Genomic DNA, 55,995 nt, shown 5'->3' on the forward strand with positions numbered 1-55,995 from the left:
CCTTACAGCCTTCCAACAGGCTGCTTGGAAATCTCATAACACAACGATGGTGGATTCCTCAATTTCCTTTGCTGCCTTCTAATTAGTGTCTTATCTGCATCATCCTGTGGCCTTGATTGTCAGGGATAGCCCAGAAGCCTGTACCTGAAGTCGTGTTGATGTCCCCGTCCTGCTCCTTGTAGCCGTAGGTGCTGCAAAGGGTCTGGGTGCCTGACTCATTGGTGAGAAAGCCTTTTCCCCCAATGCTGGTGTTGTGCCAGTCTTGGGCTGGTCCAAGCAGCTGGAAGAGAAGAAGGAGATGGTAAAAACTGCTCCTTCTTGCTGGGGGTGCAATGTTTGATTACTTGCCCTTAATTAGAAGACAGGTAAGCAACAAGATTAAGTTCTATTTTCTCATGCTAAGTTAAATAAAACATGTTTTATTCACAGTTTAAAAAAAAAAGTTCATGCAAAACAGCAAGGGCTGGAGCACCTTTTTCTATCTTATCAGTGGGATGAGTGTGACATGTCTGGAAATGCAGATTAAGAGCTAAACACGTAAGAGGTGGAGGGAAGGGCAAAACAGAAAAATCTGGAGGATCTCTGCAGACCCTAATACAACAACCTGAGATCAAGGAAATGGCCTCATTTGTGCCAGGGGAAGTTTATATTGGATATTAGGGAAGAAATTTTTGTGGAAAGGATTGTCAAGCATTGGAACAGATTGTCTAGGGAAGCAGTGGATTCATCATCCCTGGAAGTGTTCAAAAAACATGAGGATATGGCACTTAAGGACATGGTGGTTACGCTGGGCTGATGGTTGGACTTGATGTCTTAGAGATCTTTTCCAACCTTAATGATTCTGCAACTCTGATTCTATGAACCTCTACTCCTAGCAGTACTCAGTAACTTCCTCTGACTTTCACATGAAAGGTAAATATTTCCATGGGTGTGTCCTCTCCAGTTCATGTTTGCAAAGCAGCTTTCTTTTTATATTTAATTTTTCAGGCTTCCTTATTAAGTAAGTATATGTTCAGCTCGCATGAGACTGGATCAGATACCTGCTTCCCCTCCTCTCTTGGTACAAACATCAACTTAGGACAATTTTGTTCTGACAGAAGGGCTGGTTTTACCTTAAAAATATCTGGATTTATTTCCTCTTCATCTTCATCTGTGACTGTTTTGGAAGCACATAAAAAAAGAGAAAAAAATATAGATGTCAACTTTTAGCCCTCATACTTCTGCTTCTTCACCACAGAACGTGCTCCATATTCTCTTGTCACAAAACACCAGTACTTTTTACTCATGCCCACCCCAGACTCCTTATAGCCCTTCATCTCTGATGCTTTTCAACAACTGCACGTTGAGATGCAGAGCTCCAGCTAGCTCTGATGCCTCCCTAGGACTCAACAGAGCAGAGCCCACTTGCTGTGGAAGCTTATAGGAATAAGATGATTTGCACCCCAAGTGAAGAACCACTCTGATATATCCATGTTAATTATTTATTTCCCCAGTGAGAAGCATGGCTACCTCCACCGTCTTTGTTGGAGCAGGTGGCATTTCAGAGCCATTCACCCATGGGCAGGTGGCATGTGCCAGCTCTTCCATTCTGCACCCTGGCCAGTTTGGTAACTCCAAATTCCCAAATCTATCAGATGGAGGTTGGTTTTTCTACAAAACAGCTCTTGTTTTTCCTGTTGGCCCAGGCACTCCTTCATACTGCCTCCAGCAGACTGCCTCCGTGCCTCCAGCAGACCAGTGAAAGACGGGTAGGAAAAAAGAAATACCCACCTTCGGAGGATGAAGCCAGAGGAGACACCTGGAGCTGGTAGAGGTCGTTGGTGCTGTCAGCCATGGTGACTTCCATTGCTGGCCTCCAGTCGGTCAGGGAGCCGCTCACCTCGCAGGAGGACATGTCTGTAGGATGCACCAGGAGTTGGCACTCACAGGAGAGAGACAATCACCTCTGTGGTCCCTGCCAGTCTGATGCTGCAGCTGCCCCAACCCCAAGATTCATCTTTGACCACGTGTTTAGCCCAAACAGCACTTTCTGTTCCGCTCAGACCTAAACCCAGCATCTCACCTAAGGTGATGGCTGTGCTCTCCACCTCCACTTCCCGCTCTGCATAGTCGTGAATGGTGTAGCCACTGTGGTCATCTTGCAAAGGAGTGTTGGTTAAGCTTTCTGCTGACTCTTCCAGCCTTGTCTCTTCATAACACTGCAAAAACAAGGGTAAAGCATGAAAGACTTGTCTAAGAACACGGAAGTTCCCATATGAAAAAAAAGTTAAGCAAGAAAACCACCAAAACCTCTAGCTTCTTCAGCTGCCTCTAAAGACACATACCTTTCTCTTGCTCCTGTTTCTTACTTCTCTTGAAGACTTTGACTTCCTTTCTGTGAAATAAGACAAATGTGAGAAAGGGCTGCACGTTTTAGGCAAGTGTGAGCTCTTGCAGCCTTGAAACCTGCTCAGCTACTGCCAGCAGCAGCCAGTCCCCATACCTCCTGATGCTGCCTTTAGGCATGTTTAAGTAATTTGGGATAAAATTAACTGTTTGTACAGGCTATTCCCAGCAATAACCAGTGAGCAATCCCAGTAGCACCAGTGCTACCAACAGGTCTGTTACCCCCTGCTTACATGGAGCAAGACATTTAAGTGCTGTTTAAGCAGTGTAACTCCAGCTGGCTTGCCAAGGGTTTACCTTTCTTCTGATGCTTTGTCAAGGGTGGCAGCATCCTGTAAACCCTGACAGCACTGGAGCCCCTGTTGATGCTTTTATCCTTCACTTCTTCAATGTCAGGCAGGGAATTCATGGCACAGCGGAAATTTGCCTTCCAGGTTTTTGGATCAGGATCTTTCTCACCTTCTTTATACCTTCCTATAAATAAGAGATGGGTCATGTATTTAAGACTTTACAGTCTATTTTCTGACATATACACTAGTAGTTAGTCTAACTACCAGTGTATGTCAAGGGTAAGTCATGCAAAAAAATGCTTTAAGATAGTCATATGACTGATGGGAATGTAAAGCTAGCACACACCTGTATGAATGGCCCAGCTCCGGAAAAGGCAGGCATCCTTCTCCATGTCCCAGCCGTGCTTAGCTGCATGTTTCCATGGAATTTGAAATATCCTCTTATCCTGAAATTAAACCAATAGAGATTTGAATGAAAAAAGAAGCATCACATGCCAGTTTGGAATGATGGATTTAATCAGAGTTCTCAGTTGCAGCTCAGAAATATTATAACCCTCCTGCTCTATATTTTAATTAAATAGCTATTGTTCCATCTATTTTGTTCATGGCATTTAAGGCTTTTTATGGTTTCTGAAACTGGGGAAAAAAAACCCAAAAGTGATACAGTATGGTAGAATTAAGTAATATTATCAACTTTATCCCAGAATAATTTCAATACATTGCATCTAACCTATTAGTATGTCATAAATTACAGCATATTTTCTAGATACACTTCGTCAGAGAATCCCTTTTTTAAGTTTCCCATGAGATCCTGCAGCAATGCTACAAAAGAATGTAGCTTAAATATCTTCTTGGGATGGATATGGAAACTTCAGAGACCTGGTTCAATAAGCTCAGTGATCTCAACCTGTGCTACACACTGGTAACAGGGATATGCCATACAGACCAAAAATTACATTTCTTTCAGGCCAGATCTTAAAACTGGAAGTAACTGGAGTGTAACAGCAGCTGCTTATCTGGGACAGGAGCTGACTTGGCTCAGTGAACAGCAGGAGTTAAAAGAGAGCTTGAAGGTTTCTTGGTTCTGCAACATGCTCAGAATGTTTTCATTGTAATTTATCGTTCCTCTCCTGCGAATTTTCTGAGGGAAAAATGGAACTACTCCACTGTGTACCAACCAGAGCTACCTTTTCTGCGAACAAAACCTGTTGCTTTTTAAACATAATGCTGGCAAGTTTTCTCCATGTTTTTTCTTCATGATCTTGACTTGTGTTTAGTGTCCTTTAAGAATAAGGACTGCTAATGATACACAAGTAATACTACTAATGATGATAATAGTACAGAGCAGCCTCACCTTGTTAATCCATATCAGTCCTGGTATTTGATTGGAATCAATCTGCATTTCCAACCATGGCCTCATGCGCATTCTTGAGGCTGGCATGTTGGCTGTGAAAGAAGGAACAAACTCTCATCACTGTTTTAACCACTCTGCAGTGTCGCCCCTCCCATACCTTCTGTGCTCAGCATCACCACCAATGCTACGAAGAACTACTTTTCCAGAGTCTTAACTCTCGTTCAGTGCCTCTCACCTGCTCCTGGAAGGAAGCACTTCCTGCTCCGCCTGGCTCAGCTCCAATTTGGAGCTCAGGTTTGGAATTCGGCAAAGAGGCCGACGGCAGCAGTGGGTATTCAGCCCATGCTGCGTGGGCAGCTCTGCGTGGGACCGGTCAGGCCGGTGGGAGCCCGGCTCCGATCCCCGTTCTGGGAGGGAGCCTCCCGCCCACACCGCGACTGGGTGCGGGTGTCCCCCCGCTCTACAGCCACGGAGAGGCACCGACTGCACAATCCTCTTCTTAAAAGTTTATTATTAATTAAGTTGCGCAAGGTGAGGGGCAACGGCCCTGCTGCAGGTGGGTATCCCCAACTCCACCACGACCCGTCCCGAGCAGCGGCCGCAGGGACCAGCCCTACTGGCGCTTCCACTGCACAAATAATTTCCTGTTTGCAGTGTTTTTCCAAGACGCACAGCCCAAGATTGCCCAAAGAACACGTTTCTAACTTTCACCAGCAACCCGCTCGGCGGGGGCGGGACGAGGTCCCGGAGAGTGCCCATCCCGGGCCAGGGTCTGCCAAGGGCTGCCCCGAGCAGCGGGGCTCGGGCCGCCCGCTCCGCCCCAGGCTAATCAGCGGAGCAGAGCCGTGCCCGGCCCCGCGGGTGCGCAGGGACAGCCCGCCCCAGCCCGTCCCCTCCCAGGGCTTATGCACTGCGCCGTGGCCGCTGCCCGCAGGAGGGATGCGCGGTGTCCACCCCGACGGCCGCCGGAGAGATGCGCCCGCTCCGCCTCCAGAACTCCTCCGCACGACAGAGGCCGGCGCTGCCGCCTCTTTACGACCAGAGTTGAGCCGCGCCGTGCCCCCGGCACCGCTCCCAAGGACCCTGCGGGGCGCCTTCTCCTGGAACCTCCATGCTGCGCAAAGTGAGGGGCTAACGGTGGCAGGGCAGGGCAGGGCAGGGCAGGGCAGGGCAGGATAGGATAGGATAGGATAGGATAGGATAGGATAGGATAGGATAGGATAGGATAGGATAGGATAGGATGCACCGTGACCCACCTCGCTGTGCCGTGCCGTGCAGTGCCGAGCTGTCCCCCGTCCGGTGCACGCCCGGCTCTGGCTGCCGCCGGCCGCGCCCGCGGGTATAACGCGGCGGCTCCGGGATTCCCCGCGCCCGGGCCCGGCCGCCGCCCGGCCAATCCGCGCCGCGGCGAGGGGCGGACGTGCTCGCCATTGGCGGCCGCCGCAGCATCACTTCGGGGAAATCACGCTGTTGTAGCACCAGCGGCTCGGGGAGGGGCGCGGCTCCCCCGCCGCCAGCCCCGGCCCCGCCCCGCCGCCCGCTCGCGCTTCCCCCGCGGGATCCAGCGCCGTTCCATGGACACGGAGGGATCCAGCCCCTGTCCCACCGAGGGATCCAGTCTCTGTCCCATGGAGGGATCTAGTCCCTGTCCCACAGAGACATCCAGTCCCTGTCCCATGGAGGGACCCAGTCCCCGTCCCCCCAAGGGATCCATGCCCCGTCCCACGGAAGGATCTAGCCCCCATCCCACGGAGGGATCTAGCCCCCGTCCCGCAGAGATATCCTGTTCCCGTCCCACAGTGGGATCCAGCCCCCGTCCCACGGAGGGATCTAGCCTCCTTGTCAGGGAGAGACGGTGGAGTCGCCAAAGCAATTCCTGTGCACATCATGGTGCACCTAAACCAGGGACCAGCGTGTGACAGGTACCTGCCTGGCCTCAGCAGACCAGTGGCAGGACAAGGGGGAATGGCTTCACGCTGACAGAGGATAGGTTCAGATCAGATATTAAAAAGAAATTCTTCCCTGTGAGGGTGGTGAGGCCCTGCAACAGATTGCCAGAGAGGATGCCCTGTCCCTGGACAATGTTCAAGGATAGGTTGGATGGGGCTTGGAGCAACCTGGTCTGGTGGAAGGTGTCCTTATCGCAAGGTGTTGGCTCCTTTAAGGTCTCTTCCAAACCAAAAAGTCCTGGGATTCTGTGATTCTATGATAAAGGGTGACCAATGGTATTGTCTCCTCTTATCCCTCTTGGATGAAGCCTGAGGAAGGGAAATGGCAGCATGGCAGAAGGCTACTGAAACAGTCAGGATTTCTCCTCAGTCCACTGGAACTGTACGACAGGGAGATTAGATTTTCACCCAGTGTCTTCAAGGTGCATTCCGTTCAGCAGAATATTAGAGCATTTTTAATTACTTCCACGATTTCAAGGAAGGTTTGTAGTCATATGCAACAAGAAGTTGTATTGGGAGAGAGGTACAAAGATGCATGGGCAGTTGAGACAGGAGTGTGACACGAGCACACTGCCTGCCTGCTCTGGCAAGTTGTCTTCTTTTAATATAGATGAAAGAAAAGCCCCAAGCTGGTTTTAAGTGCAGAGAAACACCCTGTAGAGTCCCATGCTTTCTCTTAACTAATGTTTTTTTGTCTGCTTGATGCACGTAACTTGTGGTAGGATCCTCCAGTTGGGTCTTTGGGCTGAGGGAGGCACCATTGACCACTGACATTTCACCATAGGTAAAGATACAACATATTAGGTACATTAAACAAATAATCAAAGATGGAGAGATACTAGATATTACTAGACAAATACAGGGTAACATAAAAGTAGCCTGAAAAAGAGAAGACAGAAGATATTTGATGTTTCAGTGTAAATGTCATCTACAAAAATAGTCACACCAACTCTTATACAACATAAATATTGACAAAAAAAGATTATGCTGATTGCTTTTGAGCTCCAACCTCCCATGGTTTGCTTTCACCACTCACCCAGCTTTACGAAAAATGAATTCTGACCTTGCTGGTCTCATGGGCTAAGGTCTGAACACAGCAAATGTATCAAACACCTTAAATGACTGAATTTTGAACAGCAACTTTTTTTTGATACATGACTTCAGTACTGTTGAGACCCTTACTGGCTTTTTAGTCTGTATCTTGTCAGGAATTGACACCAGACACCAAATAAATAGACCTAGAATAGAAATGCATGAAGGAAGGTTAACAGCCCCACCCCTGAATCTCCTCTTCTTTCCTTGGGTTTAAACCCAGACAGATCCTACTTAATGGAACTTAACTGAACTTTCTATTTGTGTCCTGTCCCATATCTGCATGGCATGTTTCCATGGAGCAGGACCTGCCCAGCCTGGGATGCCTTATGTTTGTTTGCTTTTTTGCTATCTCTCCGCTGAAACAAGGAAATAACAACTTGTGTCTCCACAATGTTATTGAGTGTCAGACTCCCTTACACCACACTTACAAAGACTTCTCCTTATTAAACTGACTCCTTCCTCTCATTTATCCCACTACACTAACCACCCTTTCATCAGCTTACCTAATGTAGCAAGAATATGCACTTAAATTTGTCACATATAAAAGTATAAAGAAGGAATAAACTCAGATAGTCAATAAATGGTTGGCCATAAAGCCCTTCTGCTCCACCCAGTTAATCACCCAAGAAGAATTTCCATAATGTCAACATCTCTATTCTCTGCAGAATCATAGCCCTGCTCCAGCTTTATTTCACAGGGGTCTTACCTTGGGCACCTTTTCCATGAATTGCCAATTCCCTTGTTTTACCGGTAAGCTGAGACTCAGAGAAGCAGATCACTGGCATATTTTATCACATTTACTTGATCCAGGGAGATCCCAAGTCTAGGATTGTTGAATGCAGAAGTAATATTTAATTGTATCTTTATTTAAAACCAAATTCAATCCCAAACTAATCCTCCAGCAAGCTGTGTTTGTTATCCTATAACATGTACCTCTCCCTCTCAGCCAGTGCCCCAAGATAAGGAGCTCCTAGGAAGACTGTAATTTAAGTGACACAAAAATGTGACCTTGATGACATCAGCCACGGAGCTCCTGGCATGGCCTCCAAGGAGGGAGGGTTATGGATCAGATATAGAGGCTCAAACATAGGTCTTTTTTCTCTGGCGTCATTGCTCTTCTTATTCAAGCAGCTCAGGATGGCTCTGATCCTGTGCTGTATGAAAGAAATTGTGGTTAATACAGAACCCAGTGTGCCATGGGGTGAACCCATGAGGCTCCAAACATCCAGAAACACTTTGAGGAGCTAGAAGGTGAAGGGCAGAAAACCAGCACACATCAGTGCAGACATGCTTGCAGATGTGGGTACAGACTCAAGAGCCACATTGGCCTCCAGATGAGCCTCCAGTTCTAAATCTCTAAGGTGTCTTGGGGGGAAAGAGCTTGAGCATTATACCAAGTGCTGATGACAGTCTTTGCTTTGAAGATCTTCCCCTGACTGTGAACTCAACCAGGGGAGAAGGTCCTCAGTGGGGAATCTATGCTCTGACAATGGGGAGATGGGGAGATGGAGACAGGGGTGATGGGATTGGGGGCTGCCACAGAAAGCTGCCTCTGGTGACTTGGTAGTGAACCCAGGGAGGCAGCAGAGCCCCAGGTCTGCATGCCCAGGCAGTATTTGTGTGGGGGGAGTGAACAACCACAGGATGGGGCAGGGGTTTCTGGAGGGGAGGAGTTGGAGCATGGTGAGAGGGAGACTCTTATCTGTTTCCTCGTGGCCCTGGCTGCTTCCTTCCATCTCTACATCAGGACCTTCCCATGCCCACCAGCCCTCAACAACCCTTCCAGACCCCACTCTGTGAAGGCTTGTTTGTTCCTCCTTTCTATCTGCTTTAAGAGAAACCTGCTCTAATTCAAGCCCTTTCTAATTCCACACACCCCACACTCCCACACCTCCCCCCCCCCCACCTGCCTCTGTCTCCTTTCCCCATCAACTCAGAAACAAAACTTCCTTTTTGGAGCAGGACATAAAAAATGGATGCAGAGCCATCCCTGTAACCTCAGCATTGTCATGGTTCCCCACTAAGGAGCACCCAACTGCTGTCACAGTTTGTTGACAGAGGTCATCTGTCAACAGGCAATGCCTCTTCCTCCCAAGAGCTTTCCAGGCTGCGAGGGGTTAATGCAGAGTGATTTTTTTTTTTTTTCAGGAGCAGGTATGGAGTATCAGCCTTAAAAGCTGCCAAGGCAGACAACCAAAACTAGCTGCTTCTGGGTCAGAAGCTGTGAGGGTGCAGGGCTTGCTGCAAGCTGTTTCCATTTCTTATAAATGCCTATTTTACAGAAAGGAACTTTGGTTGAAGCACATGCAGGAGAATGAATGTCAGAAATGTTGAAACTCTGCCCAGCTGGCATGATGTAATCCCAGCAAGTGCTCTGATCTGCAGGGTACAATAAATATATCCTGGGATGGGGCGTTTACAGTTTCCTGGAATTGGAAAGACCTATCTCAAGACTCAAAATCATTCCAGTTCTTCCCAGTTATGGCACAGTGAATTTTTTAATTAAACCAAAAAGAGATCCTGTGCTTGTTTTGGTGGGAATAAAGGAAATTCCAGAAACTTTACTTGGACTTTCCCTGCTCCTTACTTTCCTCTCGCCTTGCAGGAGGACACAGACATGTCATGAACAAATTGCTGAGGGAAGTCCTGTGAGCTGCAGGCACCTGGCAGCTCTGACAGGTTTGCTAACAAGGGTGCAGACCTGCAGCAGCCTGAGCTCCCTGAAAAAGGCCAAAGAGACTCAGGCCTCTCTTGGTGCACATGGGTCTTCACCCAGGGCACAGTGGGGCAGGTGTGGGACGGTCACAGGGCTGTAGTGACCTGGGGTGTGCTGAAGTCCTGGCATCCTGGCCAGTAACCCTCCAAGTCAAATGGGAATCCATGCATTTTAGACTGCTGGAGTCCTGCCAGTGAAGCTGGGGCTGAGATCAGTAGAAAAAAGGTGAGTTGTGTCTTCAAGTTCTTGTATTTGCCCTTAGAGTATCCATCTGAGAGTGGGAATGGACCTCCTGCCCAACTAGCCATCTGCAGAGCAGGAATCAAGCCAAAGGGACAAGCAGCACATGGTGGGCAAGGCTGGCTGTGCCTCATCTGGGTCCTAGCTTGCAAAGTTTGCTCCATCCTGGACTGATTAGAAAAGGTGCCAAACTTCCCAGCTATCGGAAGGGAAGGATAGGCCAGTGCCTATGGCAGTGTGGTGCTGTGCCTCCAGCCCTTCTCAGGGGTAGGCAGGGGCCAGCTGGAGGCTCATGGAGGCCCACCCCCCACCTCCTGCCCAGCCCCTGCCTGCACCCTGCTTCTGCCCTCCAGCAGCTAGAATGGGCCAGTGTGCCTGTGAGCTGGAGGCAGGGAGACCCTGGGGATGGACTGTGGCCCTCCAGGAAAAATCAGCTGAAAGTGGAGCCTGCAGTGCGGTGACCTGTGAGTGTTTTACTTCTGCTTCATCTTGGCAAGAACATCCATAATGCCTGCTTTGTTTGAAATACTCTGTCCTGTACTTGTGCAAAGTGGATGCCTAAAAGGAAGTTCTTATGGATGCTTAGAAGTGCCTGGGCCGGTCACGTTAGCGCCATGAGGAGCCGAGGGATGGGAATCGGAGGCAGGATGCAGTGGGAAGGCAGCTTGTCCCATCTGGAATAGACTGCAGGTGAACAGCAGGATGAGACCCTGGTCTAGGCTGGGCTGCTGGTCCCAGTGCTGACGGCGACCATGGTGGCATCAAGGATCTTGTAGGACCATAGCAAAGAGTGAAAATCATGTGCTAAAACATCTGAGTTGTATTCCCTATATTTTAATTATTATTGATCGGGTTTTAACCTTGATGGCAACTGCAAACATCTCTGCCCAGACACAGACCATGAGGGAGAACAGTAGCTATATTGGATAATACCACAGTTTACACAAGCAAGACTCAGATTTGGTGCTTGAAAAACACCTGCCTGAGACAGGTGTGGTGTTCTTGTCCTGCCGGGGTTGGAGCAGTAACAGCTGTCGCTTCTGGCTGTTCATTTTTTGATGCTCTCAGAGGGGGTGCTGTAAGCACTGGTTGTGTTCCCCTCAAGAAAAAAGGAAAAGCCAAGTGACACATCCAGCTGGATGCTGGGGAGGGAACCCACTGTGGCTTTACTTGACCCTCTGCTGAGGGACAGTGGTGGATCTGTAATGAGGGAAGGACCTATTGCAACTTTCTCTTGACCAAGGAATGGGGGGGACCCCTTGAGCAGCACCCAGCAAGGGGGGCCCTGGGGAAGGGACCATCTGTCCCACACGATTTCTTGTTCAAACTCATTGCCTTCTCCTGTTTGGTGGGAGTGACTTTTTTTAAAATAAACACAGATTTAATTTTTTTATTATTTTTTTTTAACATCCTCTGCTGTCCCAATGGGGAGTTCCGGCCACTGACTCGCCAGCTGTGGCTGAAATCTCAGACCAGAGGGGTCTTGTTGTACGCTCCCTTTGCTCTTTTTTGTCCCCCCCTTTTTTTTTTTTGTGTCAGCCTTCTTTTTTTTGTGTGCACCCCCTTTCGTTTGTATCCCCTTTTTTTTGTGTCCCTCCTTATTTTATGTCCTCCCCTTTTTTTGTGTTTCTCCTTTTTATGCTCCTCCTTTTTTTGCCCTTTTCGTTGCCTCTGTTTCTTTCGTCCCTCCTCCCTTGTTGCCCTTTTTTTCCTTTTTTGCCCCCCTTTTTCTTTAATCCTTCCCCCCTCCCCCCTCTTTTTCCCCTTAATTTTCGTGTGGCCGTTGTTTGTGTGCATTTATTTATTTATTTATTTATGTGTTTCTGATTTTGCCCGATCCTCCGCTACCCAGCCCCTACTCATTCTCGCTCTCCTCCTCCCCTGCCATCCCATTCCCCTCCCCCTCGTCCCGTCGTGCCCAGTTTCGGTTTCCTGCGGTAGCAGCGGCGGCGGGAGCGGCTTCCGGGAATCGGCGCTGCGGAGCGCGGCCGCGGGAGGGCGCTGGTGGGCCGGGGCCGGGGCCGGGGCGTGGGTCACAGGCAGGGCTGGCCGGGAATGCCGGCCGGCCCGCAGGGAATCCCCGGCCGGGCCGGGAAAACTCCCCCGGGGCAGCGGGGAGCTGCTGCCCTGACGCCCCGAGGGGGCTCCGGCACCCGCTCGATCCGGTGACCCCTGGCCGAGCCCAGAGAAGGAAACCAGAATTGCTTTCTGGGATGAGTAATGCTGCTCGCCGGGTCAATTAAAGTGTGAAAAGGAAGTATTAAAGGTTAATTGAAGTTAGAGTGTTGTTTCACATTAAGGGTATGCTGTTTTCCCTGGGCATGCTAGAAAAAATGATTCATATATAAAATAGAAAAATGACATAAAATATTACATATCAATTATTTAATATATATGATATTAATTTTATATTATATTTAAAATATATATAGTCTAGAATCCCCCGGAATGTTAGCATATACTATATATAATATATATTACACGTAAAATACAATAAATAATTACACATAATTCAGCACATATTTGTACTATCTATATGATTTTTTTTTTTCCCTGGGCATGATAGAAAAGATAATTCTTTTGAACTTTCTATATAAAGTCATAGTTAATATTGAAGTGCAGCTGGAACAGTTTCCCCCTGAAGCAGGATCCAGGTGGGTCGGAGGGCAGGTGTCTGCAGTGATTTGGGGGTACAGAGACCTAGACAGAGCTCCCAGCATCTTTAGAGTTCAAAAGTTCCCTTTTTTTGCTGACCCTGAGTTCATCCTGCTGACTCGTGCCAGCAGCGTGGTTCATTTTCTTCTCGTGGGTAGTTTCATCATGCCCTGTTCAGGCTTTGCACACTTGTTTCTCCTCACCATTCCTGGGTGTTTTCCACGGCTCGCTATAGCTGGAGCCAAATAAACCCATTCCTTTTTTCTCCACCGTTTGGCCCCTCTGAAAGTGCACTCACTGAATCCAGGGAAACCTGTCCAGGGAACTCCCCCGTGAGTACTCGCCTGCCTGGATTTAACTTGTATGTGCCTGCACCTGGGGTTATACCGCTCTGCTGATGTCGCCTTGTTCTTTAGGCAAGGACTTTTGGACTGTCACCTCCTTCCTGCTCCAGTGAAACCCGAGGCAAAGGGTGAGCCCGGCGGATTGTGTCCCACAGGGATTGCCTTCCTCTGGGTGGCACTGGGAGGACAGGGATTGCTGTAGGGATGTGCTGAGCACGAATGGGACTTGGGCTCAGCTCAGGAATCGTAATCACTGCGAAATAGGGGACTTAAATCGAACGAAGGAGCTCTGCGTACCAGAAGGAAGGAAAGCCCTGTCCAGGATTTCCCCTGCCCAAAAGCTCTCCCGGGAGATGCATCGAGCATTTCTGATCTCCTGTTGCCACCTGCCGTCAGCCGCCCACCGCCTCCTCCCACTCCTGTGCGAAGGCTTCTCTGCTTTGGGGATTGAGCTGCAGCAGAGTAAAGCGTCTGACAAATCAACGTCTGCACAAACAACTTATAAGTAATAATTTTGCTGATTAACCCTTGTTTCACCAGCAATTGTTCCTGCTTGGCCCATCTTATGGAGCAATACTGTGAAAGACTGTACTTTTCCTTCATAAAAGTTGGATAACACTAGAAAACACTGGGAAAATCAGCACTGATGTGGCAAGAAAATGTTTTGTTTCTGCATATTTGTTCTGCCATCACAGGATTCTCACCTGTCCTTCCCCCAGTGCTCCCGAGGATGCCCCCGAAAAAGGAGCAGGGATGCTGACGTTGTATCAGGACATGTCTGACTCAAGAGTTTGGAGCGCATTAAACCAAACTCTTGGCAAGACTGTGACAAGTGCCTTGCTCTACTGCTCAGCTTCTTTTTTCACCATGTCAGAATTGGTAGGTTTTGGAAGAAGCTTCTCCTATGATCAGAAAGACACTGGAGGAACCCACCTCTCTCTCTGACTAAAAATCTCTTCTCAATTTTGTTCTCATTTCTTTCTCCTATATATATATATATTTTTTTTTTTTAAGAAATAAACTTATGATGGGATATTTATAGAAAAAAAAAAATGCAAACATCATCCAGGGAGCTAGAGAGAATGTGTGAGCTCAGCTCTGTTACAGAGGTGGGTACCTTAATGGACTCTCTGGTTTTTAATTCATGCATCATTAGAAATAGCTTCCAGCAATACATTTGCTCACTCATCTCAAGGATCTAATTCCCCTGACTGGTAACTAGATTTCCTGAAGTGTGGGAATAGCTTGAAAGAAATTGGGGGGGGGAAGGAGGGGGGGAGGGACAAAGGCAGAGACAAACAATTACTTTATTAAAAGTAGTTAAAATACAGAATAAATATTTTCTCCAAAACACTTATGTCTATAAAATATAACACAATTCAATTGACACAATAGAAATAAATTTGTACTGATCTAAACATCCCTACCCATTAAGATTATAAAAAGCCCATTAATTCTCTAAGTGCTATATGTTCCGATCCTTACAAATCTTTAATTGTCAAATTTACACTGATCTACCAAAGCTGCAGGTAGAGTAAAATCCCAGGATGTGTTTCTCAATGCTTGTGGAATAAGGTGGTTGTGTGAGAGCAGTAAAACTTTCCAGTAGAAATCTGACCTTAAACCTTCAAAGTTAAAAGATCCCCAACCCATATTGCTGTCCCCCCCTGCACTGGCCCAGTCTGGTTTCAAAGAAAGGCAAAGGGGATATATTCACATCCTGTATCATCTGTCACTCGGTGTTGATGGCACAGCAAGACCTGGAGCCAGGTGATGGTCAATGGTTGGATGAGATGTGTGCTGTGAGCCAGCTGCTTCTGCTCACACCCACCCCTATTCTGTTTCCCTGTAACTCAGAAATTAACTCTTCATGAGAAACACAGAAATTTGGTGCCTAGTCAGGTCCTTCTGTAATCCCCTGCATGATTTGGTTTATCAAGCATTTAAATTTTTGTCTCAAAATACAGACACCATTTTGCCACCAAATACTTTGAGATGACAAACACGAACCAGCACAGTACCACTGAAACTGAAGGTGTGTCCTGCCAGATTTTAACACAAAGGAGGAACACTTCTTAAACAAGGAAAGCTTTTACTGCTGATATAAATTTACAGCAATTTTAGAAACTTCTAACTCTCCACTCTTGTGTTTTTTAATACTTTCTGGATGAATGTCATCAGCTTTTTTATAAATATTGTTGTGCTTCTTCTTTCTGCATCACATTTCCCCTGAAAAATAAGTCAAGAAAATGAAATTGCTTAATATTTCATCATTATTTAGAGCTTTTTAATCTCAAAATAATTTTATAAATGATCCAAATTTTTTTAAATTTGCTAATCATATATGTGAATCCTTATTTTAGAGGTGGATCAAGCTGATTATTAGACCAAGGGAAGGATATAAACATGAAATAACACCAGGATTTATTCTTCCATGTACTAAAAACAGAAATTACTCTCTTTTGTAGATGTAAAGACTCATTTGTAAATTATAGATCTTATTTTGTTACATCTCTGCTGCATGATCTCTGGTAGACAGCGAATAAATTCCTACCTCTTTTTCCAGGCTTGGCATGAGCCATTGCCTCAGTCTTTCAAATTTTTGGAAAAAGCCACTGAATTTTTTTATAGCTGGATTATTTTTCAGCTGTTCTGTTCCTTCAAAGATTGTACTGATACAATTCACATCCTAAGATGGAAGAAATAGAAAAATTGAGATATAAGAATTCATAACCACAAGCTATAATGAGCTTATTAAAAAACATTGTGAGTTTTGCCTAGCTGCCTGGGTGGCAAATTCATTCTTATTGACTTTTGGGCTTGAGTTTGCAAAAAACTTAGGCGAGTGTGCTTATCTGCTGTACACATATATTTACTCTGCAGACAGAAACCTGGCAAAGGACAGTATCTGCTGGCGTGCCTTGTAATGTCCAGATGAAATATGTCATTGTCTAGAGACTCAGCCCTGCCTCTTCTGCAGCCATGTGAAGACCAGTTTGATTTCTCACATCTGCTCCTGTCTCTCCAACAAAAGAGAAAGAAAACAGATGAACTTGAAGCTAGTCCAAACATTAACCCATGTGACATCTGACACCTGTGTTCCAGGAGAGATGGGGACAGCGGTCACCCTCTCATTTCCCAGCCCTTGTCCCGTCCTAAGGGTGGCCATGCTGGTCCTCTGCCACAAAGCAGTCACTGGCTTTGCTCTCCGAGACCTTGTGGTCTGGACAAGGCCACCAGAAGGGGGAGAAGGGATGTGGGATGGAAGCCAAGCAAAGAGTGATGATGGTAACACTATCCAGGGTGGGATTGTTTTGAAAGAGATCAGCTAAACTCACAAAGAAGGGAAGGAGAGGACAAGACCATCAGCATCAGGAACAGATTTAAGTGTTATGGGAGAAGAAAGTGATGAAAAATGAAGAAAAACCTAATCATTGAAGATTGGAAGAAATGCAGGCAGCTGCTGAAGGTCAGAATTGCACCCATGATGTTCTTGATGAACATGTGTCTCCTGTTAATTGTTCCTGGATGCTGCACGATGAATGAGACCATTTTCCCCACACCCTTGCCTTGGAAGCTGCATGCTTCTGCCACTGACAAACAGCAAGCACAGAGACACCGAGGAAGTCTCTGTCACCTCTGGACCCAAAGAACAGGTGAGAGGGAAGCAGCTCTTCCCCCCGAAGGAGAGCTGGGCACTGACACAGTGGGTTGTGGCAGCACCACCAGGAACCCCATCAGGGAAGGGGTAAGTGAGCTGCTACCATTGGGAACTGCTGATTCTGGATCAGAACCTCAGAGCTAAAGTCAGCCCAAGCCCCAGCCTAGGAAGAGAGCTCCTCCAGACAGGATCCAGAGATCTGGGAACTTTACATCTAATTTGCAAGGAATGGGCTGGATTGGGATGGAATGGGATGGAAACCCCTACCCTCCCGTAACTAGTTTAGGGCAAAAATGGGAATTATTCTGCTCCTTCAATAAATCAATGACTTAGATTACATTCCCACAAATAGCCAACTGGACACACTATTAGCAGAAGAGTTCTGTGCTGGACTGTGGACTGTGGACTGTGGACTGTGGAAACCAAGATTCTAGTAGATGCACAGCAAAGGAAAAAGCCTCATTAACAGTGTCTGCATGATAAGGTAGTCATTTAAAGTTATCTGAGAAAGAAAATCTGAGAGGGGAAAGGAGAAATTTATTGGAGATGCAAAAGAAGGTGGGAAATCCATAAAGGGGAGTTTGATCTTTAAGACAGACCCTGTTCATGGACACCCAGTCACAGTGTCCTGTTCAGTGGGCATTAACACCATCCTTAAGAGAAGATGAGGTAATACAACTATTTAATTCCCCAATTTATGGTAAGGGTATAAAAAGCCATTTCTAGAAGCGGACTTAATGAAGTAGACTAAACAGAAGGATTTTTCAGACATACAAGCAGGAAGTGTGAATGAATGTGTTCTTTCCTTTTTAGCTGTATCTCATTCAAAAAACTGATTCAGAAAATCATTCTGTGTGTGTGTTCTGCAGGAGATTTACAAAAACATAGAACAAGTATAGTTGCTGTCCTTTTATATTACAGTATCTTTTTTGACCCATCATTTGATTGGTTTTAATAATGTTTTATATCTAATGACATTTTATATTTTATAATTAATTTTATATCTTGTATATAGCTACACTTAAAGTAATTGTTTGCTCTTAAATACAAATAGAATATTTTAGAAGACAACAATTTAAGAACTACCTCCATTTCTAGTGAAGAAATTAACCAAAAAAGTTACTTTTATTTAAAAATCTTTTACTTACATCTATATTGTTGGGAGTTTCAATCCTCAGATTCTGAAAAATAACACATTAATTCAGCCTTTCAAATATCTTCTTCACTAACGCTGATAAAAATATAATAGATAAAAACATAGATTGTTTTACTTTCAAAAAAATTTAAATATTCAAGAACAAGAAGATTCAGTATATTAAATTTTACATTAGAAAAATGGAAATTGAATTTACCTGAATGTCCTTTGTCATCACCTCACACATTTGCTGTAGTAGTGTCAGTAATTCAGCCATGCTGCTCATCTGGGGAGCAGCAGAGATGCCTGCAGCCAGCAAGAGAAGGTAGAGATGGGTCTTCATCCTCCTGATGTGCTCAGAGAACCTGTAAGTGGTTCTGGACCAGTCCTCTACCATTTTATGGTCTCTACAAGGAAATAACTGTTTAGGTTGAATTTTAAAACTGGTTAAAAAAAAAAAAAAAAAAAAGCCATTCTTTGAGACTTTCTGGAAGAGAAAGGTTCCAGTAAATTTGGTGTTTAACCTTGGGCCAGCCTCCTTACCCAATCAGCTTTTCCATGGAAAGTAGGTAGTAAATATAAAAGGAGTGGCTTTTCAACTTGAAAATTAGTAAAGCATAGAATGACCCAAAGCATGACCAAGCAGATGCCATCTGCACAGCACTGCTCTAGAAATCAAAGCTTCTTTGTTCACAGAGTGTGATCATCTGCTAGACAATAGGAAAAAGACTGGTATAAGAAAAAAACACCAACAGAACCCCATGGAAAATATGTGGCCCATTTCCTAGAAAGGAAAAATTACAGCACTTGTGCAATATTTATGGCAAAATTTTGACAAAATACAGGCATTCTGTAAGAGTTAATTAATTTACAGCAGGAGAAGCCACTGCCCTGGAGCATCAGGGTGGCACTGGGGATAGGCACAGCAAAGTGGCCCTTTTTGGGTGGGAAGAAGGGAAGCAGGGTGTCTTGAGTGCATCAGCCCAGACCCCATGGGCACAATTGGTGCCCCAGAGTTGATTTTGTGTCAGGATAGTGGTCCCCTTACTGGCCCATTCTCTGGACAGGAGCTGACAAGGGTTTGCAAGCATCCAGTCTAAGGTCTTCATTCATTGAAGGCATTGTGGTGTCTTACCTGGCCAAATCAGCCAGTGACTTGTGTTTTCCTCTTTCCCGGAAGCTGGAAAAATTCCTTTTTTACTTCCGTTTAAAAAGTATGATGTAATTTTACAGAACTGAAGGCCGCATCGGTGGTGGCTGCAGTGCAGCCCCATGTCTGCCAGGCAGGAGCAGATCCACTGGCTTCGCTCATGGGGTCTGATGTCACAGCATTTCAGAGTAAGCACCTCAAGATCTCAATAGTTTGAATTGGGGAAGTCAAAAGTCAGTAGTGGTTATGTGGCTTAGCTCAAGCTAACCTGAAAGCTGGCTGCTGCCTGCTTTGCTGTATCCGTTTGTCATCTCTAACAAGATGAGGGTTTTTTCCACACTTCACACTTATCTGTAGAACTTTCTCATCACACAGCTCTGAGGATAATATTCTTGTAGGAATGTGGCAAGTAATAAGGAAGAAACTTTTTACAATAAGGAGGTAAAACACTGGCACAGGTTATCTGGAAAAGCCTCATTCCTGTACGTGCAAGACCAAGGTTGGGTGGGGGTCAGAGCAAGCTGGTCTAGTGGAAGGTGCCCCTGCTCATGGCATGGGGTTTGGAACTAGATGGTCTTTAAGACTCCTTCAATTTCAAAGAACTCTGTGATTCTGTGGACTCTGCATAAGTGCATCTCTGGGAGATGCAAAGGCAAAGAATCTGCCTGGCACAACCAGTTGCCCTTGGGCTGAATTTGTAAGCCATAAAACTGAAAAGATTAAGCCCCACTCTTGGCTCATTGTGTTTTTGGTGTTCCACAGCTCCCTTCCTTTGGTCTCCTTCAAACTCACACTGGGTTTTCAGGCAAAGCCTCCTCTCCCCTTTGGCTGGTACCTGGGCTGCACCTGCCAGCCAGGCTGAGGTTCGACCCCACCGTTAGAGATCTCTGCAGGCAACTCAGTTTTAACTCAAGGTTTGTTGGAAAACCCCACTTTTTTCACCTTTTCCTTGGCCGACAGTTGGCCCATCTACTGTAGCATGGTGTTTCCCATCCCCACTGCAAAGGATTGCCCATGGGGCTGCTGGACACTGCTGTGTCCCCCCACCTCAGACCTCCCTGCACCAGGGCTGCTTAGCGCAGAGAGCACATCTGTCTCCAATTCCATTCCTGGCCGGCATAATCACCAACAGATTTTGTCTCAGGCTTTTTCTTTTCCTCCCTCTCTTGCATTTGGTATTTGCAGACACTTCTGCAGAATCCCAGCACTGTCCCAGAACTTTGTACGACCTGTATGACTGTTCTTTTTCCCTTGATAAACTTAGTCTGTAGGAGATAATTCCCTGTTCCGAAGAATTCGTGGGTATTTTTGTTAAATATAGCAGTAGCATGAGCTGGTCTTTCAGCTTTTCCCAGCTCCAAAGGAACAAGATTGGTCCTTCACTGCTTGCTGTTTTACCACTCTCCCTTCTTGTGACATATTCCAAAATCACTGTACTTTTCAAGGCAGGGATTTTTCCTTTTCCTCTTTTCCTTCACTTTTTCCGCTATTTTGCTTGAGGTAACAGAACTGCTCAAGTGCCTGTTTTTCTCTCTAAGCTGGCTCAGTGCCCCTACACAAATCATAGTCCCATCTTCTGACAGGTTCAGTTTTGTACAGATGGTTTGGGGTTTTGTTTTTAACATGAATGCAGGGTTAAGAAGCTGAAGGAGGATGTAAGAAAAAAATAGGGCAATGTAAGCAATGGGTCCTGACCTCAATAGTGTACATCTCTGGTACCTATAGTTCTGGAATTTGTCTGATCTGGGAGCATGAGCAGAGTGAGGGCACACAAACACTAATAGAATTGGTAGGAATAGGAATAAGAATAAGCAAAGAAAATATTTCAGAAGAAACTCTGGAGACTGGAGTATCAGACAGCAAGTGGAAATCCACACTGCTGGATTTATCCAAAGTGTCTCTATTTCAATTTGGAATGATCAGGAGGGTGGAAGTGAATAAATAATCTAATCAGTCAATTCATGACTTTTGATACTAATGAAAAAGGCATTTCAGTGGGAGTCAGGGTGTGATAAGTGTTCATATTTGAGCCACTTTAGGAATATTATTTAAGAAAACAATCAGATGATGCTGAGTGTGAAAACAAAGTTTTCCTAAAGGCAAGTGCAAGGTGCTGCTGATGCCAGCTGGGATCATCCCTGGCAAGGGCTTCTTTGTGTCAAGAAATTGTGATGGTTCCTGCAGGTTTATGCCTGCACTAAGTTGATGGACTCAGTGAATGCTTCGTAAAAACTGAGTTGCAACTCTTCGTAGGAGCTGGTTTTGCTCTTTCATGTAGATACACGTGAAGTTACAATGGTCAGATAAGGTTTCTTTACTGGTGTGAGTAGAAAATGCAGCACTGCTATGGTGCAGTATCTTGTGCCACCCTAGCCTGCCAGACTCAAGAAAATGGAAATTTCTGGAAACCAGGGAACAACTCCAGGAGAGATGCTCTCCTTTCCCACATGGTTATGTTTCAATATTTTGTGCTGGGAACTTAGCTTAAAGCAATCCATTTGAAATGGAGTTTTCTCTTATCCCAAACAAATTTTCTGATCCTCAAACTCATCCAGTCTCCTGGAGTTGTAGAAACTGTTTTAAACTTTAGTGATACTCTCACTTGTAACAGACAGTAATGGAGAGGAGTGAGGTGAGTGCAAAAAGCAGGTCACTAGGAGGGAGTCATATTCACCACATTTAACAAATTATTCTTTAGCTTTTGCTGCCTTGCAGCAGTAGGTGCCCTTTGTGAGGGTGGCTGGTACAGCAAGGTACATGTGTATGTCTGGATGCTCTTACCAATGAGCAGAATTCCTGCTTCCTACAATGGACAGCAAAGATAAATGCCTGTACTTTGTTCTTGCATCCCAAAGTAGTGCTGCTCCATAGTGCTGCTCCTGGAGCATCTCTGCCCCAAAACTGCCCTGGTGATTCTTCAAAGGCCAGTTCCAAGCCAGGGAAATTGTGAAATTTAGTGAAGACTGGTTTTGATCTAAATTACATGAAATAAAACCTTTTCCTGGGAAACAGGCTGTTGGGAGGAATTTTATTTACAGTTCTGTGGCAGTCCGTGGGAGTGACTGCTTTCTGGAAACAATATGTGCAATATCTGGCCATTTTTTCACAGGTCCCTTTTACCACTGGACACTGCCATCTGTGGGACTCTGTCAGATCCCACTCTAAGACCAGCTTGACTGAGCTGTTGCACAAAATGGGATGCTTCCTATAGAGAAAAATAAAGGCAGAAGACAAAAGACAAAGGAGGGAACTGTTGCTCAAGACTCAGACAAAATGTGGATGTCATCTGCTGCTCACTCTCTGCCCTGGGCTGGAGCAAAGGCACTATTGCTGGCTGGCCCAGGCTGTATTAGAAAGCTTTTAAGCACCATGGGAAATGCCAGTGGAATGGTAGCCAGAATAGTGAAATGTTTTAAAAAGACCCTAATCCACTGTCATGTACCTCCCTGAAGTGCCAAGGCAAAGGAACAGTAGTGGGATGCTTATCGCTTCGGATCTCAGGACTTCCTTCGGCAGCTTTAGCATCTCTTCTGTTTTCTAAAATCCTTTTGCTTCCCTCACCAGGAAATGACACTTGTAGGAGCTCAGAAACCTGTGATTATGATTTTTTCAGCCTAAACCACTCAGTATATTTGTTCCTAATGTTTAGTTTCTTTGTTTTCTGATTTTTATGGTGGCAGCGATGCACTGGGTTTCAGTTCCCACAGCATCACACCCTGCAGCAGGAGCCTGCCTTAGTGCCAAGTGTCCCCTGCACTCAGCAAGACCTTCCTGAGAGCAGGCTCTGCCTCAGTTTGGGTGGGTTTTTTGTCTATACATCCTGAAAATGAAAGTCTTAAAAGGCTTTTCCTCTTCACTCACAGGGTAAACAGCATTGTGTATATTGCATGTGAATTTTAAAGTTGTACAGCCAGTCTTGCAACTTCCTCTGCTTTTTTGTGTGCAGCCTTTCCCTGCCAGGGCTCCTAAAAACCTTTTTCATGTGCCTGGATAACTGGTTTGAAAGAGCACCTTTCTTTTCTCTTTTGAAATGACTTGTCAATAGGTTGACAGTGTGGTAAATGGATAATGCACCATGTTGGCAGCACACTAAAAATCCATTTCTGCCACTCAGGCTATTTTAGAATGTTCCCGAGGATTCTATTCTCTTATAATCCTAGCACTGCTATTCCTGAAGAGCACAGAGCATAAAACAAGAACTACATGTGCTCCAAACTCTGTTAACCTCTGCTAATGCAGGAAGTAAAACACTTCCAGAAGAACAAAATAGAAAGAAAAGAGATTTTGCTGTGCAGATGGACCCACTATAACGTAATGAGATGGAATAGTGAAAACATGCACTTTAGGTATGAGCTGAGCTTATGCAAAGTTGCATAATTGTAATTAGAGATGTCTTCTGCTTAATGAGTTAATTAAGCTCCAGTCTGGTCATTTCAGCACTTAGTAGCATTTGTCTGTGCTTGTCTTGTGAGGTTTAGCTTGGTGTGAGTGAGCAGTATTGTCCCCAGAGCAGGTACAGCACATTATAGTTTACACTTATAGCAGGTTTTAGCATGTTTTGGAAGGAAATGTGAGTTCTTAGCATGACCTGCGTTAATATTACAATCACTCAGCAATGGGTGGTTGAAAGGGGTTTGTTTTGATTAAGATTATAGAGTTTCTGCAAACTTTGTGATAAAATGCTGCCTTTGCTCCTACTTTTCAGTTTTATGCAGAAAGCTGGAGTGAAACATAAAATACTAGAAAAAAGTGATGCTTCTTAGCCTTGCCTCAATTTTAGCAGCTGTGCATCATTTACAGTTACTTGTGAGAGCTGATGTTTATGTACTTAAATATCTCCTCTGTGTGAGACAGGTTTCCTGGCTTATTTTGTTTCTCTGGATGCATTTTTGATTCCTTGGGAGCTGTGTCAGAAGGGTCCTGTTTGGAGAGGTGCCGTCTCATGTTTGCTCATTCAAAGGTCATTGTTTTACTCTTGCTAAACCTCCGGCAGTGACTAACAGCGTGGGCATGGCCTTGTGAGACAGCGTTCTCCAGGTTTCCTCTTTACTGCTCTCTTTGCTTGCTCTGGATAAGATTTATTAGTTTTAAGACTGACTGGATTAGCCACTGTCACACTGCTAATACCAGTGTCTGGATTTATCCTCGCTTTTCTGTCACCAAGATGGGAATCTCTTTGCTGTGCACCCTTTCATTTCTTGTAAAATCTTGTCTATCTGCTACAGTCATCACAAACCGGATGGTTCCTTGGACATAACTCAATTTCTTAATCCTATTGTTTATTTCAGTAGAGATGGGCTATGACTTCCCAAAAATACATCTATGCCAAGTATTTTTCACTTAAAAGTTACACAATGTCTATCTGGGCAGGTCCTCAAACTGCTTCATGCCCCAAAAGCCAGCTAAATGAAGCCATTTCATTTGGAATTCAGCATTTCATTTGGAATTCAGGGTATGTTTCCATACACTAGCAAGAGTGTTGTTTTCCTCTGACACTTCAAGTTCTAGAAAAATGTCATATTTTTATTTAGGAAAAGTGACTCGTAAACCCATTCTTCACTTCATAAAAAATACAGCTTTAGGCAATCTGAGAAGAAAAACCAAACAAATAAATCCAGCCTAAATTAGACAACCTTTGCTACCACCACTGTTTCTGTTTGATAATTATCATTATATTTCTATGGCAATAACCCAGAGACCTGCTCAGGGTTTTGTTTTGGCTTGTCACTGAGCCAACAACACTAATTCCTGACTCTACTACAAAATTTGAAGATACCATGGGTTGAAAATAAATTTGGAGTAATATTAAAATAAATATGATCTGCTCGCACACTGAATATATTAATTAAATAAAGAGTGTGTATCATGCAGGTATACTGTACTGCAATTATGTTGTAGAATTACAGGGAAACAATTGTTCTCAAACTTAATTATGCACATATTGAAAAGACAGCCTTCTCTCCTTTTTATTCCTGCTTTCAGATGATAAGTATTCGACAATTTTGTAAGTGCCTACAGAAGAGCACATCAATGGATCTGATGCTTAATCTGTATATTTTTTTATTTCACTTATATAGCCTTGACTTATACTCTAGTTATTATAGTGCATAACCTCCACAATATAATTAATACTTTTAAGTTCTTTTACTCATTATCACTTTGAATACTAGGACTGTGCACAAATATAAAAGGTCTCTATAAATTAAATAAATACATTAATACTTGCAATAAGGCATAAATATCTGATAATTCATACATGAAACATTCATGTTAACATTGTGGTGTCTCTTCCTGGTGCTCTGTCTTCCATCAGAACCAACTCTAGTGTTGGGTCTAGTTGTCTCCAAGTATTTGGGGTGCCAACACCTGTCATCAGGACTCCCAGCAGTTCTCGTGCACCTTCTGGAAGTAACTCATGAAGTGCTTCAGGGCTGTCTGTTGGGGCAGGTCTCTCATTGGACAGGATCTGGTGTTCTCAGGTTGCTGCAATAATGATAATAGCAACAGGTAATAGTCAAAATAATGGAGGAAATAAGAACATATTGCTGAGAAGCTGTCGGTGGTTGTTCAAGGGGATGTTTAATCAGAAGGAAAGACAGATCTGCACGAATGAACAGAGAGAAGACATTCGAGAATTAGGAATACTTCTTCCTGGTTGACTTTGCTTACTGAGGTGTGCCTTAGGGCCTTTTCTTATTAGTGTCCTGGATAATGACAAGTTCCAGAATTTGCCTACAGGTGATGCATCTTTTAGGAAACTCTAACTCCCATCCAGACTCTGTGAATTCAGGTATTTCCTGTAAAACCACTGCTGAGCAGCAGCCGTAATGCTCAACACTGTGAAACTAAGGCTATGCAGAGATGGCATCAAAATTTTGCTGTTGACTTTACTCGGCCAGGATGCTGAGATGATTAATTTCATGTTTTGAAAAAAAGTGAGTGGTACAATAACATAATTTCATATTTTTACCTAGGGTGTCCCTAATTCAGCCAGGGGACTTAGAACTAGATGAGCTTTAAGGTCCCTTCCAACCCAAACCATTCCATGATTCTATGACTAAAAATAATTCATGAGAAACTTACTGTATGTGTTTTCTTTAAAGTTGATGTTATGTGATCCATGTTTTTCTCCATCAGAGAAATATGGGCTCTTGCTGGATTACTCTTAAAGGAAAGTTTCAGCCCTTCTATGGTTCTTTCAAGTTGACAGGGAACATGACTGCACTAAAAAAAAATCAAGTAACAGCAAAATTATATTCTGCCAAATTAGTTGACTTTTATCTTTCAGTAAATTCAATAAGTATTTGCATGCATAGCAGAAACAGAAATTACCTATTGTCTATTTCTGTACAAACACAGAAAGAGGTACTTTCCTATGTTTTCTGGGGTTTGATTAAAAATCTACAGCAGGAGAGAAAAGAAACACATTTTTTAAATTGTTATAAAGGAAAATAGAGAAAAGAATTGTAAAAGCAGACTAAAATCCATTGGGGTTGCAGTTTTATCAAAACCATACTGACTAGCCCGAGGATGTTAGATCTGCCAAATCCCTCTCCCAGCTGTATCTCCCACACACGACAGAAGCACTGTACCCCTCTGTCTACATCTTAACCTTCTTTAAAGCTTCAAGCTCTAAACATTTTTTCCTCTAAAACAACAGGCTGGCTGTTCTTAATTATTTTTCATGAACCTTTTTCAGTTCACAGAACTTGAGAAATCTGCAGACCACAAACTGAAACCACTGATCAACAGGGTTGTGGGCAATAACTTCTTGTGCCAACAAATAGCTTCCTTCAGACACAAACTTTATGGTGCTTTATAACACTCAACTTGTTTGTTTGCCAAAAAGTGAGAACATTTTAGTGCTTCAAGTACTAACCCCATTTACCACCTTTGGTTCTAAATGACAGCAGGTGATGTTCAGGGTCTGCACTTCACGCAGTAATGTTGAGAACAGCTTCAGTAGTTATCTCTCTGCAAGAACTCCTGAGACTGCCTTCAGTAGGAGTATAACCAATTCCCAGAGACCATGGCCACAGAATTGGTTATTTATTTTCATAGCTTTCCAAACAAGTAAGTTCACTGAATTTGACAGAAATGCCCATGAACCATTAGCATATGTATTCCTTTTTAGTGAGATTCAGTCTTTTTTAGTAGTCTCTTTCCCTCAAGATCTGCTACAAAGCACCATCATTTTTCAAATAATTAACAACAGCAGAATAAAGAAGTTTGAAAGCCTTACCTGAAATTTCCCCTTGGGTACTGGAAGAAAGATCTAAAATTTTTAAAAAGAATATACTGTTAGAAAGTATTTCTCCTCTAAGTGACTGCCACATTGTTAAACATCTCTAACTACGTATCATCTTCATCAGGTTTTCTATTTCTGAACTTCCTTTGGGGAAACAACTACCGCACCAGCTTCTGAGGAAAGCTTGACACGCAGTGCCTCGAGCATCTCAACTTTAACAAACAAAACACAGGACATGCCAACTAGAGCTGAAACTAGCCTGGACTTCATTTTCTATTTCCATCAAAAGAACTGTAGGAAATGAAGAAAAAGAGATAACAACCCACCTCTTTGTTTGCTAGAGCCACTAGAGCCTTGAGGTTTGCTTGAAATTCTTCTATTGCACCTCCCATTGAGCCAGGTAAGCAGCAACTCACCAAGAAGATACAGAGCAACAGCATTTTGGGTTCAAGGAAAGCTGTGTTTGATTTATGCACCATACGCTGCCTATATATACCCACATACACCTTGAATATTAGATGAAAGGGAAAGTTTTCTCATATAGGAAAAGGCACAAGACCATAGTGGGAGTTATCATAGGCACTGTGGGATGCCTCATTGGGGACAGGTTGGGGGTTTCCTTCCTTCTGACATCAAGTAAGGGGAAAATACCTTTGTGGATAAGAGATGTCATTTTCTTACATGATATCAAAAACTCATCACAGGAAATAGGAGCATTCCTTCTGTAATACAGATCTTCGTGTGGTCCTATTCTTACTTTTGCATCACATAATCAGATGGAGATCTGAAAAGCTGTGTAGTTTTTACATCCTTTGTTCAGTGGGATTTTCTAACATGAACTGCAGTTCAAGGCTGAGTAAAAAATATCTGCAACATACACCTTCTTAGACAAACACAGACCCTAACACCACTTAATCAGTTTGGATTCTTTACCCTTCCTCCCTCACCCTCACTGTTTGGGGAAATACAGCGTAGAACACATGGCTGGAAAAGGCATGGGTTTAATTGACAGCCCAGCAGTGAAAGCATGGCAAGTATTAATGGCTGGAATTAGCTGTCCTGGCATCAGGTGAAAACCTTGTCCCTTAACGTAAGTGGAAAAACTCTATCTACTGAAAAAAACCAAAGTGCTTATAAATGGCTGAAATCTGCTTTCAGATGACTGGCAAGGGCTTGTGAGAGGGTAACACTCACTCATTAAAAGGTTACAATTTTCCAGCAGAATTGGACAAATCATTCAATGATGTGAGAAGAGTCATCTGGTTTTCCATAGCTACCTGCTTGAGAGGCCCAGAAGCAGAGAAGACCTTGTGCACATTGAATTATCAGTTTCTCAACACATAATTCACGAGCAGATCTGTTTTTGTTGGAAATACTGCTTAAATAAGTTTTTAAATACTGTTTATATATTATTGTCCTAGAATTCTGCAAGAAAAGCATAACTACGAGTTTAAAAAGCCATCTTGAAAGGATCTTTTGATCCTAACTGAAAAAGCTCCTGATAAAGCCTTTAACACTAAACTTACGGAACATCCTGTTGTCAGGCCACAGCCAAAGAAACACAAGAGATCCACAGATGAAAATGTCTGGCTCCTAGAAGAGCATGTAGAAATAATACAAGATATACTTCCATTCCTCCACAGAAATCAGCATCTGGCTGCTCTTATAGTAGTTTAGACTGGAAAGATAAAAGTGTGTAACCGCTATTTGTTCTTCTACCTAATGTTCCAAACAGATTGACAGATTTCTAGAAGGGATGACATGATAATAAACATTGCAGGAAAGAGTGACTGAGGTTGTCCCTTCTGCTCCTCAGCCTTTCATGCTCACACTCATATTCATAGATTTATAGACTTTGAAAAGCTGGTAACTGTGCTGGTGAAAGGAGAACCATCACAAGCGAAGAAATCATTCCCACTAAACCATCCCACAGCAGCATAAACACACACAATATTTAGAGAATAGATTTCATATTGGTGGGAAAATGGTGTGTGTGAAATAGAAAACTCTTACCAGAAACAGTGCCAATAACTGTCTCTAATCATCAGCTTTCGGAGAATATTCCAGAGGTCAGACTGGCTACAGAATCAGGGTATGACACATGCATCATCTAAAAGCAAAGTGGAAAAGCATTGCCATGGAGAAATCATTGTGCTGCTGAACAACTGAGTCATACCAAGGCAGCTACAGGGCAGGAGGTGAAACACAAATGGAGTATAATCTGGTGTCATCTCTCCAGAGAAGTTGTACTGGCTTCTCAAAGATGGGTGCGAACTTTGGCAATATTTTTACAGGCTGTTCTGCCAATATGGACACTAATTCCTTCTTGTCTCAAAATCTGAAGTGGCCATAGCACATGTTTTTTGAACCGTTTTTGCACTCATAAAAGGTAGGATTATCACCAAAGTAGAACTGTAGGGAAAGCCTGAATTGTTGGCCACAAAACCACCTGCTGGCTACCAGTTTCTGATTAGGTCCAGACTTACTTCACCTATCCTCTCTGTTACTCATTTTAATTGCAGATAATGCTGAGATTGAGCACAAAGGGCTGTATTCCAAAGTTTGCCTCTGTTACCTAACTATGAACTTGATCTGACACAAGAACTATTTGTGCTGTTTCCCTTCATGGAGAAAATACAGTAAGCACTAAAATATGCTGGCAAGTTATTAATCAGTTTTGGAGTTGGCTGAAAGTGTAGATAAATTAGATTCCCAACACTGTTGGCTTGTACAGTGAACCTGAGATGGCTCCCAGCTGGCCAGGGGCTGCTGGGTCAAGGTAAAGGGTGTGCATGGCACGTGCAGCCTGACCCTATGTTTGGTCCTGGCAGGCCTCCTGGTCCTCAGGAGCAGGATAACAAAGCTCCAGAGAAGCAGGAGGAAGGGGCAGTCCTCTGGCTTGGACTTTTTTCTAACTGGATGATGAATAGGGGATAGGAAGCAAAGAGGAAGAGGATGTGGAAGAAGACTGGAACAAGGGGGCAAGGAGCTCTGTTGGCCCTAGAGAGAAATGAACTTGAGAAGCCAAAGGGTGTGATCCCCTTTCCTACCTCTGATCATCTGGAACTTTGCTGCAGTCCCTAAAACCGCCTGTCTTGGTTTCAGCTGAGGTGGAGTTGATTTCTTCTCAGTATTTGGTACAATGCTGCGTTTTGGATTCAGAATGAGAATAATGTTGATAGTATACCAATGTTTTGGTTTTTTCTAAGTTGTTGTATCCTAAGTCAAGGAATATTTTTGATGTCTCATGGTCTGCTAGTGAGGAGGTACAGAAAAGAAACAGTGAAGGAGCACAGCTGGGACAGATGACCCAAACTGGCCAAAGGGATATTCCATACCGTGGAATCTTATGCCCAGTAGATAAACTGGGGGAGTTACCTGGAAAGGGTCTGGCATTGCTCAGCATGTGGTGAGCAATTTTATAGTGTTATAAATGAGGCTTGGACTTTTTTGGGTGGAATAAAAGTCTGCTCATTTATTAAAAAGAAAACCAGGAGCAGAGACCCGAGGTAAGCTCAAGTCCCACTCGACAACCCAGAAAAACAAACTGTGCATCACACAGAGCACTCCCTCGGACTCAGGTCCCTCAGGAAGACGGGGGGGCTGAGCCCCGGAGCAGTTCTTATAGTCTCTTTTGATGCTGTGATTGGTGCAGCTCAGATCCTCCCTCTGATGGCTCGTTGCTAGGATCCTCATTAGTGTTCAATTCTGTCAGTCTCTGGGGCGTGGAGTGATTGGTTTGCCCCTTAACCAATAATCCTTCAAAGTGTCTACATCATGATTATTGGGTTGTCTTAAGAACATTCTAGAGCATTCCCCTCCTTTCTATAGACCCACTACTTTCCCCCATTAGTGTCCCCATCTAGTGGGTACATGGCAACATTACACCCGTACAATCGCAATAACAATTAACTCATTAACTGCATACCCCCACTCCTCTAACAAGCAACTTTTAACTTCTTCTCAACCAAAAAAAAAAACTTTTTAACCATTTATTAAAATTGGGCATCAGTTATTTGGGGATTTTTTCCCCTATTTATTTTCATTATTATTATTTACAATTATTGTTGTATTTTGCTTTGTTTTCTATTATTAAACTGCTCTTATCTCAGCCTACAAGTTTTAGAGTTGATTCTTCTCCCCCTTCCACCAAGGATGGGGGGGAGGAGAGGGAGATCAAGCCAGTGGCTGTGTGGTGCCTCATCACCACAATATAAGAAAGACATTTAAGCTATTAGAGAGTGTCCAAACAAAGATAATGAGGATGCGGATGGGTCTGGAGAAGAAGACATATGAGGAATGGATGAAGGTACTTGGTCTGTTCAGCCTGCATGAGACTGAGGGGAGGTCTTGCACCAGGGTACAGCAGCAGACACTGACCTCTTCTCTGCAGTGACCAACAATAGGACTTGAGGTAATGGCCTGAAGTTGTGTCAGGGGAGGTTTAGATTTTATACCAGGAAAAGGTTTTTCACCCAGAGGGTGGTTGGGCACTGAACAGGGTCCCCAGGGAAGTGGTCACAGCACCAAGCCTGACAGTGCTGAAGAAGCGTTTGGACAAGGCTCTTGGGCAGAAGGTGTGGCTCTTAGGAATGGTGTTGTGCAGGGACAGGAGCTGGACACGATGATCCTTGTGGGTCCTTTCCAACTCAGCTTATTCTGCGATTCTGTGATTTCCAGCTGGGCTTAAACCACAATACCGCCTTAAAACTCCGTCACTCCTCTCTGAGCCCTTAGAGGACTCAGCATCGCGGACACGATGCGCGTATACCGAGGAAATTCTGCGGGCCCAGAGCCCTCAGGCCGCCCGAGAGGCGGTGCGAGTGCGGCGGGCGGGGCCGCCATGGCCGGGGCGGGGCGGGGAGGGGCGAGGCGGACGCGGGGACTGCCGGGGCGCGGGGACTGCCGGGGCGCGGGACGGCGTCAGCGGCGGGCGGAGGTGACTGCGGGGATGGAGAAAAAGCGGCTCGCCGGGCCGGGGGAGCGGTACCGCGGCGGGCTCAGTTCGGCTGCGCTCGGGTGGCGGGTAGGGGAAGGGGCGCCCCAGGGCCTCTTCCTGGAAAACGTCCGCCCGCGGCGCCGTGCGGAGCTCCGGGCGGGAAAGCCCTGGTGGAAGGAAACGCCCTTTCCCGAGCCGAGCCCCGCCGGGCACCCCGGAGGAGCCGCGGGAGGTCCGAGCCTGGGCCATCGGCCCTGTGGAATACCCTCGGAATACGCAGCCGTACACACACCACGCAGACGCGTTTGCAGTGGGTCAGTGACGGGCCTTGGGGTCGGAGTTGCCTTCCCCAGACCCCTCCAGTGCCCGGGGCAGCTCCCACCCGTACACAGCCCAATGGTCTGTGCCTGCCCCATGGCCTGGGAAGGCTCGAGTCTTCCCCTTGACAGCAGGAACTAGTACAAAGTGATGCTGGATATACGTATGAGAAACAGGCATTGACAAAGCTTGCACGGTGTTGGGTGTTGCAGTAAAACAGTCGGTTATCAAAGGGAAAAAAATATTGGAGCTTCTGTTGTGTTTGGGGCATTCTGAAGGCACGTGCATAGTGTTTGTCATGTGGATGGGTTATTTGGGGCCATTGTGTTTGATTTCGTGATACACAGTATGGCACTTGGAGGTGATTAATTTCTCAGTTTGAAACAAATAAGGTTTTGCCTTCATATGTTTTGCACCTTGAGCAGTAACTGAAGAACCTTAGCTGTGTTTTTAAATATATTCATCATATGTTGTGCTTGTATAGGTGTTTAGTCAGCTTTCAGTAATCTGTTGTGATTTCTGCCTACTGGATTTTTCACAAAGCTCTCTTTTACAGGATTTACTGTGTTTACACCTCTGACTTTGGAACAGAAATTGTTCAGCAGAAATGTCGAGGATTGAAAAAATGAGTATCCTCGGAGTGAGGAGTTTTGGGGTAGAGGATAAAGACAAACAAATTATCACTTTCTTTAATCCATTAACTATTTTGGTGGGACCAAATGGTGCAGGAAAAACGGTAAGGCTTGCTGTATTTTTGGATTTGAGCTGTAAATAGGTCTGGAAAGCCTTAACATGTGAATAATAATTTCTACAGAAAGGTATTAATAATACTGCAAAAGTCATGCTGTTTGCTATAAATATTGTGTTGTTTAGCATTATTAGAAATCTGCTTTCATGCCTGGAATTTGCAGAGCACTGGTCGATATATTTTCTTAGAAAATTGATCCAGATCCTGATTAAAACTGCTTTTGCAAAGTATCGTGTTTTCATGACACTCAAAAATTAAAATATTTCTCTCTCTTTATGTATCTAATTCATTTGTGAATGTTCGGGTTGTTACTGTGGATTTGCCTGTAGTCCATCTTTGTTACTCTAAATTTGTCTTTATAACTACATACTTATTTCTGTTTTCTTAGACTATCATTGAATGTCTTAAATATATATCTACTGGTGATTTTCCTCCTGGCACCAAAGGAAAAACATTTGTTCATGATCCAAAGGTAGGTCATAGTGACTAGATGTAACATGTGTTTACTCCTGAGTAAAATACTCCAGTGTACTCAGGTTGTGAATAAAACTGGGATGCTCAAGTCATAGCCAGCCTTGATCTGAAATGAGGAAAAGCAGAGAGCTGGGGGTGGTTAGAACATACCCTACAGTTGGAGAGGCACGTGTTCCTTTGGACCTTGAGGAGAATTGCCCTCATTCTGGTTTTTTTTGCTTCTACCAAAGGTTGCCAATGAAACCGACGTTAGAGCTCAGATTCGGTTACAGTTTCGAGATGTCAATGGGGAGCTCGTAGCTGTCCAGCGCTCCATGGTTTGTACCCAGAAAGGCAAGACGCCAGAGTTTAAAACACTGGAATCTGTCATTACTAGAACAAAGTAAGTTGTCAAGTGTTTTTTCTTACTTTGGCATGAAGATAGGTTTGGATTTGATATATTTTTATGTATCAGGTAAGAGAAAATTACATAATGTATTCCTCAACATAGCTACTAATGCTTTTAGATTATGAAGATGTGTACTTTCATTACTTTATCTGTTAGGTGATTGAAAAATCCTATATCTGATAACTGTGGTGTTAAGAAATCCTTACATCTGTTGACTTACATTTATTTGAAAACTTTATTAATAATAAGGGTGGTGAGGCACTGGCACAGGTTGCCCAGAGAAGCTGTGGCTGCCCCATTTCTGGAAGTGTTCAAGGCCAGGCTGGATGGGGCTTGGAGCAACCTGGTTCTGTAAGTAGCATCCCTGCCCGCAGCAAAGGGAATGAGATGGGTGGTAAGGACTTTTCCAACCCAAATCATTTCATGATTGTAGGATACAGTTTGAAAGTATCATTGTGTGGATATGTTGGCTTTACTTCCTTTAGTACCATTTTCAGTTTCAGATTGGCCCATGTTTAACTCCCATGTCCACTGTTTTAAGTATATTCCCTTAACTCAAGAGCTTTCCTGCTCCCTCTGGTGGTTCCTCAGAAACAGTCTGTGTTCAGTCTGACTTCAAAAATTGGCAGTGTTGAATGCCTTTGTTGAACATGGTAATTATGTGCTTAAAAATTGTTACTTGTTAAATTTTTGAATGGGGATGTTAAAATGAGGTTATACTGTTAAAATGCAGTTCACTTTTTGAAGAACTTGCTAGTAACTTCTTTGGGGATTTTCTTTATCTCCATAGGCATGGCGAGAAGGTCAGTCTGAGTTCCAAGTGTGCCGAAATAGATCGGGAAATGATCAGCGCCCTTGGTGTTTCCAAATCTGTGCTTAACAATGTCATTTTCTGTCACCAAGAAGAATCCAACTGGCCTTTAAGTGAAGGGAAAGCCCTGAAACAAAAATTTGATGAGATCTTTTCAGCAACAAGGTTTTTCCCTTTACTGTGATTAAATAAAAACTAAGTAAAAAATGTCTTCTCATAACATAAATGTTAATGAAAATGTCTAAGATACTGTTTCATACATCAGTATTGCTGTATTGCCAAAGCAGTTGAAATTTTGCTTTTTTTAAAGGTATATCAAAGCACTCGAAGCTCTGCGTCAGGTACGACTGAAACAAAGCTTGAAAGTAAAGGAATGTCAGACAGAACTGAAATATCTAAAACAGAATAAAGAGAAAGCACAGGAAATCCAGGATCATCTCAGCAATAGAGAAGCTCAGCTGGCTGCTTCTAAGGAGAATGTAAAATCAATTGAGAGCCAGCTTGAGCCTCTAAAGGTAATGTCCATGAGGATTATGTTAATACTTTAATACAAAACAATAAAAGAAGTGAAAGATGGATGAATTTCTTGATTAAAATCTTGGATTTTTTTATCTAATCCTTTGCCTTGCAGCAGAATGCAGCACACCTCAACTCACCTGGCAGATGCTGCTCTAATCTGTAAACAGTCACTGAAGGGTTAAGAACAGAATTCTTATAGCAGCATTGGGTTTTTGTCAATTTAAAATCTCTCTCAAAGCTGGCATCTAAAACCATTTTAAGCTTAACTAAAACAAAAACCAAGCTAAAACTTAACATTCCCTATTTTAAAAACATATTTAATAAAACTGGAGGTTTTGCACTTAAAATAATTGATTATGGGATTCATGAACTGATGAGATATTTTACTTACCACATTCTTTTGCAGAGTTCTCTGGCAGCTGTTGAACAGAATCTCACAAAAGTAATGAGGTTGGACAATGATGTGAAGGCCCTTGAGAGCAGAAAGCGGCAGATGGAAAAAGATAATCAAGATTTGCAACAGAAGATGGAAGAGGTTGCCTTTATGACAAAATCTTAGATTATTTTACTTTGTCAGCTTAAGAAAAACAGTTTTCTAGTTTAGCTTGCTGCAGATTTTCCCCCTGTATGTCTTAGTATAGAAATTTTGCACGTGAGGTGTTTGTCTCTTATTTCTATAGTTTTGTTGTGAAAACTATAAATTTTTGAAACATCAATACTTGACTTATAAATTTGTATGTGGTATACAGGTTTTTCAAGGAACGGATGAACAACTAAGGGATAGATACCAGAACCACCAGAGAATAGTGAAGGAGAAGGAGAAGAGATTGTTGGACTGTAAGCGTGATTTAGATAGAGCCACTAAAGAGTGCCAGAGATTTAACAGTGAAAAATCAGAGCTGCTTATTGAACAAGGTATTTTAGACTTCATTTATAGTCTTGTTTTTTAATGTAATTAAGGTATGAAATGGAACTACTGATAATTGAAGTGATCTGAACTGGACAAAACTCCTAAAACAAGTATTAGTTCAGGTTCAGCTGCACAGTGGGGTGTGAGACTCTCGCTGGTGGACAAGTTTTGGTGTTTTTTCTCCTAGAGTTTCTAATGCGCATTTTTTCTGAGCTATAATTACAACATGTAGTACGTTTTGTCTTAAAACGGAGAAAAACTATGAAAGCTGAATGCCCAGCATTCTCCCTGTCTCACATGGGGACTGGGGACAAGTCAGAGGGCTTTAGAGTAATGTTCTTTCAATTGCGTATCCTTTTTTTGATGGATTATGGGAATTTCAGCAAAGTTGTAGTAGTCGAGTCACAGAATATATGCTTACATAAAATATGTTTAGGCTTTGTTTTTTTTTTATCAGAATAATATTTTTAGTGATTTTAGGGGCTTGCTTTTGAATGATTGATTTTTTTAATTAATAAAAATTTAGTTACCTGAAATAGCAATCTCTACCTACAGCTTGTTTTTATTCTGTAGCTTTTTGTGTTGTTCAAAAATACTTCAAGGTTTCAAATGCTTTAGTAGTCACAACTGGCTTTGAATCCTAAGTGTGTCTTCTGCCTCAGTTTTTGAACATTTATGTCACTTGTTCTTTTTGTGAAGGTCGTCTTCAACTGCAGGCAGATCGTCACCAAGAGCACATTGTGACCAGGGATTCCTTAATTCAGTCTCTGGCAGCACAGCTGGAATTGGATGGGTTTGAACGAGCACCTTTCACTGAAAGGCACATTGCCAGTTTTCGCAGGCTGGTGAAGGAGAGACAGGAGAGAGATACAGAAGCTGCAAATCGTATGCTGGTAAGAATATTGTTGTTTAAGTAGTGTAATTTGTATTGGCCATTGGTGTATTATTGGTCCATATGGGTCTTTATGGTGCTGGGAGGAAGTGCTGATGGGGGGGAACTGAAGCTGGTTTTTTCTAGAATTCTTGCTTGTGCCATCTTCATCTTTCCGTGGAAATTAGTTTTGGGATTAGGAGTGGTCATCAAGGCTATTGAACAGGCAGTTCGTTAGAGAGGTTCTTCTAGCAGCCCTCATGCAGGTAGATCACTGATAAGCTCAAAAATCTGAGGAAGAATTACAGTAGACAGCTGTTTTAAAAAGAAACAACTTTTTGTTGAAGTTATGTTCAAAATGGAGTTGCTGTCATGGAACACTACTGGTATGATGCATCTGCATTTTCCTATTAAAAACATTTCAGCAGAAAATTTTGGATAAGTTGTAGTTTTCTCAGTATTTCAATGCTTTACTGTGGTGAATATTGCCACACTAGTGTGAAAAAGTATTTCAAAATACTTTCCTGTGAAAAAATAATGGATGTATTGTTGCTGATCTTCTTTCAGAGAGAATTTGCACAGAAAGAAGCAATGAAACAAAAACAGGTAGATGAAATAAGAGACAAGAAAACTGGATTAGAAAGAACCATTGAGCTGAAATCAGACATTCAAAGTAAGAAAGAAGCAGAGCTGAAGAATGTAAAATGTGAATTGCAGCAGTTGGAGGGGTTTTCAGACAGAATTAGTGAGTTGAATGAGGAAATTGGCAAGACGGTAAGTTAGTGTGCAATTGAAAAAATTACAGAAGCTTGAACTAAAAACTTTCAGCTTTATCATTAAAAAAATATACCAAAACCCATAACCCCCCTTTGATGTTTACTCTTTCAGCTGTGTTTCTGCCCTTTTAATATCCTGTATTCTTTGTCTGTTTAGATAGTGCACCTTTGGGGCAGGGTGTGTTCCTACCTTGTTTTTGTACAGTGCACACGTAGAATATGCTGCTTCTGCTTGATGAGTTGTAAACTGGGTAATAGCACAGCTGGCAATTAGGAGATTGGTTAGTCTTAAATTATTGAGCCAGAAACTTTGAAATTAAAGTTCCATACTACTTACATTTTCAGAGATAACTTGCCTGTGAGATGGACTAGTTGGTTTTAAGTGTTTTATGTGATGAAGTAAAGTTACAAGCATTTTATGTTCCAGCTGAACGGCTGGTTATGCTTTTGTAGCCAAATATTTTGTGGTTTTTAGCAGCATATGAATTCTGCTTGACAGTGTTTTTTCTAGCCTCCTCACTAGGATAATTTCAAATTTAATATACAGTAGATACTAAAATACAGAAATTCAAACTAAATATGAGTGAGCTTCTGGTAAAAGCATGAGCAAGCTGGGGCAGTACTGCATTCCGGGACTGCATCCAATATCTGCTTGGGGCTTTCCTTGCCCCACACCAGTGTCACAGCCTGTGTCCTTCTGCATGTATTCTTTACAAATCTTGTGGCATTCCTGTAACAGCTACTGATGCTGCTGCCAGGTAGCTGAAGAGGTTTCTTCTGTTTCCTTTAGTTAGAACTTCATTGATTTTTGTAATTATTTGTGTCTTCTGGGCTCTTATTTTTTGTGTAGGAACATGAGCTGGAGAAGGCTGAGAGGAACAGTAATGTAGAAACACTCGAACAGGAAGTACAGACTTTGCAAAATGAGAAAATAAACCTGGACAAAGCTCTTAGGAGGTTGGATCAAGAGATGGAGCACTTGAATATACACACCACAACAATTACCCAAATGGAGATGCTGAAGAAAGACAAAGTAATGTTTTTATCAATATCTCATAAGAGAGGGACATGAAATTGATACAGTCCCTCCAACATTTGTGTATTTTTCAGGTGTTTATCAACAATCAGATGTAGAGCTTCTGTCTGACTTCATAGAAGCTATTAGCTTAATGAATGCATTGACTGTTATAAACATGAAGATAGGAGAATTTCATTTAAAATGCTTTGTTTCCCTAGGCAGAGAAAGAAGATCAGATTAGAAAAGTAAAATCAAGACATTCTGAGGAACTAACATCACTGCTGGGATACTTCCCCAATAAAAAACAACTTGAAGACTGGCTTCATGGTAAAAATAAAAAGATTAATCAGACAAGGGATACTCTTGCTAATCTTAAGTAGGTATTAATTTAATTAATTATTTCTCCACAAGTATTTATGTAATTATGAATTTAGTGTTTATTTAGGTATCTGCAAAATCAGAGAAAACATCCTGCAGAGTTCTTGTGATGTAGAGCTGATACAGTTTGTGCTAGTTAATAAAATCACAATATTTGTAGTATGTCAAAGGCAGCACTAAAAGCAGATAGCAAAATAGTGATCTGGAACATCCTTCGTTGTTTGTACTAATTCTAGCTGAATGAATGTGCCTGGGGCTGGAAATTGCTGGTCTTCCAATTTTCTTACAAGTCACAGAGTGGTTAATGACTATATCACAAGTTCATGTGTGATTACCTGTTCCTGATTTCATTTGATTAAATAAAACAGCTAGTTAGAAAGAGTAGGAAGTTTCTCATCTAGAAAATGATGATGATCTAGGAAACAAAAGGGATTTAAAATTAAACACTTGTGCTGTACTTGCATGAATAAAAAGTTGATGCTATAGATTGCCTGAAAAATCAATAAAGAGGAAGTGGTGAATAGTTCTGTAATACCAATTTCAGATTACCTTCCCATGGTTTTTGGTTTTGCTTAAACAGTTTAAATCTGTGGGTTTGGGTAACAAAAACGTTTCTGCATTAATATTTCAGCAAGCAACTGGCATCAGTAGAATATGATAAAACTTATGCCAGTAATGAGCTAAAAAAAAAAGAAGCCCAGTTGTCCCATCATGAAGCAGAACTTTTTGATGTTTGTGGAAGTCAAGATTTTGACAGTGACCTGAACAACCTTCAAGATGAAATTGAAAAAAGTTCCAAACAGCGAGGTAAGTTCATGTATAGCTTTACTTTTTTTCCTGAAACACTAATTTAGCTGATTATGCACTGTTTATTTGACATAAGTCTTCTGTTTGTTTTTCACCCAGCTGTCCTTGCTGGAGCCACGGCAGTTTATTCACAGTTCATTACACAACTGACAGAGGAGAACCAGTCTTGTTGCCCAGTTTGCCAAAGAGTTTTTCAGACAGAGGCTGAACTGCAAGATGTCATTAGTGATCTGCAGTCTAAACTGCGCCTTGCCCCAGACAAACTGAAGTCAACAGAATCTGAGCTTAAAAGAAAAGAGAAAAAACGTGATGAAATGATGAGTCTAAAACCACTGCGGTAAAGTACTAAGCAAAGCATATTGTTGCAGGCTGTTTTCTTTCAAATGCTTTGGTTTTGATTATTAAAAACTATGCAGGCATCAAGGAGGCTTTATTTTAGGGCTGGTTAATTAATTTCAAAATGTCATTGTTGGGATAAATATTTTGAGAGAATTTGAGAATGTATGAGGGTAGAGCTTTGCTTCACAAGAGGGCACTCTTGTTCACTGCTTTATACCTTCTCCAGATCACTTGCTGTAATGAAATTAAAAACCAAAAGAGATTTTGTTTGCTTGTTTGTATCATCTCACATAAAATGAGGGATGTATTACCTTAGCTGGGTATGTAACATAAGCTTAGTTAGATATGGGCAAAGTTAAGGGGATACTATTTTAGCTAAATTTAGTCTTCCACTACTAAATCATATCATGGATTTTGTGATCTTGAATGTCTTCAATTTATGCTGCTGTTTTTGACCAAGGAAATGTTAGGGATTTATATTTCATTTAAGGCAAACTGTAGTTGAACTCCAAGATAAGGAAATTCCAGACCTGAGGAACAAGATCCAGAATGCAAACAGAGATTTAACAGGCCTGAGGCGTGAGATAGAAGAACAGGAATCACTCCTGCAGACAGCTTTGTCTGAGGAAGAAGGTGCCAAAGCACGTTTACAGGATATAACTCTGATGGAAAGGTACCAGGTATGCATTGGTAATTTTTTTTAATATATAAAATTATACTCACTTGCATTTACATATGTAGTTACTCAGTAATATGACAAAACTTTGAGGTCCTTATTTTAAAATGCTTCCAAAGACAGTATAACATAGGTGATCTTGTACTAATAAAATTTCAATTTACAAAACTTTTTTTTTGAGGACCACAGGGTCCCTTGAGTTCTGATTCAGTTCTGTGCTATATGAAAAAAGAGGTGTAATCCAGAACTGAGCGCAACCACAAGCACACACAATACAACCAAAGTGTTTCCAGTCCTCATAGTCATTATAGGTCACTGTATTCCCAGCATCTCACATGTGTTTCCTGGTTCTGTGCCATCTGGATATATGGTAAAGGGAAAGAGAAATCCTGCACTTCTTACTATTCTGGCATAGGAGACTGTTTTGAGCAGTCTTCATGCCTTTATTACCAACAGAAAATCTTTGCTTGACTGAGAACCTTCAGAGGAGCAATTAGAGAACCTGGGGCCAGGCAAAGGACTGAGAGCATTTCATGAGGTGAAGATGTCAGCAGCTCCTGAGACTCCAACAATTCCAGTGTTGCAGGGACAGGTTGCACATGGAAGTGTCCTGAAGTGGGCCGGGGATGTCAAAGGTCTGTGCATCCTTATTGACTGATTCCATCTGCAATTAGGAATTCCAGTTCCTAGCAGCTGACATAACCCTCCTGCTAATGATGTGACATTGCTCCAGAAGAGAGGGTATATTTGAAGGTCTTGAGTGCCTCAAGCCCTGAGCTTGTTCTTATGTGCCAAAGACAAAAAAATACATTGTTAAACATTAATATAGTAGTAATGGTACTTTTCCTCATGCTTTCAGACTGATATTAGGGATGTTGAACGAAAAATTGCTCAGCAGGAGGCTAAGCTGCTAGGGGTCGATTTAAGTAGAACTGTGCTTCAAGTAAGCCAAGAAAAACAAGAGAAAAAACACTTGTGGGATACAGGTAGGTCTTACAAACCTGTTATTTCATTTTTATATGGAAAGTAGTGTTCCAAAATTCTTGCCATTAAAATTTTAGTTTACTTATTTTACATTCTCAAATAATTGTATTCTCCTAGTTCGTTGTTACTGGTATTTGGAGTCATACCAGCTTAATTTACAGATGAATTTTCATAAGGATTACAATAATGGTTTTAATAACAGTGACTGTTTGTTTTCGTCTGCAGTTACTGGTAAAATTGAGTTAAATCAAAAACTCAAGCAGGACCAGCAAAGCCAGATTCAGCAGCTGAAGAGTGCAGTTAATGAGCTCAAAGCAGAGAAGCTGCAGATTGTCAGCAGCATGCAGCGGCGGCAGCAGCTGGAGGAGCAGACTGTGGAGTTAACCACTGAGGTTCAGTCCTTATACAGAGAGATCAAGGTGAGAAATACTCTTAATTGTCTAACCCTTAGCTTTGCTGGCCTTGAAATAAAAAAATAATAATCTTGTTATACTTAATATTGTCTCTAGTCCTAGAAAAGGATTTCTAAATGTTTGTCCTGTGCTGCTATTGTATATCTTTGGGAATTTCCAGAACTTTTTTAATACATATTTTCACATTTTCTTTTTTTAATACACCCAAAAAAGAAATAAGTAACCACATTACTTTTTTTACTGCTTGAAAAATTATTGATCTTTACCAGAGTCTGAAAATAAAACCTACTTTTTTCCAACTACTTTTCAGGAAGCAAAAGAGCAGGTACTTCCTTTGGATGCCATGTTAGAGAAATTACAGCAGGAGAAGGAGGATCTAGTGAATAAAAGGACTGCAAGTAATAAAGAAACACAAGAGAAGGTTTGTTTGCTCTTGGCATAGCTGTGAGATAGGATTAGATATTGTTTTTCAGGCATGGATGGAAGCTGTGGTACTGAGTTTGCTTTTAGGAAACGTCGGTGACTCCAGCAGATGCTTTGGATTGATGGAGCTTTCAGGGAAGAAAAGAAACATGTTCAGGACATGAACTCAATTGTAATTAACCTTTGGCAGTCTTGACAAAAGGCTTCTTGGCACATTTGGCAATATTTAGTGACTGATGGCATTCAAAAGCCCTTCCTAATAGACCCAGGAGGAACAGCAAGGATGACCATCACCCATCCTTGCCAAGAGACACACGGGTTTTTCCCAGGTTAAGTGGCCCTCATTCGTTTTGGGAAACATTTTCATGCTTATAAGGAGTATTGGGATTTTAGAAGCTGAAGACTTTATTAGAAAACTAAAGGGAGTTATGATAAGGAATTGTACTTGGGCAGGAGTGTTACCCGGTATCTTTGATGCAGAGCATATCTGTTCTTGAACATAAGACCATATTTCATTTGAAATCTTTCCTTTGCAGATGAATGGCATAAATGAGAAAGTTAAAGATATAAACACGTATGTGAAAGAAATTGAAAACTATATTCAACAAGGAAAAGAAGACTATAAAAAGGTAATCTAAAAACCAGTCAATAAAAAGTTAGCATCAAAAGTACTTTTGTTTTTAAATCATATACCATTTTCCTCATATTTCTTTAGCAAAAGGAGTCTGAACTTGATGAAGTAAATTCTCATTTGGCTGCCTGTGAGAAACAGAAGGAAAAGATAAGTAAAGAGATGGAAATGACCCGACAAGATATTGACACTCAAAAGGTGGATATATTGTTTAAAGTATATTTGGCATAGTTGAAATAATTCCTAGTTTTGGTTTGTCTGCCTATGTCTGTAGTGGTGTGAAATTAGCTTCCTCTTGATTTATTTGATCAGTTGTTCGTCAGGATAGCTGCTATACGTGCATTAGGCTGAAAATAGTTTTGAGATTTGTATGTGCAAATTTAAAAATCATTTATCTCTAACTATCATCTTACGGTATTTCTAAGAGTTCAGTCTGGTGGGATAGTACTCAGCATTTTCAGGAGTATCTTTATGTGGAAGATACCTGCCTTTATAAGTACAAACTGCAGGTACCAAAAGTTTCTTGCTACTCCAGATTTGTCATGTGTATAATTCTTGTGTATATGTTTCAAATACTGTTTACATTCCGTATAGGAAATATGTCTTTCCCCATTCTACCCCTTCAATTACTGTCTACTCTTGTAGAACTGAGATAGAGTACTTGGTTAAATCTCAAACTACTTGTCCTGGTTGGAACATGGATTAATATTCTCAAAAAGAACGAGTCTTGCATTCAGTTGTGACAGTGAACACTGTCATTCCAGTTTGAAAGATGAAATAATATTGCTGGTTTCCATTATACTCTATTTCTAGGACAAGGTAAGTTCTCACTGTGATAATTTTTGTTGTTGTCAATTATTTTATACTTGCAGCATGTTTTAGAGTTGTGCAGAATTCATACATTTGTAATCAATAAGCAACATACTGAAACATTATACAATTTCTTGCTTTCTTTTGGTGCTAGATACAGGAAAGATGGCTGGAGGATAATCTCACTTTGAGGAGGCGGAATGAAGAGCTAAAAGAAGTTGAAGACAATATAAAACAACTTACAAAAGAGATGGGAGAAATGAAAGTCCCCCAGATGAAAAAGTAAGCACCTTCAAAACAGAATGGTGTGCTTTGCACAAGAATTCATTGAATGTCTGAATGTTGTAGTCACTGTGTTTTAGTGTGTCCTGGTCCACTTTTCCCCCCATTCATACAGAGTACTTCGTCCTTGACACCTCTGTTTGCTTCATATCCCTGTGATGACAGTGTAAATGACTCCGTGAAATGGTACAGTGCTTCTGGCTGGAAATAGAGATATCTGCTCATTCCTGTTCCAATCCAATCCTTTTCATGATGTTTACTGAGAAATCCACATTTAAATAATTCATGCTTCTGGATAAGAGTATTTAGTTTTCATTTTCAGTCTGCTCACTTAGTTCCCAGCAGCAAATTTTATGTTTACTTCAGTAGTTTAGTAATAGTTGCTTAGATACTAAACACTTTGGAAAAGTAATCACCCCTTTTCTGGTTCTTGCATGTGAAATATTTATGTAGCATGCTGGAGCTTACCCAGTAATTCATCTATTTTGCTCAGTATCCATTTATAAAATTAATTTTTTTTTTGTTTCTGCATATAGCACTTTAGTATTTGAGCTTGACAACTTGCTTCTCCCACTCAGAATAGTGATTTGAATATGTTCTTAGCAAACTTAAAACTATTTTTATTTCAATAGTGTATTCATTTCAGTGGCATTATAGTTTTAACTGTTACAGACTTTATAGATATGATACAATGAGCTGCTGTTTAACATAAACTCAAAATTAGAACCCTGGTTAAAAAATTGAAACACTAAATACAAAATACTTGTGTATCAATTATGGTTTCACAGTGAACAAAAACATCTGGAGGAGAAAATAGAATCTCTGAAAAGGAACCATCACGTTGCACTTGGCCGCCAGCGTGGGTTTGAGGAGGAGATTGTTCGCTTTAGAAAGGAGCTCAGAGAGCCACAATTCAAAGATGCAGAGGAAAAATACAGGGACATGATGATTGTCATGAGAACAACAGAGCTGGTGAACAAAGATCTGGACCTTTATTACAAGGCTCTTGATAAGTAAGTATTGTCAAATGAGGATGATTCTTAAATGTTTCCATCTTTATTGGTATTGATAACCTTGGTGCAAAGCAGCTTTCAATTCCAGGCTTCCAGGGTAACTCAGAAAATTGCTATGATTCCTTGAGATATATAATAATTTCTCTTTATAAATTCTGGCATTTAAATATTAAGAAGACATAACAAGGTATAACTTCCTTAGTAAATTAATGAAACTATACTGGAAACTACACAGGATTGGTATGATGTAGGAAATTTGTAAGTTAATGTCTGTAATGTACATATATTAAATGCATTGATGGTAATAATTGGAATTTAATACAGTCATAGGTAAGTCTGGTATTTGTATTCCCAATTCTCTGTAAGACTTATTTGAAGTTTTGGTTGTACATTTTAGGACTTAATTTGCAGCACAGCAATTGGAGAGAGATAAGGAAAGGTGAAATTGATGTTTAAATCCTTTATTTTTAACTTGGGCCCTTCTACTTTTGTTTCTATAGCAATATATTTTATCATCTTCTGGTCATATCTTAACATGCATAAGATATGCCAGGTAGATTTCTTGTTTCTCATGACAGCTTCTCAGGTAAATAATTGTGTTTTAAAGAATATTACAATATAGAGGGGTTTTTTCTCCTTTTCCAGTGTGGGTGGTTTTGTGTTTATATTAAAGAAGGTAAGATCATTAGAAACATGTCTGGCATTTGATGGAAAGTTTAGCAAATTTGTGCTTGTTTCTGTTTCCTCTGGAAGCTTGTTTGCTGGTTGTGGACTGACTGGCCAAAAAGGGCATCTCAAAATTTGTAACCGTATACAAAATGAAACATGTGGCTCCTAAAAACCCTATTTGTTTGTTTGTAACGATGGAATAGTAGTGAACAACTTGATGGACAATAAGGGAGGATTTTTGAATCAGTGGATACATCCAGGAAATAGTAAACTGGTGCTCAGTGGTAGAAAGATAAATATTAGGAACAAAAAAAGAGAAAGAGAGAAAGATAAATATTTTGGCCACTGTAGGCATTCTCAATACACCCATGTCTTGAATAAAGTATGGAATTCTGGCCTTCTATTTAAAAGCAGTGCTGGAAAAAGGAGCACAGAAGAGTAATTACGTGGTTGAGGATACAGCATAATGGTCAAGAAGAGAAACAAAATAAATGAGATCTTTCCAAGTTGAAAGGACATTCTAGAGGAACCCCATTCTAAGCTAGTTTGATAATAACATTAAATAAAGTAAACATAATACTAGAATGTAAGCTAATCCAAAATTTATTGTGTGAAGATCTAATTTGTTCAGAGTGTGTATAAGTCTTCCCTTTCAGCTGTAATGGAAATGCACTCCAAGAATTTCCTTTTTAGATTTTTTTTGTATGGTATCAAATCATCTATTGTTTCTATTTAAGGCTAAACAGGAAAACAGTCTTGTAATTTCAAGAAAAATAGATAAGCATCACTTAGCGGTAATCATCTGAAAAATCGGTGAGACAAAATGCTAACTCCAATGGCCAAACCTGTATCTGTGGCTGGGAAAACCAACATTTTGGGTGTTCCATGCTATCAGATGATCTTTATTTACTTTATTTAGATTTATGATAAATTTTGATGAGGAATGCATTCTTGGGGTTAAGTAAATAGTTGAAAACATTTCAGTTTTACTTAACAAAACTTAATAGAGTTGATACCTCAGTATTCCCCAGAACAGGTGAAAGAGCAAAGGTAGAAAAAGCATATGTAAAAATCCATTTCAGAAGGATATTTGAGAGAAGACTATATTGCCATAAAGTTAGTGAGCATTTTTTTTCTTTACAGAGTAGCTTTTCTTTAAAAAGCCAAGTTAGAAATGCAGTGTCCTGTCCTTTTCTGAGTGCTTTGTAAGATTTCATGAACTAATGTCATGCTGTTATGTTAACCAGAGAAATTAAATTTAAAATTATTAATGATTATCCTGTGTTACTCTTGCTGCTAAAGAGAAAAGTAGTGCTTGTCACAATGCCTGTTTGGGTAATCACAAATTATATTCTCAGTAGGAATTCTCTGCTCTGAGGAGACTTTAGGTTCTCCTTTCCTGCTGTTGTTTGCCCTGTTGGGTGAGGGTGACTGTGCCAAAGAGTAACACTCCTGTTCTGGAAAGCTTAACATCAGATTCATCTTCTTGGTGTCAGCTTGAAAATAAATCTCACACATAAATCATAAATCTCTTAAAAAGTCAGGTAAAGTCATTCTCCATTGAGTGACTGCAAATATATTTGTCATCATTACTTTCCTACTTCTTAAAACTGAGCTGTTTGTGAGCATAGAATTATTTATGCAGTGGCATGTTGTTACTCCTTAGGTACTTCTCCATCCAAAATAAAATAGTATTTTCTACATTTTTAGTAAAAGTATTAAGGGAATGGAAAGGGAGCTGCCACCTGCCTTAAAGCCCCCAGCAGTCCGTAGCAGCCCATGGTTGCATCTCTAACAATTTGCCTTCTTTGCTGTTGTTTTTCAGAGCAATAATGACATTTCATAGCATGAAAATGGAAGAAATCAACAAAATAATTCGAGACCTGTGGCGAAGCATTTACAGAGGACAAGGTATGTAATAATTTTTTTTAAGTTTTACCCATATGTATCCATTTGATATTGAGCACTGCATATGGAAAAGTGTTTGTTCACAAGATGGGAAATAGCTGGTTCCATTCTAAAGGCTGTATCTGTTCTTCACCACTATAATCTTTCATTGCACGTTATATAGTAACGTGCAGGATAAATTGAGGTAATTTTCACTTTCCTGTGTTTTCCAAAGGTTAGGTTTCTTTGAGACAGGGGAAGTGCATGAGTTCATTCCTTCAATTTTGGAAAAATTAATTGCCAATCTATCAGTGGGAGTTCTGAACTGAATTTTTGTTGTCACTACATACTATACCTCTCATCTCCCATTAATCCAATGATATTTTTTGAGATCTTTGATAATGCAAAAACTGTCTCCTTCCCATTTTCAGATATTGAATATATAGAAATTCGCTCTGATGCAGATGAGAATGTCTCAGCCACTGACAAAAGAAGAAATTACAATTACAGGGTAGTAATGGTGAAGGGAGATACGGCACTGGATATGCGAGGAAGATGTAGTGCTGGGCAAAAGGTAATGGCTCTTTATCTTCAGTACACGCACAATAACAGGGATTCTGAAAACTGACTCAGGTGAATGCAGGAATCAAGTGACCAAAGAACAGGCAGCTCCGACTCTTAATTTATTACTGCGTACCACTTTCCTTCACTGTGTCTGGGTGACAATATATGAACAATATATGACTCTGAACATCTGAACCCTGTTTTGGGCTGCCAAAATCCATTGTTTCAAATGGGCACTAGGCTGATTCCCTGCAGGAGTGAAGGGTTTGACTTCCCTCTCTCCTCAAGTTCAAGTCCTCCCATTTTGTCTCTTCCTAGTTACCACTGAGGTTTCCTCAGCTTCAGGTCTATTGATTTGCTCCGGTTTTTTTTCTTTCTGAGCCCTTGGTCTTCTTTTTGCAACTGCATCTACTTCTAAGTTGATAGGACATCTCTTCCTCCAAGTTATGCTGCTTTCACCTGCTGCTGACTATAACCTTTCATTTCATGTCACCAATATCACACCTAGCCATACTTCCAGGCATTGCATTTCCTCCTGTGCTGTCAGCTCGCAGCTCTGTGGTCTGCCCATTCAGCTTCAATAGCACACACTGGCCAAGTGGCCTGATGACACACCAGCTGTGACAATGTGGTCAGAGGTTCATCACAGTTAACCACACCCACACATGTTGAGGGTTGTTTCCACCTGTCTGTTCTATTAAATGTGTCCTCTCCTAGAGTAGTTTAGGATGTTGGCGTTAGAGTCCTATGTAAATGAGAGTGAAACTTGAACAAGTTTCTTAGCTGAAATTCTGAGAATTCTTCTTTGATCATCAAATGTGATGCCAGCAGTTGTGATAATTGGAAAATATTTTTGGTAGCACAGTTTCCATTGAGTGTTCTGTAATTTTTAGTAGCTCAGTAGATCTTGTAAATATGATTACGCATGTTGATGCAAAACTAACATGGTGGTAAAATCCTACTGTCTTCCATTTTAGTAAGTAGTCAGGAGTTCAGTAACTCAAACTTAGTAATATGCAGACAAATTTCCACCCTCCCTCCTGTAGTGGGGTGGGCTCAAGCAGAGTGTAGGGGTAATGCAAACAGCAGTGTTGTAGCTTCTTTACCCCAGATTAGAATTCTTACTTCCAATATCTTCTGAATTTTGAGTACTTCTTTGTAGAGTCAATCTTTGAATTCAAACTTGAAGTTTCAATGTAGTTTTTCAGTAATTAATTAGTTATTGTCATTTTGTGAACTGTCAGCACATTGTTCTGTAAACTTCAGCCACGGTTTGTAATGGCATTAAAAACAGGTTGTTACATGTAGACCCTCTTTAAACAGTTTGAAGCTTGAGATTTTCATGTTTTTTCCTTTCCCTCAGGTGCTTGCTTCTCTCATCATTCGCCTTGCTCTAGCAGAAACATTCTGTCTCAACTGTGGCATTCTGGCCCTAGACGAGCCTACAACCAACCTTGACCGAGAAAACATTGAGTCCCTGGCACATGCCCTGGTAGAGTAAGTGAGCTCTCCTTGTGGTGCTTAACAGTGGGTATTTTTCAATACCCAGTTGGCAGTAGTTAATTATATTTTACGCTGGCTTATCTTTGTTGAGAGTAGTTTTAGATTCCATCTCTATCTGGAAAAGAAAAAAATATTTCTTGCATAATTTGAGGGGGTTTTTTATGTGGGTAAAAAGAGTGGCTCATCAGGATTAGATTGCTCAATGGTTTATGTCATTCATTATCAATAAGGAAATATTTTTGTGCTTTGTATTTGCAAGTTCTCTAATGCTAACATGGGATTTAGATAAATGCACACTCAATAATATCTCTCTGTAGGATAATAAAGAGTCGCTTACACCAACGCAACTTTCAGCTTCTGGTGATTACTCACGATGAAGATTTTGTTGAACTTCTGGGCCGTTCTGAGTATGTGGAAACATTCTACAGGATAAAGAAGAACATTGACCAGTGCTCTGAGATCGTGAAATGCAGTGTCAGCTCCCTAGGCTCCTATGTTCATTAGACTGCAACGTAATTACATATTATAGACAGCATAACCTGATACATTATACACTCCCTGACTTGATAAGAGGTCAGTGTAGGTGTCTGAAAATGTAGTTCCTTTGTATCATATTCTGTTGAAGATTTGTAACAATTTTAGCCAGAGTCTAAAACTGTGAGACTTTTATACTTCTTATCTTTCCACATATTTCTGTGCCTGGGTTTAGGAATCACCATCATTCGAAAGAATTTAAATGAATATGACATAGTTAAATTTTGATGTATTTTATGCTTTAAAAGTGAAAATAAAGTTGTGATGTTCTTTGTGGATGTCCTGCTGGGGAGATCCAGTTGCAGAATCTCTGGAGTAGCTATAGCTCAGTGGAATATGGCTTGCTCTCCATCCCTGGCAAGGTCAGCAGTGCTGGGTGTCGCTTTGGTTGAAGGTGTGTTCATTGCTACCCCACCTAATCTACCCAAAATTCACAAGCTTCAAAGAACTTTTACTGCTTTCTCTGCAAGGTAACCTAACTCTGGCTGTTCAAAGACAGAATCTTCCCCAAGTCAGCTTTGCTTCAGAATAAAGCAAAGGCCCATCTCTAACCAGATGAAGGAGTGAATTCTCTGCTCAGTGAGTTATGTCCTGATTCTTCATGGCAATGTCTGCAAACAGGAAAATGGAACATAAGTGCCTCAGAGAGTTAGGTTGTGTGAATGCTGAACTTCACCTGCCCTGCTTTGAGTTCTTCCTGAAGCTCTTTTCCTTGGTGTGATAACACCCAGGGGCCCTATAGCTTGACAGCCCCAGGGAACCCACTTCTCAGTGGGAGTGACAATGGAAAGCCACAGGGGTGGTCTGCTGCAAAATGCAAAGGGCCTGATTATCAAGAGTCCTGAGGTTGCACACAAGTTCCTCATGCTTGCTGCTTCCGAAGCCACGCAAGCCCTGAGGGGAGGGATTTCTGGGTCCCTGTTTCTTTGTAATCAAGTCAGGGGCTACCTTGAATTCTTGGTAAGTGTCCACAAACAGAAGCTGGACTTAAAATTCTTTGAAACCTCAGTCAATGGTGTATGACCAAAGCACAATTTCAGAGGAAGAATCTTTAAACCACCATGAAAGAAAGTTAATTTCTGTAACATCAGGACATTTCTCCTTGGCAAATGTTTGAGTGAGCCTTAGAACATTGGATGTTGTCTTCCTCCTCTGCCAGGGTGCAGGAATCCCTTTTTTTTGCAGGGATAGGGAGCAGTTGACATGGGAGGGGTGCAAGCAGACCTGGCTTGTATAGACAGGGCCTGGGGCTGGCTGAGCATGATAGACCAGAGCCTTTGCCCCTGGAGATGGTGCAGCTGTGCCCCTCACATTACCATCACACACCCCCAACATCACCTCCTGAGGGGTCTGGATATCTGCACAGAAAAGGACAGAGCCCAGTATACCCCTACTCTGGTTCTTCTCTATGGCAAAGGCTCTTAGGCCTCAGCCTTGGCCAAGGTGAGTGGCAGTAGGTGCCTTAAAGTGTGATGGCAGAAACCAAGATCTTCAGCTAAGGATTATTTCCACCTAAATTTTCTAAAACTGGAAGCTACCAGTGTCAGGGTGACCCCAGTCATTGGGAAACCACTCAAAGATAAGAAAATGAATGGGACTTCCTAGCAATTACGCTTTCACCAATTCCCCAAAAAAGCAATGAACACACAGCTGGGGGGGGGGGGGGGGGGGGAGAGTAGGAAAAGGAAAATGCTACTACCCTGCATTATGTTTGCAGTTTTAAATAAGAAGCTTCACTGACTCTAGTACTACTTCCTGAAGGGAAATTTTCTTAAAGATACAATCAACAGAAAAAAAAATGCTTTGTCTTTTCAGATTTTCCTGTACAACCTATTTATTTTAGCATGACATGTACACCCCAGCTCTGCACTGTCACCAGAAGCAACTCCCTAACCTTTGTAAGTTCTGTCCTACTTTTTCCCAAGTTAAGGCCATAGCTCACAGTTCCTCTATGAAGTACTTTGGGTACATTTTTGCCTAATCAGCCTTTCCCAAGTTTATGCTCACACATACTTTGATATTAAACATTTTGCCAGAACATAGGGAAAACACAAGAAATGTAGTGGGAAACCAACCTCTCCTATATCAAATAAATTAAAATGATAAAAAATAACCCACTGAATAATTTGAATAATCCATAGGCTCCTTGACAGCCAAAAGCATGGAAAAGAGACTCTGCCAGCCCCATGGTTTTCATGTGGACTAGAAAACAAAAAACAGGCTTATGTAAATTAAGTGTAGGAGAAACTTCAAACACTTTCATGATATTCTGCTGTTGATGGGTACCTTGGGACAGTGAGGGCAAAAATGGGCCCAACTGCTCCAGCCATGGCGGTGCTGCCACCTCTCCCATGCCCACCGGAAGCAGCAGCAGATGGGTACAGTCAGCCGCCCCCAGCGCCACGTCAAGGGGATCCCTGCTCTGCCACAGCTTCCTGCCCTGTCACACAGGGACAACCTCCACCCACGGCGGGAGGGCTGGAGGGGAGGGTGGCACAGGAGCAGAACATCCCAGGAGAGGTGTTCTTGCCCCTACGTGATGCTACACAAAGTGCAGAACCAAGCGGAGATGTTCTATGGCAAACAAGGCACAGATTTATTGCTGTAATTCACTGGGCAGGTGGCAAAGTGGTGAAGAAAGTTTTTGTCTACTTCCCATTTTGGGTGGAGTGGGGGTGGATTTTCAGCAGGGAGATCACAGCACCCATCCTCCAGACAGCAATCCATGCACACACCTCACAGAAACAGGCACACACTCAGATACATGACGGTTAAAAGCCAAAAATAACAGCTGCAAAATAACAGTATCAAGTCAGCAGAATTGCCGTTGGTTCATGAGCCGAGATTCAGGCAGTTGCCTTGGATGGTAATTGCAAAGCCACTTGTCTGAGGGCACCAAACACCAACTCTGCCTGTTGGCCTGGAAGGGTTGATTGAGTGCAAATCCCTTCCAAGAAATTTGGTCTGGTTGCAGCCTCAGTTCTGGCAAATGCTTTTGGAGCCAGGGATGTACAGGAGATGGAGGGCTTTGGCATGCACCACTCAGGTAAGAGACTTTTGTTCCGCCTCTGTGCCACAACATCCATTTCTTCAGTACCATGACGTATTTTTGCTTTATCTACACTAAGCAAGGTGCCAACTACTTTCACTAGGAAGAAAACCCAGAGACCTCCAAGACATGCCTGTCTGAACATTTTGTTTCTAATTGGAATTAACATTAGTAATAGAAAACCAATACTTCAATTTTCTGATGCTTACTTCAGTATTATTTCTGCAGTATAACTCTGCTGCCTGTTTACAGACTGCTGCATAACACCTGCCCCAAAGTACTTTCGATTTGCAAACTTCAGAGAAGATTAATTGTTTTAATTTTTTTTTAATAAAAACTGCTTTATGGCCTGCCTGAAGTAAACAACTGACTTACTTAACTCATTACTCCCAGCTGCAACTTCTCCAAGTAGCTTCCTCCTACATGCCATGTTTTAGGCAAAGAGCTTTTAGGTGCCATAGAATTACATTAAAAAACACAAGCAGATGAGATTATCTACAAATAAACACCACAAACTAAAGCAATAAATATAGATGATGCTTTCAAAAGCTTAATCATTTGCTGTCTCCCTGCAACTTTGCATTTAAATGTCACACCAAGTATCATCTCATCTATTTCAGTATGACAGGGTTTGCTGCCCCCGGGCAATCTGCCAGGAGCCAGCGTTTACTCTCTGCCTACTGCAAGATTACACCTTTGGGGAACGCCACACAATTTGCAAATTCTCCTTCATCTGGCTCCATACTGTAATTTGATCTACGCAGGAAAAGTAAATTGCTGGAACTGTAGTGCACCCTTCTCTCCAGCTGCAGCAGCTGAAGGAAGCAGGAAGGTTCCAGCACTGCCAGCCCTGCACAAGGGAGAACTCAATGTTTATAAAGCCAATAAACCCAACCACTGATTCAAGAGATACTACATGTGCTGATGCTACACTTTATGCCGTGACCCACATTTGGGTTTTTTCAGCTTATAAAATGTTTTATTTAATTGCTCTGCTAAGTAAGGATCAGCACACATGAGAGAACGGCCTGGAAGATGTGTTGGTGGCTTCTCCATGAGGATTTCATAAAAGTCAATGCTGGAATAGTGTTGGAAATGAGAAAATGGTTAGTAGGGTCATCCAAAATCAGGCCCTCAAGGACAAACTGAAGTTATTTATATCACCTCAGTTAAAGCATCTGCTGGACCTTCTGAGTTCTGACATTGTTTCTCAATGCCATGTTCCTATCCTGTCTCTCCAAAAATCCTCCACCTGCCACAGGGATGAATTTGGTTGCTAAAGCAAAGGTGGGAAGGTGACAGTTGCCTCCCTTCACTCAAACTGCCAGGGAGAGGGAGCTGAGCATGAGGAGACTGCAGGGAAAGGAAAGGCACCCAGGAGAAGGAGGTGCCCTCCTTGCCAGCCATGCTGGGGTCCTCTTCCCATCCTGAGCCAGGGATGGCTAAAGCAGCTGGGCGGGAACATTCCCACCCCTCCTGCCTGCCAACTGCCACTGGGATGGCCCAGTACGAAGGTGAAGCTACTGTCTGTTTAACTGGGGAGGCACGAATTCAGCCTGGCTAAAATTATGGAAATTATTCACCCATTCCCTACAGAGCCAGGTTAGAGAAGAGGACGCTGCCATAGGGAGCTGTAGCCCCTGGATATCTGACAGCCATTGGTCATACCTATTTCTTTCCTCTGATTTCCATCAATTCCATCCATGTCCCCCAGTGTCATCCCATGCTGGTCATGGCCATGGCTGCAGCCAACCCCTCTGGTCTTCATTTGTGTGCGGTGATTGTGGCATCCAACCTTGGCTTTGCTGCTGGAAAAAAAAATATAAAAGAAAGAAAAAATCCATGGCTTTGGGTACAGAACAAAGCAAAATTTCTGGGTTTGGTTTCTGGGTCTCTTCAGATGACTTCTCCGTTTTCTGGTGTCATCATCAGAGATGCAGCTGTGGAAAGGCTCAACCAATGCTGGCCCAACGTGCACCATCACCCCCTGGTCTCTCCTCCACATGGGGGCAAGAGGAGCACAATGTACCTAAAATAAC

At 42.2% G+C, this 55,995-nt stretch overlaps 2 protein-coding genes and 1 long non-coding RNA gene across 5 annotated transcripts in view; 1 reads left to right on the top strand and 2 right to left on the bottom strand.

Annotated features, from left to right (window-relative positions):
• IRF1 (interferon regulatory factor 1) overlaps window positions 1–5,475 on the bottom strand; it is a 6,871-nt gene extending 1,396 nt beyond the window's left edge. The window contains exons 1-9 of one of the 2 annotated variants that reach the window (XM_048319480.1): window positions 5,286–5,475; window positions 4,030–4,121; window positions 3,022–3,121; window positions 2,683–2,859; window positions 2,325–2,374; window positions 2,063–2,198; window positions 1,771–1,896; window positions 1,113–1,156; window positions 145–280 (exon numbers count right to left, since the gene is read on the bottom strand). In XM_048319480.1, coding sequence (XP_048175437.1) covers window positions 145–280; window positions 1,113–1,156; window positions 1,771–1,896; window positions 2,063–2,198; window positions 2,325–2,374; window positions 2,683–2,859; window positions 3,022–3,121; window positions 4,030–4,121; window positions 5,286–5,460 — 1,036 coding nt within the window. In that variant the 5' untranslated portion in view covers window positions 5,461–5,475. Of the gene's footprint in view, window positions 1–144; window positions 281–1,112; window positions 1,157–1,770; window positions 1,897–2,062; window positions 2,199–2,324; window positions 2,375–2,682; window positions 2,860–3,021; window positions 3,122–4,029; window positions 4,122–4,264; window positions 4,830–5,285 lie in introns of those variants that run through there. The other variant, XM_048319481.1, reaches the window with a different exon arrangement.
• Window positions 5,476–24,732: 19,257 nt separating this feature from the next.
• On the bottom strand, window positions 24,733–27,456 carry LOC125333543. Its single transcript, XR_007206900.1, has 3 exons — window positions 27,217–27,456; window positions 26,058–26,198; window positions 24,733–25,457 (listed from the first exon to the last, which is right to left on the bottom strand). It is a non-coding gene; the product is annotated as an uncharacterized LOC125333543 (long non-coding RNA).
• A 4,660-nt stretch (window positions 27,457–32,116) lies between these two features.
• On the top strand, window positions 32,117–51,185 carry RAD50 (RAD50 double strand break repair protein). 2 transcript variants are annotated; one of them, XM_048319479.1, is made up of 26 exons: window positions 32,117–32,161; window positions 33,036–33,215; window positions 33,616–33,699; window positions 33,932–34,083; window positions 34,880–35,065; window positions 35,211–35,415; window positions 35,826–35,954; window positions 36,169–36,334; window positions 37,029–37,222; window positions 37,768–37,974; window positions 38,827–39,009; window positions 39,213–39,370; window positions 40,004–40,179; window positions 40,279–40,516; window positions 41,009–41,198; window positions 42,054–42,180; window positions 42,404–42,597; window positions 42,902–43,012; window positions 43,551–43,643; window positions 43,730–43,843; window positions 44,610–44,737; window positions 45,526–45,750; window positions 48,245–48,330; window positions 48,738–48,880; window positions 50,234–50,367; window positions 50,691–51,185. In XM_048319479.1, the coding sequence occupies exons 2-26, from the start codon at window positions 33,087–33,089 to the stop codon at window positions 50,875–50,877; spliced, it is 3,939 nt and encodes a 1,312-aa protein (XP_048175436.1). In that variant the 5' UTR covers window positions 32,117–32,161; window positions 33,036–33,086; the 3' UTR covers window positions 50,878–51,185. The 2 variants fall into 2 exon arrangements, with proteins under 2 accessions (XP_048175436.1, XP_048175435.1); XM_048319478.1 differs by lacking the exon at window positions 32,117–32,161 and adding an exon at window positions 32,239–32,475.
• The last annotated feature ends 4,810 nt before the right edge of the window (window positions 51,186–55,995 follow it).

Source organism: Corvus hawaiiensis, chromosome 15 (assembly GCF_020740725.1).
Source record: "Corvus hawaiiensis isolate bCorHaw1 chromosome 15, bCorHaw1.pri.cur, whole genome shotgun sequence".
In the NCBI taxonomy this organism is placed as follows: Eukaryota; Metazoa; Chordata; class Aves; order Passeriformes; family Corvidae; genus Corvus; species Corvus hawaiiensis.

Excerpts from the sequence above, each read along its gene's own strand:
- RAD50 (XM_048319479.1), top strand. The coding sequence starts at position 33,087 with ATGTCGAGGATTGAAAAAATGAGTATCCTCGGAGTGAGGAGTTTTGGG. Across the intron at positions 40,517-41,008 it reads ATGAGTCTAAAACCACTGCG|GCAAACTGTAGTTGAACTCC; the intron begins GTAAAGTACTAA and ends ATTTCATTTAAG. Across the intron at positions 42,181-42,403 it reads AAAACACTTGTGGGATACAG|TTACTGGTAAAATTGAGTTA; the intron begins GTAGGTCTTACA and ends TTTCGTCTGCAG.